Genomic DNA, 72,089 nt, shown 5'->3' on the forward strand with positions numbered 1-72,089 from the left:
ACAAGACATTGCTGGGGTGCCTTCAGCACCCAGCGATGCTGCTGTGCAGCATATGGAGACAGAATTGGGAGGGAGCAGGGTACAATAATTGATTGATCTGTTTAATTGCATAATTAAAACAATTAATTAATTAATTTCTGAATCAATTCTGGATAATAATTTCTAGCTAATTGCTAACCAAACCCACCACTTTTTCATCTGAATCTTGAAAATTAAGTTATGCATCGAAAAATGAATAATTAATCGATTAATTGATTAATCAACACAAAAATACCCTTAATAGCCAAAATCACTTGTTCATTGTCATGTTCAAATACCAGCTCCATAGCTCAAAAGGTGCCTGAGATATCGCCCAGATTTGAAAGAAAATAATAAAGTAATTAATAAATTGACAATAATTAAGTAATCAATTAATTGATTAATCAAAAAATAAAAAATGCAGTTTTTGCCAAAGCAAATCTTCACAACCCCAAATTCCAGCAAAGGATGGCTCAGATAGCACCCATAAAAACAAACAGTGGAGAACTCTTCCTGCAGTGCCCGGTGATGATGTCATGCTTTGCCTGGATATGGAATTTGGAAGGAACAATGCACAATATATGCCAATAATAATGTGTCATTAACTTAAACAGCACATATTCAGATAAGTTATGTAACTAATCGTTTTGACATTATTCTCACTCATCATTCTGACTGATGAAAAACCAATAAAGAAAGTTTAAACAACTTAACAACATGCATTACAGTCATGATGAAATCTGAGAATAATTCGAAATTTTCAAGATGTTTAATTTCACTAGCACCATATAGACACAGCCTGGTTGGGTGATTAAGAGGGTCACAGGATGGCCAGAAGAAGAATGCACACTCACCTCTCAGCTGTCCTGCCTGGGTTTGAATCTTGGCCCAGCTCTAAACTGTCATCTTGGTGTTTCACATGCAGGTGAGGCATCAATGTGTGTGCTCTATCCATCCAAAATGTGGAGCATCAAACAAGGAAGCAGCACGTACCATTTTAAAAGTATTTTGTTTGACTCGGCCGGGGTTCACACCTCCTTCCCAGAGTCAGAACAGATGCTCAGACTATTACTCCACCAAAGCCTTTGAACATTCATTGATTGATTTAAAAAAAAAGGAACATTTTCACTGAGCAATGCCTGCACCAGGAATCGTCCCATTCAGCTGGTACAGTGCAATGGCTGCTGAAATCAGTCCAAAGGAAGAAAACAATGTTAAAGTGATCTGTATGCCAAAGAGTGGGAGCTGGGAAGATGTTACATCTCATCAACCAACAGAAGCTTATTGCAGAGCGACATGTGAAGCCAAAAGCATTCCAGTGCCGAGGATGACTGTCACAAAGCACTGGCTATGTAGATACACACACACACACACACACACACACACACACACACACACACACACACACACACACACACACACACACACACACACACACACACACACACACACACATATATATTGTTACGAATTCTCACCCGCCGGCGTGCGAACGACCGCATTTTATGAATAGCTTTTATGAATAACGACCACCGGACGAACAATTCAGTCACGGCTTTCCGAATCAATGCCGAAAACCAGCCACGGGTGTGTTCTTAACCACACCACAACCTTGTCTGCACTCTACCCACGCTACAGGGTCAATCGCCGAATTGTCACTATACCTAATTAATCGCGCGCATAGATTACCGAGAGATTGTACCTCAACGGGACCACTTGGAAACGAGCCGCTTAAGCAGCTCGCTTCCTTTTGGGATAACCGAGCGGTGTATTATCGCGCAGTCCCGTTGGACCTGATCACTTTACCGGCTATTTAAAACCAACCATATTCCGAGAGCAAGATGGCAGCTCAATTGGGGAAAGAGGACACAACAAACGGGGTACATTTTAAAAAGCACATTTATTTCAACACGTACGCAGTCCGGTATTCATGCAAGAAAAGCACGTATACAATCAAGCAATGAATGGGGGGAGCACGCATGCAATTATACAGCCAAACAAAAGCAATGTAAAGGAGCTACGACTGTTTATTTATTCTTTCGTCACTTATACACAGTTCTACTTAACAGACTCGGCACCACAACTTTCAAACAAAGAAAAGCAAGGAAAAACCACTTCAAAGACAAGGGGGTAGACTGGACCTCTCGGCATCTTTATGACATGTAGCTTTGAGGACCGAAGGAGCTCCAAGAGGCCGCGCAGGTTACCTTCATCTCGCTGGGGCGACCCGCAACGTTCCGTCCCCACGGCAGCTAGCGTAACCGCGGCTCGACCGCGGCCTGGTGATTCGGGCCCCAGCCGGCAACGCCTGAGAGGAACAAACGGGTCTTTGCTCTTTCTGAGTTGATGCTCTCTTTAAGAACCCATCCATCCCTCATCGATGCTTGGACTGTTCCGAAGCCCGATCACCTCAGACCGTTCGGTGCTGGTTGGCGAACTCTCTCCGGCTCGCACATGAACACGCAGCTCCGTGTGGCACAGCAGGCTTGGGCGTGCTCCCAGCTCACGTCTCCTCCGCTCTCCTCAGCTTCTCCACCGACTGCAGGCTTCAGGCTCCAGACTCCAGACGCTCCGAACCCCGACAGACACTCCACAGACTCACCGTGCCCGGCTCTCCGCTTGCCCTTTTTGGGCCCGAGAGACGAGATCTGATCTCCGCACTCTCACCTCTGACCCCCACCAGCTCTGCCCCTCTCGCTCTCTTGATCTGAATTCCGAGGCGAAGCTTGCACAGAGCGGATGCGCGCGAAGACAGCGACCCTGCGCGACGAGCGGACGTGGGCGAAATCACCAACTTGCGCAGCGAGGAAACCCCCGTGCCTGCCTGCAGCGCCACCGTTCGATGCAGACTCGCCGTGGCTGGTGCAAAGATGGCGTCGCTTCGGAGATGAAGGTGAGGCGATGTTGTTTGTGTTGATCTCTTGGGGGAGATGTGGATTAGGAGATGGTGAGGAGATGTCGTTGTTGTGAAGGCGGTTATGGAGAGGGTGGTTGGTGGTTGCCTTGGTGAAGGTGGTTGGCATGGTGGAGAAGGTGGTTGGTGGTTGGCATTGTGGAAAAGGTGGTTGGTGGTTGGCATTGTGGTTGGCCCAAAATAACGATACTAAAAGAAAAACGGCTACCTCAAAGATCACAGCCCGGGTGACACGAATAAAATCCCTTTTGATAACGTTAGGGAAATCTATCTGAACACAGACTTATCGGCATAACTGATCTAAGGACCTATATGGTGCTCTGCGAATTTCCACAGCCATAACAATATATATATATATATATATATATATATATATATATATATATATATATATATATATATATATATATATATATATATATATATATATATATATATATATACACATACACACACACATACATATATAAATATAATATCCCTATGCAAGGTGAAATGAGGCTGGCAGTGTGGACTAGAGGTACACATACTCACCTCTAAGCTGTCCAGCCTGGGTTTGAACCTCAGCCAGTTATAATGTCATCACAGGCAAGGTGATTGATGAATGTGTGTGCCATCCCTTGGATGGACGTGCAAGGAGTGTCCCATCTGCAGCCATTAGTTGGTGAACTTTAAAGATCCCATGGTGTCCTTTGCGAAGAGTAGGCAAGCGAATGCCAGCACTGTGCACAAATTGCAAATTCCTGTCCTAACCTTGGACGAACATCAGGCGTGGCCAGCCAGTTTGTGAAAGACTTCAGCCAAATCCTCCCCCCACCGCCCCCCCCCCCCACCGGCCAACCCCGCAAGAATGTGGGAATAATTGTGACCGTAAAGAAACAGAAGAAGAAGAAGTTGGCTGATGAAGGTGATGTTAGCTCACTTCCAAACATATGGAAGATGTCTTCGGGCAAATTATAGGGTGAGGAGAGCAGAATGTTTGTGAAGTACAACGTGTGGTCTGTTCATTTAATCCGTCAGTGAGGGGACGGGTAAGAATGCCCGATACAGTACATACATGTATATACTGTATATACGCATCCAACCAAAAAGTAACTACATCTACTCTGCTTATCTCGTTATCAAGAAGCAATCTGGCCTGGTCTGAGGTGACATAACACCTGCTTCCCAGTGCTATATTGGCCCTCCTCAAGCCAATGGACCCCAAGCCTCAGTGCATGTCCCCTTTTGTTCCCAAGGTAACATTTCGTTTGTGGTCAGGTGCTGGTGTGATGAGTCAATTGCGCAGTGTTTTTATTGCGCTGACCTGAAGCAAAAAACACCAGTCACACAATCGTTGGTCTGCTCTGCTCTTTTTATTCACTCGTGATCTGATGTTGCATGAATGTGGGTGAGTAAATGTGTCTGTTCATTCTTGTTTTGTGTTTTCAGGCATTAACATGGATGTCTTCATGTTCGAGTTGGACATGGTGACATGTGGGTTGCATGATTGGTGGAGTTGCCGTTGAGAGCCAGTGTGGTGTTGGAAATAAAGCGGTGTTTTTTGCTCACCTTGTCCAGCTGTTTGCACCATTCTGTTTTTGCCATTTGTATCAGAGGAGTGAATTTGGTGGCTATGTCCACAGTCTCCTCAGTTAGACCACCCTCTCAGCTTTTGACGTACAGTGCTCCCAGTATCAATCTGTCATTTGTTGACCGTCGTGTATTGGACACGAGTCCCATCCAAGTCAAATTTGTGGCTGGATTGCAGGCAATGGCATGCTACATCTGCCTGTGTCACCTTCAAAAGCCTAATTGCTCTATCATGGTCATCTAGCCTTTCTTTGAAATTCCTTCCAGTTTTACCAATGGAGATTTGGTCAGTCTCTGCCTGATGAATAGTATACTCCTCCAGATTTGTCAGCAGTGGATGTCCTGTATTTTAGCTGAGAAATGACTTGATGGATGGTGCATAGAGTTTTGTACGCGACACCAATCCATGCGCTGCGTTCTATTCTGCCAATCCTTTTGAAAAAGTCTTGGGTAGTACAGCAGCACACAGTGCCCAAGCACTTCTGGCTCCTTCCATTATTTAAGCTTGCGATTCAAACCTCGGCTAGAATACAAGGTCCGTCTAAAAGTAACGGAACTGACTTCACAGAAATTTTATTCCAAAAAATATATTGAAATCACAGCTTGTCCCCTTCAAAATAGTTTCCCTACAGTCTCACACACTTGTGCATCCTCTTCTTCCACGCTTCGATGCATCCCCGGAAGGCTTCTTCTGGAATCCTCCGGAGCTCCGTCGTCATGGCCCTTTTGATGGCCTCCGCATCAGGAAATTGGGTCCCCTTGATCACCCCCTTTGAGCTTGGGGAATAGGAAAAAAATCACAAGGGGCCAAGTCTGGCGAATGCGGGGGTTGCTCCAGAGTTGGCACGTTCCTCTCCGCCAGAAACTGTCGGATGCTCAGGGCACTGTGAGCAGGGGCGATGTCATGGTGGAACACCCAGGCGTTGTTCTCCCACAGATCCCTCTTATCCTGGACTGATCTCATGAGGTGCCGGAGGATCTCCTTGTACACGTATTGATTCACTGTTTGACCCTGTGGTAGAAATTCGAAGTGGACGATGCCCTTGATGTCAAAAAACACGATGAGCATCACCTTGACTTTTGAACTCGACATCCTTGCTTTCTTTGGTCTTGGTGATGCCGGACTTTTCCACTGACGACTCTGCCGTTTGGTCTCGGGACCGTATTCGAATATCCACGATTCATCGCCAGTAATGACTCTCCCGAGCAGGTCTGGATCGTCCTCGAGGCGCTCGATAATGTCTTGACAGACAGTGACTTTTTGCTGTTTCTGGTGCTTGGACAACAGTTTGAGGACCATCTTTGCCCACACCTTGAGCATTTCGAGATTTTCAGTGATGATGCTCCAGACAGTGTCCTTGTTGATGGAAAGTTCCTCAGCAATCATCCGCACCCTGAGTCGACATCTACGCGCACCATCTGCTTCACACGCTCAATGTTGTTCGCCGTTCTGCTCGTTGAAGGTCTTCCAGACTGTGGATCGTCTTCAACCTCCTCCCGTCCCTCTTTGAACCTCTTGTGCCATTCAAGTGCATGTGTACGTGACATCGTTTCTTCCCCGTAGACTTGCTGCAGCATTGCGAAGGATTCGGAAGGTGTTTAACCAAGATTGGCAAGAAACCTCAGATTGGCTCTCTGCTCACGACTCATAGCGTGACAACTCAGATTTGACAACGTGTAAAGCACGACCTGTAAAAAAATCACACAATGAGTGCAGTCAACCATCACCAATCATATATATCGCTGGAATGTTGCGAAAGACTGTGACGCAACCCGTTCATTCAAGTTGTGTAAGTGGAGCACACAGCAGGCTCAGTCCCGTTACTATTTAGACGGACCTCGTATGTATATGTATTGTTGCGGTTCTGGAAAACGCATCCCTCCAACACCAACAGCAGCCAAAATGCAGTGGTCCCCAGTCAGTTATTCCATTAATGTACGTTCTGATAGTCCCTTCCTCCTTGTCTAGTGGGTCGAACGGGACAGTGCATTGTGTAAATGTCATAGTTCGGTCTGATTAAATCTCTGAACTTCATTCCTACTCTGCTTTTTTCTCCATTCAAACTGTTCAGGCGATCAGAAGCATAACCAATACACCAAATGCTAACAACATACAGGAGGCACATGGCGCATTCTTCTTCAATCCACTTATATCTATGCTCTTTCCTTCAATTCATGGCGCTGATCGGGGTTGGCAACGTGCACCCTACCACCTCTGATAACCGCGAACACGATGCTCGATGACGGGCGGACCCGCATACTGACCACGTGTACAATGGCGGACCCGCACGCACTGTACGGGGCATGCTCGATGGTGTGCAGTCCCGCGTGCTGACCATGTGTGCAATGGCGGTCCCACATGCACTGTATGGGGCATGCTCGATGACGGGTGGACCCGCGCACTGACCACGTGTACAATGGCGGTCCCGCGCGCACTGTATGGGGCATGCTCGATGACGGGCAGACCTGCGCACTGACCACGTGTACAATGGCGGTTCCGCGCGCACTGTATGGGGTATGCTCGATGACTAGCGGACCTGCGCACTGACCACGTGTACAATGGCGGTTCCGCGCGCACTGTACAGGGCATGCTCGATGAAGGGCGGACCCGCGCACACTGTACGGGGTATGCTCAATGATGGGCTGATCCACGCGCTGACCACGTGAACAATGGCGGACTCACGCGCATCCCGTGATACTTTATCATCATACAGAATGGGGCACGAATAACACGTCTTTGGTCGGGTCTGCACATGGGGTTACAATAACATCTTACCGTCGGTCATCGTTCACCAGGACCACAAATGTCTCCCGTGGATGGCAGACATCCTCCTGCATCTCCGCCTCGATGCAGCTGCTACCAGGCTGAGGCATGCTGTGCGGCCGGATTGCTCAGGCTGCGTGGCGCACCACGGAGCAGGCACATTGACCAGCTCCAACTGTGGGTCACCAGGGCACGGCACGGGGTTCGGTGCAAGGCGATTCATATCAGGGGGTTCGGTGCAAGGTGATTCATATCACGGGTTCGGTGCAAGGCGATTAATATCATGGGGTTTGGAGCGAGACAATTCCGCAGCTTGGAACCATCTGGCCGGAAGTAAAGTGGAGCCGCTTCCAGTCATGGCGGCCGGCCCATGAGCTGGCTGGGGCCCAACCAGAGCGCCTGATTCGGGTGACGACACATCGCTTCGGGTCATTGCCCCCGCCCCGCACCACGGGGTCTATAAAAGGATGGATCGCGAAGCCGTCTGGCCTCTCTCTCACGTGCTGGATCTCCAACTCGCCTTCTCCACCCGCCCTTCTCTGCCAACTCGCTTGTTTATTCCGCCCTTTTTTCACCGCCTCGTCGCTGACTGCACCCACCCACCTGATCCTGTCTGCCACTTGCTTTGGACTCCACCTTTCTCCACCCACTCGCTGCTGGCTCCACCCAAGTCCCTTCCTTCACGCCTGACGGTCGCATCTCATTCTCTGGACCGACGCTAGCTGCACGAAGTGCCACGAAGCGGGAGATTACGTCCTATTGTCAGGGAGGTATCGCCCAGCGGAGCATCCCCCCAAAACATATTGGTGGCACGGTTGGGCAATCGTGCAAGGTATTGAGAGACCGTTAGCCTCATGTCCTCTCCTTTTTCTCTTCATTAACTCTTCTTCATCAGGGTGTGTGTGTGTGTGTGTGTGTGTGTGTGTGTGTGTGTGTGTGTGTGTGTGTGTGTGTGTGTGTGTGTGTGTGTGTGTGTGTGTGTGTGTGTGTGCGTGTGTGTGTCCTGGCACCTGTCCTCAATTAAGTTAAGATTGTACAAGAATTATATCGGGATAACTCTGCTCTGTGTCTGCTTTTGTCAGTTGCTTGTTTATTGTCGCACCACACTTATCTTGCTATCTCTTCTCACACACAACATTTTAAAAGTATTAACTGTGCCACATATCTTTCCTCGCCTGCCTGTCATAAATCCTTTGGAGAAATGTTCCCAGCTCGTTTTTGTCTTTCCTTTCATTGATCCAGCATGGTCCGTATCCGAGCCTCGCCGGGATTTTATTCCCAACGATCCATTCCTTTTAGGCGGTATGTCCTTGGCAGTGTCGCTTGGCTGCATCTGATTCGGAAAAGTGATCTGATTCAGACAAGGCGTACCGAGGGTGTGTTCCCCGGTAATTAGGTCATGTGATTAATTAGGTAACCTGGTGAACCCATAGAAGACTCAAGGTCACGTGGTTGAGTTATTGGCGTTTACGGTCGGCTAGCGACCCGCCGCATCACAGAATTATCCGTGTGCGACGGCCTGCAGTTCCGGGGAGTCTGGTGGGAACCCGAGATAACTTCCCCCCCTGGTGGTCTTCTCACCCGACCCCCGGCCCGCAACAATATATATGTATGTATGTATATATATATATATATATATATATATATATATATATATATATATATATATATATATATATATATTGTCCCCAAAAAATGTACTCACTCTTTAAATGATAATAAATGCGTTGCTTATTGACTAAGAAACAAGATTAATGGTTAAATGTATAAATGGATAAATGCATGTTTACAAATGTTCAAACTGATGACCATCACGTTCCAAACACAGCCGATAACGCGGACCAATGGATTCAACAGCGTTACGAATCATTTCATTTGGAACTGCAAGACATTGTCTTTCAATTTCCTCTTTCAGCTCATCGACTGTTGCTGGTTTTGAGCCGTAAACCTATCTTTGAGATACCCCCATAAAAAGAAGTCCTTTGGAGTGAGGTCTGGGGAACGCGCAGGGAATTCAACACTACCTCTTCACCCAATCCATCTGTTCGGAAAAGTTGCTTCGAGATAGGCCCTTACATCACGATGGTAGTGGGGAGGTGCTCCATCTTGCTGAAAGTAAATCTCTTTGTCACCAAATATCTCTTCGACACGTGGACCGACGGATTCCTGCAGCAAGTTTAAGTAAACATCCCCAGTGACAGTTTGGTCAAAAAAGAATGGCCTGAGGATGCCCAATGCTGATATCTCACACCACACAGCAACCCTTGGAAAGTATAAATGGTGTTCCATAGTAACATGCGGATTTTCAGGAGCCCAGTAGGTGCAATATTGTGTCAGTTAATTGAGCCATTTAACTTGAATGGAGCCTCATTGCTCCAAACAATTTTGGATGGAAATGCTGCATCTTCTTCGCATTTGCCCAGGTACCACTCACAAAATTCAGCTCTCTGGTCAGGATAGTCTTCATTTAGAGCGTGGATTAATTTTGGAATGTAACTTTTCCAATTAATTCGCTTCAAAATGCGATGGGCGCTTGATTCTGGGATTCCTGTCTCACGAGCCATTTGTCGTACAGATTTCCGTGGGGATCGGGGGAGGGTTTCCAGCAATTGATTTTCCTTTGGTGGGGTGGTTGATGACCGTGGTCTTCCTGAACGCTCCTTATGGACGTCATGCACAGTTCCATCTGTTTCAAACTTATCTCGGATGCGAGCAATGGTGCGTCGCGTTGTTGGATCTTTGTGAAAATGTCTTCTAAATTCTTTGCACTTCCATGATGTTGTCGTGCTTCCAGTAGCACTTTATGATAAAATTTTCTTTCTTCAAAACCTCGTTGTACTTCTGCCATTATTAGGGTCAATTTGATCTCAAAATAAATGAAAAATTCAATGAGTTATGAGGAGCCAAAATGTGAGTACATTTTTTTTGGAACACCCAATATATATATACATATATATATATATATATATATATATATATATATATATATATATATATATGTAAAATTTTATTTAGCGACTTATTACCTTGCACTTTCCTGAAGGAACCTGAAAAGCTTGCTGTAATATATATATATATATATATATATATATATATATATATATATATATATATATATATATATATATATATATATATATATATATATATATATATCTTCTTCTTCTTCTTTCGGCTGCTCCCTTTTAGGGGTCGCCACAGCGGATCATCTGTATGATCTGCATACTGATTTGGCACATGTTTTACGCCGGATGCCCTTCCTGACGCAACCCTGGTCGCTTCTTACGACACAGGGATATGGTACACCTATTTTAACCGGGGTGTACACCGGCCCAGTACACTGGAACTCATTTTGCAGACCTCGGAAGGATGACAGGCTGAGTCAACCCCCTGGTGTATTAATTCAGTGGCCCAACGGGGCTTGAACTCAGGACCTTTTGGATCCCAAGCCGCTGCCCTAACCACTGCGCCAACACCAGGCTCATATATATATATATATATATATATATATATATATATATATATATATATATATATATATATGTATATATATATGTATATGTATATATGTATATATGTATATATATATATATATATATATATATATATATATATATATATATATATATATATATATATATATATATATATATATATATAATATATATATATATATATATATATGTATATATATATATATATGTATATATATATGTATATATGTGTATATATGTATATATGTATATATATGTATATATATATATATATGTATATATGTATGTATATATATATATATATATATATATATATATATATATATATATATATATATGTATATATATATATATATATATATATATATATATATATATATATATATATATATATATATGTATATACACACACATACATATACATATATATATATATATATATATATATATATATATATATATATATATATATATACACATACATATACATATATATACATATAATATATATATATATACATATATATATATATATATATATATATATACATACATATATATATACATACATATATATATATATATATATATACATATATATATATATATATATATATATATATATATATATATATATATATATATATATATATACATATATATATATATATATATATATATATATATATATATATATATATATATATATATATATATATATATATATACATATATATGTTGGTCTCTTCCTCGACATATTGCACTAATATCGACGGTCTCTTCCTCGACATATTGCACTAATATTCTTCAATATCTTCCACTTCAACATCTAAATTAAGCTGTTAGCAAGTTCCACAATGTTTTTATTTATGACATCGACGCTGCCAACATTTCCTTTTTGCCGACATCTTGTTCTATGGGGTGCACAATAAAGTACATATTTATAGACGAAATATGTAGTCTTGGAGATTGCGAACGCTGGTGTAGTGAATACCAACCGACTGCGGGAACGAGACTGAGACTGAGAAAAAAAAAAAGGGGGTCATGCGCTGCCGCTGCCGACTGGTCGGAGAGCTGGTCCTAAGTCCGGGTGGTCGTTAAACAGGTAGGTCATTAAGTGAGGAGTGCCTGTATATATTATAGCAGGGTGTGCTTACACATTGTGTAAGCATATGGACCATGTTTCTCCATTGTCTTGTGGGTCACTTACCTGCACTTAGTTTTTCATTTATTTATTTTCAATCATTTATTTTCATTTGTTTATATTTTTATTTATGGATGTTCGACAGTTCGGTGATTTTGTCCTGGTGTATCAGCTTCGATGTCTGTTGGCACACAAAATTACCGTGCTTCCCCATTGTCTCGGGTCACTCACCTGCATGTTTTTTCAATTATTATTTTTCATTTATTTTCATTTTCATTTATGGATGTTGTCCGACGATTCTGTGATTTCTTGTTTTTTCCGGTTTATTTGCTTCGATGTCCATCTGCATGCAAAATTTCAGCTTTCATAACTCCCCAAAAAGGTCCTGATCATTAAAATCAGTCAGTCAGTCAGTCAGTGGTTAGATGGAGCTTTATCATATATATATATATATATATATATATATATATATATATATATATATATATATATATATATATATATATATATATATATATGTATATATATATATACATGTAAAATTTTATTTAGCGACTTATTATCTTGCACTTTCCTGAAGGAACCTGAAAAGCTTGCTGTAATGGTGCTTTGTGTCGGTCAGTCAGTCAATGAGTGAGTGAGTCCGCACTGGTTCTCAGATCTAATATAATTAATCTATATACCCCAGCGAGGCTCTACATTGTAAAATGCTCTGTTTTGTCATGTTAACTTTGTAAATGTGATTGCTATTTTTATATTTGTAAGCTCTGAATAAGATGGCACTGACAGTGAAACAATAGCGAGGATTGGAAGTGTGGAAGAACAATGGAGTTCAAAATTCCCTCGATGTGTAGAGAGATGTTAGTGCTGGACTAAACGAAATGAGATAGCAATTGGTGAACTTATAACGATACGAGAAAGTTGGCTGGGAGTAGATTGACTTTGCTGATCATTTGAAGAGGCTTCGAAAAGAGAGCAGAAATGTGATTGGTCGATGGAAATTGAATGAGGGAGAGAAGGCACTCTAATGATTGTGTGAAAAGCGAATGACAGGGGGGAGGTGGTAGGTGGTGGCTGGGTGTATTACAAGGATAAGTAAAAAACTGGTGAGAATTTCTGAGAAACAAAAAAGGATGACCCGTGTGATAGTGAAGAAGATAGAAGAATTGTCTCTGCAGCCACAACACCTTGTCTCCATACGTTGATTGTCATGAGTTGACCTAAGGTGGGCAATTTAGTGGTGATGTTTTCTGGGACACACTGCACATCTGAAAATTATTTTGGGACATACTGCAATCATATTTGGCCTTGCTGGACCACACTGTAAAGTTTTTGTGCTCTTAAATGCTCCATTGGACCATAATATTAAAGATTCGTGCCAATTGCGGAGTTTAAATTGATTATCACATACCTGCATCGAATGTGACATCATGGCATTCCAGCTGTGGGTGTGTTGGGTCGATGCAGAGGGTAAATGAGGTGACGCATGATTGTTATTTGCTTTTCCCAAGTGCACGCTCGTTGTGGACAACATGGACTTATACAGCTGTTCCCATTGGAAATCACCGAATTACAAAAAGGATAAAACAACATGTGTAATAATGATATCAGGGGTGTGTTCAGTTATCAAGCAGCCAGCTTGTGCTTGCCAAGCCAGCCATTCCTTTTCAACGGTTTTGAAAGCAGTGCTTTATTGAGTGCATAAGCCACTTGGTGAGGGCTCGACAAGAAAACTGGAAATGAACACACCCCCAGATCATGCAGTACGTGATGGGGATGCTTTCTTTATGGCACATCATAAACATTGTGACATTGAAGTCCGCATTGACGTCGTGTGGTGCACGCACTGTAACTCTGGGCCCAATTAAGAGGATTCCTGAGCCGGATTTCCTTGTTCCGGAGCAGTTAGTGGAGCAAAATGTGGTCAATGGAGAGGTTGTAGAACAGGTGTGAACCCATGCGAACCCACTAATGGAGACAAGGTAAAAGTGAACAAAGTTCTACCGCCACCGGAGAAGGGGGGAGGGGTGCAGTGCTGGAATGAGGAAGGAATAAAGATAGAAATTGTTCGCCAAGTTAAGACTTCAGGTGAATATGTATATTTGTGTCAAAATAAGTATCAATAACTGTCATGCACAATAGCAAGGCGTGATATGAAATGGGGTTGAATTCGTATTTGTGGACAATGCTGACAGACGTTCATTTCAATATTGGAACACCTGGGTTGTGATATATATATATATATATATATATATATATATATATATATATATATATATATATATATATATATATATATATATATATATATATATATATATATAGAAAGTACAGAGTACAAACGTCTGGAGAGTTTTTAGATTTTGAAGTGTCCTCTTTAACATACTGAAGAGTAACTCTCACTACATTAGAACCAGGTTAAGAATCTTCCAACAATTCAATTACCACAGCCAGAAACCATTGCTTAAAATAACTGAAAGTAAAGCGCGTACCTCCAGCATCCAATACCTGAACCATTAGAACATATCGGGGCCAATAAATTTATGAAATATGATGCGTAATCTTTAGGGCCCTAACTCTCAATGGTGGGGGAAAAAAAACACTTCAAAAATTTAAAATTATCATATCCGGATCGAGATTCGGATCTTCACCAAAATCTAGTCAATTCTTCCTTGACACACACCCAACCTGTCCAACAAGTTTCGTCCGAATCCATCCACAACTTTTTGAGTTACTGTGCTATATATCGATTTTCGCCGAATCGCTCAATGGTGAAGAATTACTTCAAAAATTCAACTAGCCAGATCCGGTTCCGTATCTTCACCAAAATCGAATCAGTTCATCCTTGTGACACACCCAGCCTGTCCAAATTTCATATGAATCCGTCCACAACTTTTGGAAATATCCTGCACACAAACAAACACGAAAAAGACGTCGTGCAGAGCGCGATACTTGCACGATCCACCCCCCCCCCCACTCTTCAAATGTTGCCATGTATACATAAAATTGTCCATTTCTTTAAGATAAAATTGACAATCTTAATCAAAGCTCAGGTCAATCGGATGAAAACTGATTATTTTTCAGATATAAATTGATGATTTGAGATGTTTGCCCTTGAGTTGCCTTTGACATTTTAACCTTAAAAATAGTTGCTCTCCCAATTCACTGACGCAATGTGCAAATCTTGTTCTAATTTCAAGTCAATCAGATGAAAAATGACGATTTTAGAGATTTGACCTCAAGATCACTTTTGACCTTTGACCTTAAAATCAATAGGCTTCTCAGTTGAGACTCCCTCGACAAATTGGTAAAGTTTCATGAAGATCGATTTAGAATTGTGACCTTCAGGCGATTGACAAACAAACAAACAGACAGACAGAATCACAAGAAGACGTCATGCAGAGCACGACACTTGCAAAATCCATAAAACAAATTTCACCTCCAAAATAATTGGTGGTTGAATTCAATGACCAGATCTGAAACACCTCTTCAAATTTCAAGTCAATCGGATGAAAATTGACAATCTTGTTCGTTTCCAGCTCGATTGCACGAAAGTTGGTAAGGTTGAGTCTGATGTTTTCCCGCCTTTCCCGCCTCATCTACAAATGGTATTGCATCAGCGGTACAGCCATGATCCACAAGTAACAATCCATGACTTCTGTTGAGCACACTTGCTGACACAGCAACCTCAGAGAAGGCTTCTAACCCAGAATGCCCATCCATCAAACCCAGAATGCCTGGGCTGAACCACCCCAAAAGGTGGTGCGTGTTACATGTGTGAGGAATACTAACACAATGGCGTAATGCTGGCAGGCGTGCCCTTGTCTATCTGATGGACGGTGCACACATTGATGTATCGTCCTGCATGAGAAACACCATGGTGACAGTTTATAGCTGGGTCGAGATTTGAACCTAGGTTAGATAGCTCAAAGCCGAGTACACATTTTACCAGCCCTCAGTTTACCGAGACTGCTCTTTATTTTCATCAAAATAATTGCCCCTCAGACACCACTGAGATATCGCTTGGAAATCTTTTCTTTTCATTGTTACAGTAAAGCCAAATTAGTTTACATGAGTCAAAACATTTTATTTTTTTGAAAAATGCTAAAATACATAAAGAGTTACACTTTACTTCATTGAACATGTATCTTGAGTGTCACTGTCTGTGCAGTGAGTTACGGTATTGTCCATTATCTATGATTTATGTGGTGGTGCACTCTCATCTCATGACCTTGTCCTACATGTGGTGCATAACCTGATTTCAGAGTAGAAAGATAACTTGGCCCATTGAAGTGAGGCTCCTTGGCTGCACCTGGATGGGTTTGAGGGTCGAAGAGTAGCAGCCGAAACCCAAAACCCTATCCAGGTTCCTCTAGATTACTCCATGCTTGCCTATTTGAGTTCCACTTGGACTTCCGGTGACTCCAACACTGTATTTGGTCTTTTATTTGAATATATGAGCTGATCGTATCGGTGAGCTCCTATTTCAGCCTTTAATTAGTGTTACTACCAAGAATGACCACATTGTGGTCACAACCTGCGACAAAATCCGGGAACGGGCCGATGGGAAACACATTTACTGCGATATTAAAAGATTAACTCAACACCTCTCATCCATGTCAGCCTTCGCCCCGGATGTCAGAATGAGCTGATTCGTCACATGGTCACGAATTGTTTAACTCCAATATGGGACCATTCAAAAATTTCATAATGTATTTTTTTGGGGGGGAGGTGTGTCCAGGCTTGGTCTCTGTTCTTGCATATGGGAGCTTGACTGCCAGGTAGATGTCATTTATTGGAGCACAGCTGTGCTACTGATCCTGTGCCCCTCTACCAGTGCACTGGAACTCATTCCACTGACCTTGGAAGGATGACAGGCTGAGTCAACCTCACCAGGTGTTAATTCAGCAGCCAACATACTCAAACTCAGGATCCTTGGATCCCAAGCCAGCTACCCCAATCACTAAGCTAACACCAGACTTATGGGCTTGATTAAACCTAACTAATAATTTGTATTTTGACATTGATTAGATTTTTGGGGCTCTCTCATTGTGAATAACACTGGGCACAAACAAAGCCAATGGAAATCTGACACAACAAACAGAGACAGTGTATAATCAGCAGAGGCCTACAAGCCTGAGGTATTCGGCCCACCAGAAACCCAAGATGGCAGCCATATTGTTTTGTCTGGGTGCCTTGGTGAGTGGATTCAAGCGACAAATGTTGGTGGGGTCCGGCAGCTGTCCGACCAATGGGTGAACATTTCAAAAATAGACCCCCAAGATGAACCACACCAACAACAGCAACAAGAACGGCAGAGCTCTTGTCGACCTGTGACTAAAAAAGACCATGGTTTATGTAATTTAAGCTGGACACCATTCTAATGCCTTATGTTAGTGGTGCAGTAGATTTTTCTCTTTGTATTCATGAGCGAGGCTTGTGGAAGAGCTAGAGCACAATGGAAGGGAGCAAAATGGAAAAGGAAAAATATCAACAGCAGTGAGAGTGAGAGTGAGAGTGAGATCAAAGGGAGTGAGAGAGGACATTTGGGGGTGAGAAAGCTGCACGCAAGGTGAATGAACCATAAAAAGAAGAGGAAGGAGAAAGTGGCGATGAAAACGAAAAGGAACAAATCAACCGACAACTAACACATGAGAACAGGTGAGGGAGAGGGGGGAAAATATCACAATATCCTGGAAAAAGGGAGTGCTTGGGAATGGGGTCATTTGTGGAAGAAGAGATCACTGGTATGGTTGGGGGATGACCTCAGGGAGTGATGAACAGCCATCTTGAAGCCCTGGGAGAATAATTGAATTGAACAGACTGGGTAAGTTGGTTCCACAGGTGATAGAAAAGAGGAACAAATGAGTGGAGGTGAGCAGTGAGCCAGGATTTTGGGAGTTTAACAAGAAGAGACTGACTGGCAGACCATGTGTGCCCTGCACAAAGCTGGGAGGGACAGAGCCAAGATAGGACAGAGGGTGCAAGGCCAAAAAGGAGGTGGTATAATACAGAGAGGCCAACAACCTGTTTGTGATATGAGAGTAACAGGCCTAGACCCTCAGCTTCGTCGCAGATAAGAGATCCCATTGATTTTGAAGGCCTTGTTTTCCACGGCATCAAGAGAGGAGAGGTGTGAGTTTAGAGTGCCAGCCCAAAGGAGAGAGCATTACTCCATCAAGATGCAAATGAAGGCCTTGTGATTTGTCAAAAGTTCAGATTGAACAAAGAAAGACCTTACATTATGAGGGATGCCAGTCAGCAGCTGGCTTTGGAGGCCACCTTGGAAATATAATCTGCCCAAGAAGGATCATGGCTGATGGTGGGGCCCAAAAGCTTGAGTGACTGCGCCTCTTCAAGTAGTTTGTTTCGGAATTGGATGTGAGGGTTTGCTCGATGGTCCTTTCGGAGAGACATGGTGAGTGTATACAAATTGTCGTGGTTGAAATACTTATTCCAAGCGTTGAACCAGATCCTGATTCTGTCAAAGTCTGCAGAGAGGGAAGAGGTGGCTCTCTGCCTGTTTGAAGGATGATAAACTATATGGTGGAGGATAGAATCATCAGAAATGAGATAGGCAGGATTTTCCAGGAAATGAGGAAGATCATTGATGAAGATGAGGAAGAAGACTTGGACCAAGACACTCCCTTTGGGAATTCCAGCCTTGACAGGGAGAGGAGATGAGAGGATCCTGTTCAGAGCTACTCACTGACTATGGGAGTGGATGGAGTCAGGGATCCATGAGACGAGGTGGCCTTGGGTGCCATAAGCAGAGAGTGTGGATATCAAGGCAGGGTGCTCAAAATGTATCAAATGCTCGAGGTATGTCCAGAGAGATGGCACTGATGTCATCCATTGTTGGGAGAGCAGAAGCAGCATGTTCAAGATGGAATGACCGTGTCTGACATGGAAGTGATGATCTGAGATCAGTCCATTGGAGAAAAGGAAGGATTTGATGTCAATTGCAATGATAGATTCCATTTCCTTGCTTATACTGTAATTGGAAGCAAGCTAATAGGCCGGTCGTTCAGAGGATGTTTTTTTTTTACCATGTTTGTGTATTGCAGTGATGTTGGCTAACTTCCAGGTCGATGGAAACTGACCCAGAGAGAATTATTGAGTGAACAAAGCAGAAAGAGGATGAGCAAGAGCAGCAGAGCAAATTTTTTGAACACAAGCACCGATGTCATCTTGGCCTGTTGCAAAATTAGAGTTGAAGTTTGCCAGAAACCTTTCCACCTTCTCAAGTGAGAAAGACAGCATTCAGGAGCAGTTGGGCACATGAGGGTAAGGTCGGTGTCGGGAGTGAGCGGTTGCGTACACATATGGGTGTCGATTGGTGGGGGACGGGAGGGACATGTCCCCCCCCCACTTTTTATCAAGGGGGGGACAACATATCGATTGTCCCCCCCCCACTTTTTTCATTGTACATAAGTTCCGTAACACTGGAGCCTCTCTGGATCTTTACTTTTTGCCACAAACAACAAAAGAAAAAGAACCGTTAGTTTTATTGGTCAATTATAGTTTTATTAAAGAAGATAGGTTAACAATTCAACATTGAGAATCCGTGCTTCCCAAGCCATGGTCTCCCACTGGCCAAGCGTCCATCCGACGTCGCTTTTTGATCCTTCGATGTCGGCTCTTCCTATCATCACGAAGGAGAATTCGCCAAGCGTTGGATTGTTCACCCACGGACAGGGAACGTGACCTGGACGTTTTGAGGTATGTTGGGACGTTTTCGGACTTTGTATCGTCATTTTATGAGTGTTTAAAGAAATCGCGGCTTCATGGCCCGGAGCGCCACACCTCGGATAGTGTGAGTCCGCAACGGCTCGGGGCCCCTTTCGTGACCAAAATAGTTTATTTCACCTTTCTAACTTATATCACCGGATGCCTGATGTTATTACCTGCACGATGATGTGTGTGTTTAATTTTTCTGACTTTGCACTGTCAAGTTATAAGTCAATAAAAGATTTTGCGGCCTGGTATGTTGATTGAGATGGTGAAGCTTGTGCAGGATGACGCGGTTTCACTCTACCGGTTTCACTTCTAGCAAACTGCTAGAAGAGCAAAGATCTGCACGGTCAGCATTTCTGAAGATTATCACCTCACTGCAATATTTAGCCCAACAAGGTTTTGCAATTCATGAGAAGGATGCCTCTGAAGGGAATTTCAAAATGCTCTTGCATTTGTGGGCCGAGGATGATGTAAACCTCAAGACGTGGCTGTCAAGGAAGACGACGTTCACAAGTGGAGAAATTCAGAACGAAATTCTACAGTTGATGAGTCATGCCATCCTCAGAAATATCTGCAGTAACGTGAATGAAATGCCCACTCAGTTCGGACTCATAACTGATGGAACGCAAGATATTCAGGATAATGAACAGGAGTCGGTGTGTGTGCGCTATGTGACGGATTCCTCTGATGTTCAAGAAGATCTCATCGGCCTCTACCAAGTATCGTCAACAACAGGACTATCACTTTGTAAGATGCTTCAGGATGTCCTAATTCAGTGTCAACTCCCTATTGAACACCTTAGAGCGCAGACTTACGATGGGGCAAGCAACATGTCCGGAAAGTACAAGGGCTGTCAAGCATAGCTAAAAAAACTCCAACCGCTGGCCAATTATGTTCACTGTGGAGCTCATGTCACCCAACTCATTACATCCAAAGACCTACAAACTGCACTGTTCATAAGAGACGCCCTTGATTATGTCCCGGTACTCAGCAACATCTACAACAACTCTGGAAAATTCAAGCATCTGCACTTGAATATCCACGCCGACGATGCTGACACTCCTTGCCCAACACGCCTGAGGCCAATTTGCCCGACGCCGTTGGTTAACTCGTTCTCCTGCCGTGAAATCGATATTGGATAACTATGAAGCGGTACTGGATACCCTTCAACAAGCAAGTGATGACTTTGGTACGAACATGGCATTGTGAGCCAACGGTATTTGAAGCTGTCTTTTATCAGGAAAGTGTGTTTTCAGTCTGTTTGCATCATTGCCCGTTCTCCAATCCCTTGAATACCTCAATAAGGCACTTCAGGGTTCACAAGTTACCGTCTCTGGTATCCTTACTGCTGTAAAGGTAACTGCACAGAATCTCCAATCTCTCCGTACTGACCAGACGTTTAAGGAGGTTTTCGAAGCAGCACAACAGAAGCTCCAGCAGTGCCAACTCGATCCAGTGACCCTCCCTCGTAAGCGCAAGCTTCCGAAGAGACTTGATGGAGGCACGCAGGAATACACTGCCAATTCTGCACAGGAGGTATACAGAGTTGAATTTTTCAAAGTCATCGACAGCGCATCCGAGAACTTCAACGAGTACTTCACATCAACCGACCTCATGGCGTATAGGGACTAGGGTGAAATGCTCCTGTCTGGGTCATTCGAACGACAAATAGTCCGCAAATATACCGAACTGTCGGATTCCCTAGAGTAAGAGCAAGAACTTGGCTTCTTTCGTAACCAGTTCAGTGGTTCATCTGTTGAGGATTACCGTAAGATATTTGTAGACATGGTGCCGGAAGTCCGTCGAATATTCCCACAGGTAGAACATTTGCTTCGGCTTCTATTGGTTTCCCCAGCAAGTTCATGCGAAGCTGAACGGTCATTCAGTGCACTCAGACGTATGAAGACTTGGTTACGTTCCACAATGACCCAACAACGCCTCAACCATCTCATGATCTGTCATGTTCACCGAGATCTTCTGACTGCACTTGACCCCCAAGACATTGCTACAAAGTTTTTAACTGGATCGGCAGACAAGAGGGTTCATATTTGTTGCAAGTTTTAAGGTAAGTTGACCGTACTCATGTAATATCAATTTGTATGTCAGTCTAGTTTTCAGTTTATGTTTCGTGAATCAGTTCAAGGGTCGTGAGAAGGAGGCTTGATAAACAATTATATATATATATATATATATATATATATATATATATATATATATATATATATATATATTTCTTTGATGACACTTGAAACTTTGAAATGTGTTTGATTAATGTTTAATTTATATCGCTCCGTCTGCTTACATTTGATAAAAAGATGGTCGATAGATGGTCAGATTAATTTAAGGGATTTGTGTGATCAGAAGGCAGCATGTCAACGAGCGTATAAAATCAAGAATTTGCAAGGGTAGACTTGCTGTGTCCACGCCGGCACGAAGTGGGCTTCGTGGTCTGGACATGCTATGCCCCCCCCCCCACTTTTCAAAAGCAATCGACGCCCATACGGTACACAAGATTTGGAAGCAAACGCAAAATTGAGGCATTCAGCCTTCTCATGGGTAGAGTCAGCTGTTGTGTCATTTGAAGTGAGGGGAGCGAATGAGGGGAGCATACACCAGAGACAGACTTGACAAGGCACCACCTGGTCTTTGGAAAAGGAGACAAGTTTGAGAGTTCATCCTTGAGGTTTTCCAGGTGTTTTTTTCCAGCTTTTCTTGTTTGAAGGCAACTGTCTCCCCACAGAATTCTGTGTACCAGGGGTGAGATGGTAGGTATGATGACTGCAGACCAGATGATATAAATCTGTACATATGGGAAAACAAGCTTGTGTGGAAGCATTCCCAGGCAGTATTCATATCAAGAGCGGTGGAAATGAAGGACAAGCCTTAACATGAGAGGGCAGCTTGCAGTCCCTACCAGTCAGCTTGAGTGAACTCCCAGACTCTACAGAGATGATTACCAGACAATACAAAAATGAATACTGTCTTGAGCCGGGTGTGCACACAGTCCGAGTGATCAAAATGACTGTCTCAGGGAATGGTGTGCCACAACCCTGATTGCACTAAATATCCCACTCACTGCAATCTGATCAGAAGAATGGCCTAGTCGATTAGCCTTTGTAATCTTGATCATTAAAGTTACCCTCCATGATTGTCAGCCTTGTTTCATCTCCAGAATGTAGGATGGAGCCAGTCTCGTGGCAATAATATATTTGTATTCTGGTGTTCTGCCCGAAGGCACGAGCAGTACTACCGGAGCAGTTTCTTGGCAAGGGTTATGCTGGGTAGTTTTCCATTGCCTTCCCAGCAGTAATTAGGACAAGAATTTGGAAGTTTCCACGGTGCCGGAGCTAGCTCTGGCGATAGCTCGCCTACTCTTCGTGAAGGACACCATGTGATCTTTAACGTCTACCATCTAATGCTGGCAGATGGGACACCTATTTAACGTCCCATTTGAGGGATTGCACACACATTGATGAAACATCGGGATGGCAGTTTATAGCTGGGATGGGATTCAGACCCAGGTTAGATTGCTTAGAGGGGAGTGTGTGTACCTCTTGGAGATCCTGTCAGCCCCAATAATATATGGAAACGAGTGCATGCTGCAATCTCAGCAATAAATGGTACACAGTTGAAGAATTTACCAAATACCAGTTCTAAGGCATCGGGTACTTGTATATCAATCACTTTGGAATCATACTCTTAATTTGAGAAGTGTTTGTTTGTGCGTTTGTTTGCTTGACTTATGTTCACCCCTGAACCGCTGAACGTAATGAGTCGAAAACTGATGGTTGGACTCTGAGTGTGTGCGCGGGAAGCTTTTACGCAGTAAAACAAAAAAAAAAACATCATCCCAGGGATTCAGGGTGTAGTGAGGACCTCAATTGTCTTCATGTAATTGTGTGTCATATCGTGCCACTCCCGGTGGGAGGGGGTATTACAGGTAATAATACAATTTCAATTCTGGGTCAATTAACCTTGTTCGTATTAAGGGGAAATTATTCCATCCGTAATTCTGGGAGAATTAACCAGTCCGTTCATAAGGACGGGTTCTTCAGTTATCACAAAAAATTATCCCAGCACTGCATGTAAAAAAATAATTTAATTCCTAAACTCACAAATGTAAGAAACGACCGTTCACAGAAGTTTCTAAACACAGAGAACACAAAATATATGGACAACAAAAAAGGAGTTGGACTTTTGGAGCTCTGTTCTTTTCCCTAGCTCTTGATTTGTCGTTACAATCTGAGTGCTGGACAGACAGAGAGGCTGAGGAAGAGGGAAATGGTGAAATTTAGGCCACTGTTTTACTGGGTAATATGTTGAAATTCTGGTTTTCAGGTCTCGACAATCGCAGGTGCACGACACCATGGATTTCTGATGCCAGAACCACAGCATGGTAAACAAATCTGCTTGTCGGACTCCTTTTCGCCCATATTTTGTCATCGCGAAGCTTGCTCAATCTCCCGAATTTTTTGTGGCCATAGAGGTCTTTTTTGCAATTGGTGTCACTTTCCGTCCATACTTTTCTCCCGAGGCTCACTCATCCTCTGTGTCCCATCCCTCTGTGCCCCCCTCCCCCTTTCTTCATCCCTCTTCTTCTGTCCTTGGTTATACATTACTTAACATTGTAGTTTTGCATGCCCAATTAAGTCAGCTTTCCCAAAGCTCGCCTATTTGGGATTTAGCCTTGTTTCAAGTGTGTGGTGATTTTGTCCTTATTTCCAGCTGTTATCACATGGTAGCCAATCTGTTGCCATGAACCATGGCTCCCCGCATTCTGTGAGATGAAGGAATCAGGTATGCTGTTCGCTTTCCTCTGACTCTGACTACTTTTCACTGGTTTCCTAACATGCATTTAAGAAGCATGTCACATATGGAGGTCAAAATCGGAACAATGTCCCTTCCCCCATGTCGGCAAGGAGTTGGGTGTGTCACTCTTTTTCTACACTCTGGACCACAGCGTGATCTGATGCCATCCGCATCTACTATTTTGTACTTCAAATGATCCTTGGAGTCTTTCCTGCAGCAATGATCCTAAAATAATGGATGGTTGCCAATGACCAAATGGAAAGTCCCTTTGCCAAATTAACACAGTTGTTCATTTGGCAGATAATGACCAATACAAACGTAACTCATCAACTCGTTCATGTGCAGCTAATGGTTGCAGGTTCACATCACTGGTGGGAGTGCGGCGGGGCTGCTGATGCAAACCCCCCTGTAGGTTAGCGCAGAAAATTGTACTTTGTTCAGGTGCCGACATTAACTCGGCTAGACCTTATGGAATACATTGAGAGATCTTTGACGTCCAATAACAGCTGAGAGACAAGCCCCAAGCGTATTGTCCATTCGATGAATGGCACGGCACACTGATTGTTGCAACAGTTAATGTCCATTCTATGAATAATCACGTGATAAATGACGCAACGGCACCAATCTGACAGTTTGTCGTCAAGCCAAAAAATCGAACCCAGACTCGACTGCTAAAAGGTAAATGCACTATCTATACTTCATACATTTGGGCACTTCAGATTCATTTATATCACACTTTTATGTCAGGGGGGAGTGGGCATGCTACACCACCTCTGGCCTTGAATCAACTTTAATGTGATAAAGGGTTTTTATTTTTATTATTTTTAACTTTGATGTGACAATTTAAATCAAAAGGGATTTATCGCGAACGTAGTGAGCTTCATACTTAACGTGTGCACATGAGAGAATAGGAAAGAACAACCACAACAACACAATACTCTGGCAATTTGGAATCCGTGTCGTTGGCTATGACCCTTTTGCTTCCGTTTTTTTTTTTCGTCCGGTTTTTGTCATGGGGAATGATGCATGCCGGGAGATAAAGGCATCGTCGGAGACATGAAAGACCCAAATATCAGACATGGTGTATATTTCCTCCACTGATTTTAATAAAGATATCTCCCGCATCATCAAAAAATAATTTCCAATCGTGATTTACGTTATTTGATCGCTGATCCCGAATCCAGGCCGAAGTAACCGGAAATTGCGTATACAGTTGTGAACAAGTTATAGGTAAAGTCAGAAGCGAATGTAAGAAGAATTCTACGTTCGCTTCTAGTATTTATTTTTTTAGATGCGATCCTGTTCTCGGCGGTGTAGTTGTTGTTGTGAAGATAATGTTGAGGTAATATTAATTTTTTTTGATGAGATCCTGTTCTTGGTGGTGTAGTTGTTGTTGTGAAGGTAATGTTGAGGTAATATTAATTTTTTTTTAGATGAGATCCTGTTCTTGACGGTGTTGTTGTTGTGAAGATAATGTTGAGGTAATATTAATTTTTTTGATGAGATCCTGTTCTCAGTGGTGTAGTTGTTGTTGTGAAGATAATGTTGAGGTAATATTAATTTTTTTTGATGAGATCCTGTTCTCGGCGGTGTAGTTGTGAAGATAATGTTGAGGTAATATTAATTTTTTTTGATGAGATCCTGTTCTCGGCGGTGTAGTTGTGAAGATAATGTTGAGGTAATATTAATTTTTTTTGATGAGATCCTGTTCTTGGCGGTGTAGTTGTTTTGAAGGTAATGTTGAGGTAATATTAATTTTTTTTGATGAGATCCTGTTCTCGGCAGTGTAGTTGTTTTGAAGGTAATGTTGAGGTAATATTAATTTTTTTGATGAGATCCTGTTCTCGGCGGTGTTGTTGTTGTTGTGAAGATAATGTTGAGGTAATATTAATTTTTTTTGATGAGATCCTGTTCTCGGCAGTGGAGTTGTTTTGCAGGTAATGTTGAGGTAATATTAATTTTTTTTGATGAGATCCTGTTCTCGGCGGTGTTGTTATTGTGAAGATAATGTTGAGGTAATATTAATTTTTTTTGATGAGATCCTGTTCTTGGCGGTGTAGTTGTTTTGAAGGTAATGTTGAGGTAATATTAATTTTTTTTGATGAGATCTTGTTCTCGGCGGTGTAGTTGTTTTGAAGGTAATGTTGAGGTAATATTAATTTTTTTTTGATGAGATCCTGTTCTTGGCGGTGTAGTTGTTTTGAAGGTAATGTTGAGGTAATATTAATTTTTTTTGATAAGATCCTGTTCTCGGCGGTGTAGTTGTGAAGATAATGTTGAGGTAATATTAATTTTTTTAGATGAGATCCTGTTCTCGGCGGTGTAGTTGTTGTGAAGATAATGTTGAGGTAATATTAATTTTTTTGATGAGATCCTGTTCTTGACGGTGTAGTTGTTGTGAAGATAATGTTGAGGTAATATTAATTTTTTTTGATGAGATCCTGTTCTCGGCGGTTTAGTTGTTGTGAAGATAATGTTGAGGTAATATTAATTTTTTTTTGATGAGATCCTGTTCTCCGTGGTGTAGTTGTTGTTGTGATGGTAATGTTGAGGTAATATTAATTATTTTTTGATGAGATCCTGTTCTTGATGGTGTAATTGTTGTGAAGGTAATGTTGAGGTAATATTAATTTTTTTTGATGAGATCCTGTTTTCGGTGGTGTAGTTGTTGTGAATATAATGCTGACGTAATATTTATTTTTTTTAAATGAGATCCTGTTCTCAGTGGTGTTGTTGTTGTTGTGAAGATAATGTTGAGGTAATATTAATTTTTTTTGATGAGATCCTGTTCTAGGTGGTGTAGTTGTTTTTGTGAAGGTAATGTTGAGGTAATATTAATTATTTTTACATGAGATCCTGTTCTCGGCGGTGTTGTTGTTGTGAAGATAATGTTGAGGTAATATTAATTTTTTTTCATGAGATCCTGTTCTAGGTGGTGTAGTTGTTGTTGTGAAGGTAATGTTGAGGTAATATTAATTTTTTTGAGATGAGATCCTGTTCTTGACGGTGTAGTTGTTATGAAGGTAATGTTGAGGTAATATTAATTTTTTTTGATGAGATCCTGTTTTCGGTGGTGTACTTGTTGTGAATATAATGCTGAGGTAATATTAATTTTTTTTACATCAGATCCTGTTCTCGGCGGTGTTGTTGTTGTTGTGAAGATAATGTTAAGGTAATATTAATTTTTTTTGATGAGATCCTGTTCTAGGTGGTGTAGTTGTTGTTGTGAAGGTAATGTTGAGGTAATATTAATTTTTTTGAGATGAGATCCTGTTCTTGACGGTGTAGTTGTTGTGAAGGTAATGTTGAGGTAATATTAATTTTTTTTGATGAGATCCTGTTTTCGGTGGTGTACTTGTTGTGAATATAATGCTGAGGTAATATTAATTTTTTTACATCAGATCCTGTTCTCGGCGGTGTTGTTGTTGTTGTGAAGATAATGTTGAGGTAATATTAATTATTTTTAGATGAGATCCTGTTCTTGACGGTGTAGTTGTTGTGAAGGTAATGTTGAGGTAATATTAATTTTTTTTTGATGAGATCCTGTTTTCGGTGGTGTCGTTGTTGTGAATATAATGCTGAGGTAATGTTTATTTTTTTTGGTGAGATCCTGTTCAAGGCGGTGTAGTTGTGAAGATAATGTTGAGGGAATATTAATTTTTTTTTGATGAGATCCTGTTCTCGGCGGTTTAGTTGTTGTGAATATAATGTTGAGGGAATATTAATTTTTTTTCATGAGATCCTGTTCTCGGCGGTTTAGTTGTGAAGATAATGTTGAGGTGATATTAATTTTTTTGATGAGATCCTGTTCTCGGTGGTGTAGTTGTTGTTGTGAAGGTAATGTTGAGGTAATATTAATTATTTTTTGATGAGATCCTGTTCTTGATGGTGTAGTTGTTGTGAAGGTAATGTTGAGGTAATATTAATTTTTTTTGATGAGATCCTTTTCGAGGTGGTGTAGTTGTTGTTGTGAAGATAATGTTGAGGTAATATTAATTATTTTGATGAGATCCTGTTCTCAGTGGTGTAGTTGTTGTTGTGAAGGTAATGTTGAGGTAATATTAATTATTTTTTGATGAGATCCTGTTCTTGATGGTGTAGTTGTTGTGAAGGTAATGTTGAGGTAATATTAATTTTTTTGATGAGATCCTGTTTTCGGTGGTGTTGGTGTTGTGAATATAATGCTGAGGTAATATATATTTTTTTTAAATGAGATCCTGTTCTCAGTGGTGTTGTTGTTGTTGTGAAGATAATGTTGAGGTAATATTAATTTTTTTTGACGAGATCCTGTTCTAGGTGGTGTAGTTGTTTTTGTGAAGGTAATGTTGAGGTAATATTAATTTTTTTTACATGAGATCCTGTTCTCGGCGGTGTTGTTGTTGTGAAGATAATGTTGAGGTAATATTAATTTTTTTGATGAGATCCTGTTCTAGGTGGTGTAGTTGTTGTTGTGAAGGTAATGTTGAGGTAATATTAATTGTTTTGAGATGAGATCCTGTTCTTGACGGTGTAGTTGTTGTGAAGGTAATGTTGAGGTAATATTAATTTTTTTTGATGAGATCCTGTTTTCGGTGGTGTACTTGTTGTGAATATAATGCTGAGGTAATATTAATTTTTTTACATCAGATCCTGTTCTCGGCGGTGTTGTTGTTGTTGTGAAGATAATGTTGAGGTAATATTAATTATTTTTAGATGAGATCCTGTTCTTGACGGTGTAGTTGTTGTGAAGGTAATGTTGAGGTAATATTAATTTTTTTTTGATGAGATCCTGTTTTCGGTGGTGTCGTTGTTGTGAATATAATGCTGAGGTAATGTTTATTTTTTTTGATGAGATCCTGTTCAAGGCGGTGTAGTTGTGAAGATAATGTTGAGGGAATATTAATTTTTTTTTGATGAGATCCTGTTCTCGGCGGTTTAGTTGTTGTGAATATAATGTTGAGGGAATATTAATTTTTTTTCATGAGATCCTGTTCTCGGCGGTGTAGTTGTGAAGATAATGTTGAGGTAATATTAATTTTTTTAGATGAGATCCTGTTCTCGGCGGTTTAGTTGTGAAGATAATGTTGAGGTGATATTAATTTTTTTGATGAGATCCTGTTCTCGGTGGTGTAGTTGTTGTTGTGAAGGTAATGTTGAGGTAATATTAATTATTTTTTGATGAGATCCTGTTCTTGATGGTGTAGTTGTTGTGAAGGTAATGTTGAGGTAATATTAATTTTTTTTGATGAGATCCTTTTCGAGGTGGTGTAGTTGTTGTTGTGAAGATAATGTTGAGGTAATATTAATTTTTTTGATGAGATCCTGTTCTCGGTGGTGTAGTTGTTGTTGTGAAGGTAATGTTGAGGTAATATTAATTATTTTTTGATGAGATCCTGTTCTTGATGGTGTAGTTGTTGTGAAGGTAATGTTGAGGTAATATTAATTTTTTTGATGAGATCCTGTTTTCGGTGGTGTAGGTGTTGTGAATATAATGCTGAGGTAATATTTTTTTTAAATGAGATCCTGTTCTCAGTGGTGTTGTTGTTGTTGTGAAGATAATGTTGAGGTAATATTAATTTTTTTTTGATGAGATCCTGTTCTAGGTGGTGTAGTTGTTTTTGTGAAGGTAATGTTGAGGTAATATTAATTTTTTTTACATGAGATCCTGTTCTCGGCGGTGTTGTTGTTGTTGTGAAGATAATGTTGAGGTAATATTAATTTTTTTGATGAGATCCTGTTCTAGGTGGTGTAGTTGTTGTTGTGAAGGTAATGTTGAGGTAATATTAATTTTTTTGAGATGAGATCCTGTTCTTGACGGTGTAGTTGTTGTGAAGGTAATGTTGAGGTAATATTATTTTTTTTTGATGAGATCCTGTTTTTGGTGGTGTTGTTGTTGTGAATATAATGCTGAGGTAATATTAATTTTTTTACATCAGATCCTGTTCTCGGTGGTGTTGTTGTTGTTGTGAAGATAATGTTGAGGTAATATTAATTATTTTTAGATGAGATCCTGTTCTTGACGGTGTAGTTGTTGTGAAGGTAATGTTGAGGTAATATTAATTTTTTTTTTGATGAGATCCTGTTTTCGGTGGTGTCGTTGTGAATATAATGCTGAGGTAATATTTATTTTTTTTGATGAGATCCTGTTCTAGGTGGTGTAGTTGTGAAGATAATGTTGAGGTAATATTAATTTTTTTTGATGAGATCCTGTTCTCGGCGGTTTACTTGTTGTGAATATAATGTTGAGGGAATATTAATTATTTTTTGATGAGATCCTGTTCTTGATGGTGTAGTTGTTGTGAAGATAATGTTGAGGTAATATTAATTTTTTTAGATGAGATCCTGTTCTCGGCGGTTTAGTTGTTGTGAAGATAATGTTGAGGTAATATTAATTTTTTTTGATGAGATCCTGTTCTCAGTGGTGTAGTTGTTGTTGTGAAGGTAATGTTGAGGTAATATTAATTATTTTTTGATGAGATCCTGTTCTTGATGGTGTAGTTGTTGTGAAGGTAATGTTGAGGTAATATTAATTTTTTTTGATGAGATCCTGTTTTCGGTGGTGTTGGTGTTGTGAATATAATGCTGAGGTAATATATATTTTTTTTAAATGAGATCCTGTTCTCAGTGGTGTTGTTGTTGTTGTGAAGATAATGTTGAGGTAATATTAATTTTTTTTGACGAGATCCTCTTCTAGGTGGTGTAGTTGTTTTTGTGAAGGTAATGTTGAGGTAATATTTTTTTTTTTTACATGAGATCCTGTTCTCGGCGGTGTTGTTGTTGTTGTGAAGATAATGTTAAGGTAATATTAATTTTTTTTGATGAGATCCTGTTCTAGGTGGTGTAGTTGTTGTTGTGAAGGTAATGTTGAGGTAATATTAATTTTTTTGAGATGAGATCCTGTTCTTGACGGTGTAGTTGTTGTGAAGGTAATGTTGAGGTAATATTAATTTTTTTTTGATGAGATCCTGTTTTCGGTGGTGTAGTTGTTGTGAATATAATGCTGAGGTAATATTAATTTTTTTACATCAGATCCTGTTCTCGGCGGTGTTGTTGTTGTTGTGAAGATAATGTTGAGGTAATATTAATTATTTTTAGATGAGATCCTGTTCTTGACGGTGTAGTTGTTGTGAAGGTAATGTTGAGGTAATATTAATTTTTTTTGATGAGATCCTGTTTTCGGTGGTGTAGGTGTTGTGAATATAATGCTGACGTAATATATTTTTTTTTTAAATGAGATCCTGTTCTCAGTGGTGTTGTTGTTGTTGTGAAGATAATGTTGAGGTAATATTAATTTTTTTTGATGAGATCCTGTTCTAGGTGGTGTAGTTGTTTTTGTGAAGGTAATGTTGAGGTAATATTAATTTTTTTTACATGAGATCCTGTTCTCGGCGGTGTTGTTGTTGTGAAGATAATGTTGAGGTAATATTAATTTTTTTTGATGAGATCCTGTTCTAGGTGGTGTAGTTGTTTTTGTGAAGGTAATGTTGAGGTAATATTAATTATTTTTAGATGAGATCCTGTTCTTGACGGTGTAGTTGTTGTGAAGGTAATGTTGAGGTAATATTAATTTTTTTTTGATGAGATCCTGTTTTCGGTGGTGTCGTTGTTGTGAATATAATGCTGAGGTAATGTTTATTTTTTTTGATGAGATCCTGTTCAAGGCGGTGGAGTTGTGAAGATAATGTTGAGGGAATATTAATTTTTTTTTGATGAGATCCTGTTCTCGGCGGTTTAGTTGTTGTGAATATAATGTTGAGGGAATATTAATTTTTTTTCATGAGATCCTGTTCTCAAGTGTGTAGTTGTGAAGATAATGTTGAGGTAATATTAATTTTTTTAGATGAGATCCTGTTCTCAAGCGGTTTAGTTGTGAAGATAATGTTGAGGTGATATTAATTTTTTTGATGAGATCTTGTTCTCGGTGTTGTAGTTGTTGTTGTGAAGGTAATGTTGAGGTAATATTAATTATTTTTTGATGAGATCCTGTTCTTGATGGTGTAGTTGTTGTGAAGGTAATGTTGAGGTAATATTAATTTTTTTTGATGAGATCCTTTTCGAGGTGGTGTAGTTGTTGTTGTGAAGATAATGTTGAGGTAATATTAATTTTTTTTGATGAGATCCTGTTCTCGGTGGTGTAGTTGTTGTGAAGGTAATGTTGAGGTAATATTAATTTTTTTTGATGAGATCCTTTTCGAGGTGGTGTAGTTGTTGTTGTGAAGGTAATGTTGAGGTAATATTAATTATTTTTTGATGAGATCCTGTTCTTGATGGTGTAGTTGTTGTGAAGGTAATGTTGAGGTAATATTAATTTTTTTTGATGAGATCCTGTTTTCGGTGGTGTAGGTGTTGTGAATATAATGCTGAGGTAATATATATTTTTTTTAAATGAGATCCTGTTCTCAGTGGTGTTGTTGTTGTTGTGAAGATAATGTTAAGGTAATATTAATTTTTTTTGACGAGATCCTGTTCTAGGTGGTCTAGTTGTTTTTGTGAAGGTAATTTTGAGGTAATATTAATTTTTTTTACATGAGATCCTCTTCTCGGCGGTGTTGTTGTTGTGAAGATAATGTTGAGGTAATATTAATTTTTTTGATGAGATCCTGTTCTAGGTGGTGTAGTTGTTGTTGTGAAGGTAATGTTGAGGTAATATTAATTGTTTTGAGATGAGATCCTGTTCTTGACGGTGTAGTTGTTGTGAAGGTAATGTTGAGGTAATATTAATTTTTTTTGATGAGATCCTGTTTTCGGTGGTGTACTTGTTGTGAATATAATGCTGAGGTAATATTAATTTTTTTACATCAGATCCTGTTCTCGGCGGTGTTGTTGTTGTTGTGAAGATAATGTTGAGGTAATATTAATTATTTTTAGATGAGATCCTGTTCTTCACGGTGTAGTTGTTGTGAAGGTAATGTTGAGGTAATATTAATTTTTTTTTGATGAGATCCTGTTTTCGGTGGTGTCGTTGTTGTGAATATAATGCTGAGGTAATGTTTATTTTTTTTGATGAGATCCTGTTCAAGGCGGTGTAGTTGTGAAGATAATGTTGAGGGAATATTAATTTTTTTTTGATGAGATCCTGTTCTCGGCGGTTTAGTTGTTGTGAATATAATGTTGAGGGAATATTAATTTTTTTTCATGAGATCCTGTTCTCGGCGGTGTAGTTGTGAAGATAATGTTGAGGTAATATTAATTTTTTTAGATGAGATCCTGTTCTCGGCGGTTTAGTTGTGAAGATAATGTTGAGGTGATATTAATTTTTTTTGATGAGATCCTGTTCTCGGTGGTGTAGTTGTTGTTGTGAAGGTAATGTTGAGGTAATATTAATTATTTTTTGATGAGATCCTGTTCTTGATGGTGTAGTTGTTGTGAAGGTAATGTTGAGGTAATATTAATTTTTTTTGATGAGATCCTTTTCGAGGTGGTGTAGTTGTTGTTGTGAAGATAATGTTGAGGTAATATTAATTTTTTTTGATGAGATCCTGTTCTCGGTGGTGTAGTTGTTGTTGTGAAGGTAATGTTGAGGTAATATTAATTATTTTTTGATGAGATCCTGTTCTTGATGGTGTAGTTGTTGTGAAGGTAATGTTGAGGTAATATTAATTTTTTTTGATGAGATCCTGTTTTCGGTGGTGTAGGTGTTGTGAATATAATGCTGAGGTAATATATATTTTTTTTAAATGAGATCCTGTTCTCAGTGGTGTTGTTGTTGTTGTGAAGATAATGTTGAGGTAATATTAATTTTTTTTGATGAGATCCTGTTCTAGGTGGTGTAGTTGTTTTTGTGAAGGTAATGTTGAGGTAATATTAATTTTTTTTACATGAGATCCTGTTCTCGGCAGTGTTGTTGTTGTTGTGAAGATAATGTTGAGGTAATATTAATTTTTTTGATGAGATCCTGTTCTAGGTGGTGTAGTTATTGTTGTGAAGGTAATGTTGAGGTAATATTAATTTTTTTGAGATGAGATCCTGTTCTTGACGGTGTAGTTGTTGTGAAGGTAATGTTGAGGTAATATTATTTTTTTTTGATGAGATCCTGTTTTTGGTGGTGTAGTTGTTGTGAATATAATGCTGAGGTAATATTAATTTTTTTACATCAGATCCTGTTCTCGGCGGTGTTGTTGTTGTTGTGAAGATAATGTTGAGGTAATATTAATTATTTTTAGATGAGATCCTGTTCTTGACGGTGTAGTTGTTGTGAAGGTAATGTTGAGGTAATATTAATTTTTTTTTTGATGAGATCCTGTTTTCGGTGGTGTCGTTGTGAATATAATGCTGAGGTAATATTTATTTTTTTTGATGAGATCCTGTTCTAGGTGGTGTAGTTGTGAAGATAATGTTGAGGTAATATTAATTTTTTTTGATGAGATCCTGTTCTCGGCGGTTTACTTGTTGTGAATATAATGTTGAGGGAATATTAATTTTTTTTGATGAGATCCTGTTCTCGGCGGTTTAGTTGTGAAGATAATGTTGAGGTAATATTAATTTTTTTAGATGAGATCCTGTTCTTGGCGGTTTAGTTGTTGTGAAGATAATGTTGAGGTAATATTAATTTTTTTTGATGAGATCCTGTTCTCAGTGGTGTAGTTGTTGTTGTGAAGGTAATGTTGAGGTAATATTAATTATTTTTTGATGAGATCCTGTTCTTGATGGTGTAGTTGTTGTGAAGGTAATGTTGAGGTAATATTAATTTTTTTTGATGAGATCCTGTTTTCGGTGGTGTAGGTGTTGTGAATATAATGCTGAGGTAATATATTTTTTTTTAAATGAGATCCTGTTCTCAGTGGTGTTGTTGTTGTTGTGAAGATAATGTTGAGGTAATATTAATTTTTTTTTGATGAGATCCTGTTCTAGGTGGTGTATTTGTTTTTGTGAAGGTAATGTTGAGGTAATATTATTTTTTTTTACATGAGATCCTGTTCTCGGCGGTGTTGTTGTTGTTGTGAAGATAATGTTAAGGTAATATTAATTTTTTTGATGAGATCCTGTTCTAGGTGGTGTAGTTGTTGTTGTGAAGGTAATGTTGAGGTAATATTAATTTTTTTGAGATGAGATCCTGTTCTTGACGGTGTAGTTGTTGTGAAGGTAATGTTGAGGTAATATTAATTTTTTTTTGATGAGATCCTGTTTTCGGTGGTGTAGTTGTTGTGAATATAATGCTGAGGTAATATTAATTTTTTTACATCAGATCCTGTTCTCGGCGGTGTTGTTGTTGTTGTGAAGATAATGTTGAGGTAATATTAATTATTTTTAGATGAGATCCTGTTCTTGACGGTGTAGTTGTTGTGAAGGTAATGTTGAGGTAATATTAATTTTTTTTGATGAGATCCTGTTTTCGGTGGTGTCGTTGTTGTGAATATAATGCTGAGGTAATATTTATTTTTTTTGATGAGATCCTGTTCTAGGCGGTGTAGTTGTGAAGATAATGTTGAGGTAATATTAATTTTTTTTGATGAGATCCTGTTCTCGGCGGTTTAGTTGTTGTGAATATAATGTTGAGGGAATATTATTTTTTTTTGATGAGATCCTGTTCTCGGCGGTGTAGTTGTGAAGATAATGTTGAAGGAATATTAATTTTTTTACATGAGATCCTGTTCTCGGCGGTGTTGTTGTTGTTGTTGTTGTTGTGAAGGTAATGTTGAGGTAATACTAATTTTTTTTTAGATAAGATCCTGTTCTCAGCGGTGTTGTTGTGAAGATAATGTTGAGGTAATATTAATTTTTTTTGATGAGATCCTGTTTTCGGTGGTGTAGTTGTGAATATAATGCTGAGGTAATATTTATTTTTTTAAATGAGATCCTGTTCTCAGCGGTGTAGTTGTTGTTGTGAAGATAATGTTGAGGTAATATTAATTTAACTTTCTGATTGGTTGGAGTTGAGGTAACTTTCTGATTGGTTGGAAGACAACAAATCACAATAGCAGCTTGGGATTGTACTTTCTTCAGAAGGTGCATTTGATTCGAGGTGGCATGTTTGTAGCAGGATATTTGCTGGGTGCCAAAGGAAGGGAGTACTCATTTTTTGTACACCGCTCCTTCCCAATTCCATATCCAGGCAATGCATGACGTCATCGCCAGGAAGGTATAGCAATTCATGACGTCATCGCTGAAGGAAGGCAGGACTCAGTTTTCACTCCATTTGTTTTCTTGCTTTTGTGTTTGTTTGTTTGTCCAAGCAATATCTCAGCCATCCTTTGATTTTTAAAGCTGAATTTGGGGACAAAAGTGAAGATGTGCTTGGGCAAAATTTTTTTTGATTTATCAATTAATTGATTAATCATTTAATTATTATCGATTTATTAATAACATATTTTATTTCTTATCTGGGTAATATCTCAGGTGCCTTTTTAGATAGGAAGCTGATATTTGGACAAGACAGTGAACAAGTGAAATGGCTCTAAAGAATATTTTTGATTTATTGATCAATCAATTAATCGATTAATTTTTTAAATTAAGTTTCAAAAAGCTACAGATTGGGATGAAACTGAGGCGGTTTGGATATGCTATTAGCCAATTGATTAAGAAATTAATTATTTTACAATTACTATTAATCTATCTATAATTCCAGAAATCTGTGTGTGTCTGTGTCTGTGACCGCTGTTTCTCGACAACCCCTGGTCCGATCTAATTGAAACTTGCCAGGTATATTGCTGGGTCCTGAGGATGTGCTTTTTCAAGGTTTGATATTAATCGGACAAGTGCTTCCCAAGTTATGGCCATTTATTTACCAACCAATGACAAGACACATTGCTACATAGGCGTGGCCGATGGGGGAAGAGAACCTCAGCCGCGTTCCCCATTACAAGTTACAACGTATGGACTTCCGGATAGTGATGACTTTGTGTATTCTAATAATTTCTCAATTTCTTATGCGCATTTATAGATAAACACAATGGCCCAATCCAGTCGTCGTTTACGAGAGCGAAGGAACAGGCTGTGGGGTTGTTTCAAAGTTTTTTTTTGCACGTATGTTTTTTTTTTTCTTTCTTTTTTTCTTTTCTCTTCTCTTCTCTTTGTGTTTTTCCTTGCGATAACATTGTGAAAAGGCAAAATATGTTGGCGCGAATTGAATAATTGGCCATTAAATCTAAATTGCGAATAATCGTAACTGCGATTTGCGAACTTCCAGACAGTGAAGACTTAACTTCGCGTAGGCCAATGCGCGGCCGGCCAACGATGACATCACATGCCGTGCCGGTTACGATGGGGATCGATCGGTGCCTTAGTTACCGTGGCGTAGGAGTGGCAATGGTCAATGGCAGCGAATGTCATGGCAAGCAAAGACAGGGAGGTAAACTTGATTTTAATTTGGATTTTAATTAAGTCTGTGTGTGTAAGTATCACAGCAGTTGTTACTTCAATGCAAGTGATAATTCATGGAATGCATGTGAACATTCCGTACGGGCACGCACCATTTCCAGATAGTGATGACTCGCTGTATTCTAATAATTTCTTGATTTCTTATGCACATTTATAGATAAACACAATGCCCCAATCCAGTCGTCATTTACGAGAGCGAAGGAACGTCCTGTGTGGTTGTTTCTGGCTCGCGGTTTGAAAGTTTTTTTTGTGGTTTGCATTGACGGCCACGCACTTACGGGCACGCGAGAGTGAAGGAATGGCCTGTGTGTTTGTTTCTGGCTCAAGGTTTGAAAGTTTTTGTTTTTTTTTGCACGTACAGCCACGCACGTTTATGCACGTACAAGTCTATCTATAATTCCAGCAATCTCTGTGTGTCTGTGTGTCTGTCTGCAACCGCTGTTTCTCGGTCCGATCTAATTGAAACTTGCAAGGTATATTGCTGGGGACCTGTGTATGTGCCTTTTCACGGTTTGATATTAATCGGGCAAGTGGTTCCCAAGTTACGGCCATTTATTTACCAAACCAATGACAGGACACGGTGCTATGACGTCACGATTGACACCCCAATCTTCTTATTTTTTATTTTTTGCACGTACAGCCACGCACGTACGGGCCCGCACTAGTTTATTTAATTATGCAATTGATCAATAAATTATTGTACCCCGCTTCCTCCAAATTCTGACTCCATGTGCTAAAACCACCCTGGCAATGTTGCTCTCTGCCGTTTACAATTTTTTGACAGAATGGTCAAAATCAACACCCAGTGATTACTATACTGTAGAATCTAACTTTCATGTAATCCGCCTTGGTGCTGAAGAAATAATGTGAAGAATTACAACTCTCCAATTGTAAGCCATCGGCACACCATACACTCAGTACTCACCTGTGGAAACTGAAATTGAAATGATCTTGCCACTGCTTAAAATATATAATCGAGATATTATATACATATTAATGAAAAAAAAGTGTTGTGCAAATAATTTCAGCTTTGGTGTGTGATAGATTTATGTATCAATGATTGAACGAAGAATGACTGATGATTAGTTTGCTGATGGATGATATTATGATACACTGTGTTTGATTTCGGTATGCAAGTCCAGTGCATGTTTTCCTGACTTGTATGTTCCGCTTTTGTGCCGATGAATGATGTCTGTAGATAAATAATTAGTGGCATCACTATTTACAATTACTGTTTTTATCCCCCGCCGCGTGGCGGAAGCAGGATATTGTTGTCACCCAGGTCGTCCGGCTGTCCGTCTGTCCGTCCGTCCGTCCGGGCGTCAACATTTATAGCTGTGAGTGCGATAACTCATAAACTGTTCGCCATATCGATTTGAAATTTGGGACACACATGTATCACCTGAAAAGGAAGAACCCTATTGATTTTGGGCGTGGCCGGATCCAAGATGGCCGACTGGGGCAGACATCTTGAAAAAAATGTTTTTTGTAATAAATGGAAAACCGCTTATCTGATTTCAATTATTTTTGGTTACTACGTTCCTCACCCCTGGGGAACTTTTTCGAGATAATGACCAAATGGTGTCTTGTTTCCAATTCACCTCCCTCATTATCTGGAATATGTATGACCTTTATCATTCAATGGTGGGGGATTCCCCATCTCTGATGGTATATTTGCATATTACTGTGTGTGTGTGTGTGTGTGTGTGTGTGTGTGTGTGTGTGTGTGTGTGTGTGTGTGTGTGTGTGTGTGTGTGTGTGTGTGTGTGTGTGTGTGTGTGTGTGTGTGGAAGGGACCCATATCACCCACATTCATGTAGTCCCCCTATGAATACATCGACATCAGAATTCCCAGAGTAATACACAGCTATCTCAGAATAGACACAAGATGGCGCTGTAGGTTTTGCTAATTAGCATCACTAATTAATGTGCAACTTTTTGCACAGACGAGTTGTGAATTCTTTGTAAGTGATTTTTGGTTTGTGGGCACCAGCAGTGACTACTATTTTCGTTGTGTCTGTGTGTGTCTGTTTGTGACTCTCTCCAGAGCATAGCTCTGTGACGTTTGATGCGATCTTGATAAAACTTGGACACAAGCTAGATATCATGGTCTAGTTGTGGCTTTTTGTATGAGGGGCGTCCTACGCCCCTTGTGGGCGGAGCCGCGCCCACTTGAACTTTTTATATACATTTTTTTCTCGATTTTTTTTCTCGCAGTTTAATTTCCTAAAAGCTGTGCGTAATTTCCATAAGTACAACATATAAAAAAATCCGATTTGATTTGGTCAATTTTGACGGAAGAGATAGGTTTTTACGGTAGGGCTTCCTCACAAGCTTCCACTAACTCAATTGTACCTTTCATGGCATTGTTCAATAATGCCCGCGAACCATCGTCGCCTCCCGGCTTGTTTTGTCTAAATCTATGCAAAATTTCAGATGGATACCAGAGGTGGGTCACGAAAGTCAAAAACTTGACACATTTTGGATGCTTGGCCCACTGTCCAGATGACATGGTGGTGATTTTGGTATGCTTTTTGCGAATTGATGAAGAAATTAATAATTTTACAATTATTATTCATATATTTTAATTATGCAATTAATCAACGAATCAATAAATTATTGTACACCGCTCCCTCCCAATTCTGTCTCCATGTGCTGCACGGTGGCATCACCGGGTGTCAAAGGTGCTGGAGGATTTGTTATTTATTTATTTAGCATGGGTGGCAGTGTACTTTACATGTTCCTGATCTTACTTGTTGATTTCTTGATTAATCAATTTATTGATTAATTATTTTCTTTGTTGTTTGTCCGGGCGATATGTCAGTCATATTTTGAGCTTGGAAGCTGATATTTGGACACGACAGTGAACAAGTGATTTAGCTATTAAGAGTATTTTTGATTCATCAATTAGTCAATTAATTATTACCCTCGCCGAAGGAGAGGATATTCTATTTGGGTCCGTTTCTTTATTTGTTTGTTTGTACACACAGAACTTTCGTGTTTTTCTCCGCAACCACTTGTCGGATTGAGAGGAAATTTCATCATGGGTGCGACTACTCATGTAGAATGTTCTAATGATAATTATGACATCATAGGACACATGGTGTGGCAGCCATATTGGAAAAATCGAAAAACAGGAAAACTTTGGACCTCTGTACCTCTGAAACCGCACCAAAGAAATAATTGAAACTTAGCACACCGCAAGTAGTCCTCATGGGGAATGAGTGATTTTTTATGACGTTATAGGTGCCTTTGTTATGACGTCATAATTGCATATGTAGAACGTTACATCTGATCAGTATGAAAATTTTTGAGGGTTATCATCTATAGATAAAATGTTCCACAGAAAAAAAATTGATAATGTCATCAGTCACGTGATTCGGCAGCTATATATATATATATATATATATATATATATATATATATATATATATATATATATATATATATATATATATATATATATATATATATATATATATATATATATATATATACCTTCATATTCATTTTCATATTCATATTAGCCATATATATATATTAACCTTCAAAAATCTTCATTTCTGAAGTGGCTGAACAGATTGAGGCGAAACTTTACACATATGACCGCCTATCCATGACAAACAAAAGGTTCATACATATTATGTAATAGGTCACATGGTTTGGAAGCCATCTTGGATTTACCGTAAAACCTATAAAAAATCTTCTCCAGAACGGCTGGACAGATTGAGGGGAAGCTTCACACAAATGTTCACCAAGTCATGGGTGTACAAGTTTGTTAAGGAATAATTGATGTCACATGGTTTGGCAGCCATATGATTGAAGAAAATATTAAATAATGTTTCCTCTGGAAACACTGAACCACTGAATCATTGACATGAAACTTCAAAATTATGATCTAGCAGTGACAGGGAATACATGTTTTAAATTTCAACTTCATCGGACACATGGTCTGGCAGGCAGAATTATTTAATTTTCTGATCTTGGTTCTTTTTGATTGTTATTTAATTTAAAAAAATAAGGCTCACTTGGCCGTGCCTGGATGGATTTGAGGGTAGAGCAGTAGCAGCTGAAATGTGAGCCCTATCCAGGTTCCTCCTGATGACTTAATATTTGCTTTTTGCTTGTTTGGTGTCCTTCTGATGACTCCAATGCAGGACTGCACCTACTTGGTCTTCCATTTGATTTGAATTGAATTTATTTTAATCCCATTCTAAATTCAATTGAATAATAATAAACATCATGGGTCAGGGTCAGGTGTACAATCAAAGCGGGACATCTTGGTACCCGGTCATCACTACCAGCAGTTATAAAGTGACAGTTCTAATTATGTCTTATTAATTACACAACACACCAGAACACAAACGCCACACAAAACTACACAAACACCACATAAAAGTCCTGGCAAAGGTCTGCAGTCTCTGATTGCTTTTTTTTCTTTTTCTTTCTTGTTTGTCCGGGCGATGTCAATTTGTCATATATGTAAAAATGGTAGATTGTTGCTTCGCAGGCAGGGCGTTGCACCAATAAGTGTGCCATCTCTCGGATGAAGATTACTTTAAGCACCTGTCTTTGATTTGGCAAGGGTAATATGGGGTGGTTTTACATTGCCTTCCCAGCGTTCTTTGTCCATGCTCTATCCTTTGAAATGGTGAGCATCATAAAGCAAGGTAAGCAGCACGTACCATTTTTTGTCTTTGGTATGGCTCAGACAGGGTTTGAACTGCTGCCCTACCAGACTCATAGCGGAAGCCCAAACCATTTAATCCTACCAGACAGACACCGAGTCTCTGTCCAGTCAGATTAACTGGAGGACATTAAAGATTCCACGGTGTATTTTGACAAAAAACAGGCGAGTTTTCGTCACCACTCAAAACAAAAGCCAAATTCCTCCCTAAACTGGGTGGTAGCAATTGTGTGCATGTTTTGGGGTGGGGGGAGGGGTGGGGTGAGTGTAATGATTAAAGGAAAAGACTAATAGCTTGGCGGTTGCATCCTATCCTTTTGGGTTATATACTCTGAGTTTGATAAGTGAAAGGGGTAGGATCCATACACCAACATAATGATGCCTTACTAGTATTCCACAATTCCAAATTCCAGTCTAAATCCAAATTCACAGGGCATTGCATCAGTGTGGGAAACTATATGGATGTAACTATAGCAGATACTATGCACACGAACAAAGAGATGGAGTGATGATGATAATCTTGAATGGCAACTGTTTTTGACTGTAAATAACTGAAAAGTAGTTTATTCACACAGTATCTACAACCCAACCTTTCTAGCATTGACACAGCTTGTAGAGACATTCAGGTGAAGTAGATTGGATTGTACAGTAGTTAATATTTTTTAAAATAGAATTTGTTCAGAAAATCACCCTGTTCTTCAAAAGTGCATGCTTCAGCTGTCTAACAAATAAGTAAAAAAATCTTTTCAGAAAATACGGAGTGAGTTGATACACCTGCAGTAACCACGGACAGAATGGCCCTTCTTGAATAAGAGGAGACAACAATGGCTCTATTCCAGTGAAACGGAGTCACGTCCATGGGCATAGAAAGAGCAGGTGCTATTTCATGACATCTGACACTACAGTAATCCTTCAGGATCCAACATTCTTATCTCGTTTCAAGAACCTTCGAGGCACTTAGTGATATAACATACAGAAAGAAAGAAATAAATATACTTTTTTGTTCTCTGCACACTTTGTAGATTCTCTCACATTAATTTGGGCAATAGCTCTTTATCCCGTTCTTTCTCATGTCCATTCTGCCTCCAAGCATCCCTCTCTTTAGTCCCTCTTCCTTGTTGTTGGTGTGTTTCCACCCTTTTCACTATTGAATTACTGTCCTGTTATGTTCTCATCCGTTTTTCGTCCGACCTTGTGTCGTCATCATATTTTCACCTTCGCCTGGGAAAAGCTTTTCAAAAAAGGTCGCAAACACATCTAAAATGTTCAACCAGCACATAAAATCTGCGGTTCTTACGCTTCGTTCTGCTATAACCAAACTTAATACATCCCTTCCTTCCTTGATGCTTCACCACCTAACCCCCCAATATAACTGGCTATCCATTTACCATATGGGCTTTCATAGTGTCATCACCATATATTCACCACACTGCTCACCAATAAGTAACTTCATGGCTCTACATTATACAAATAAAAACATCAGCTCATAAATATGACAAGGTGCATATAAAGTCTATAACTTGGCTTCGATTATTTCCCCAACCACAAACTGTCCGATTGGTGTTGTGCAGGCAGGGTGGTACATCAGCGTGCGCCATCCCTCGGATGGACGTTAAGCTTGGTCGGTGTCCCATCTGCTAACATTAATTGGTGGAAGTTAAGCAAGATCGCATGGTGCCTTTCACGAAGAGTTCGTGAGTTATCACCGGCACCCTGAACAAATCACAAATTCCTGCCCAAATTAGCTCGAGACAAATCCTTTCCCTGGCCTGCCCCACTAGAAGGTGGGAATAATTGGGCCAGTTAACGAAGTAGTAGTTGAAGTGACAATACACAATACAACTTCGTTTGGTATTGATTTGCATTTTTTATGCCTCCGCTGACAGTCGCCAGTGGTATTATGTTCTCGGGTTGTCCATCCGGACGACGTACGACAAAGTGCATCCATCCTAATTTTCTGTTTTCTCTGCAACCGCTTATCTGATTGACACGAAATTTTCAACATATGTGTGACGACTCATGTTGAATGGTTTAATGATAATTATGATGTCATATGTCATGTGGTTTGGCAGCCTTGTTGGAAAAAAGGAAGAACTTTTGACCACTGTATCTCCAAAACCACTCCATGGAAAAAATTTAAACTTGGCAAATGTGAAGTACTCCCCATGGGAAATAAGTGGGATATTTGATGATTTCATAGGTGGCAACGTTATGACGTTAAAATTGCATACGCCAAACGCCTTATCCGGTCAGTATGAAAATGTTTGAGGGTCATCTTGGGCTAAATTGTAGGGGGGGGGGGAATTGATGATGTCACCTGTCACGTGGTTCGGCAGCCATATTGTTTTTAACATAAAAACCTTCAAAAATCTTCTCCGAAACGGCTGAACAGATTGAAGCGAAACTTAACAGGTATGATTGTCTATCCATGAGGAACAAAAAGTTCTCTACAAATGATATAGTTCACATGGTTTGGCAGCCATATTGGATTTGCCCTGAAACCTTTAAAAATCTTCTTCTCCAGAACGGCTTGACAGATCAAGCAGAAACTTCACTCACATGTTCCCCAAGCCTCGTTTTTAATATAAATTTAATCTTTTTAATAATTAATTGGTCACATGGTCTGGCAGCCATATTGAATTGTACGAATATCTCACAATTTTTTTTTCTATTTCACCGCTTCATGAATCGATGCGAAACGTCGCAGTTATGATCTAGTAGTCATGGGGAATATATGTTTTAAATTTCAACCTGATCAGATGCGTTGTCTGGCAGGCAGAATTATTTAATATTTTGAATCTTGGTTCAGGGATTTAAATCAAACTTGGTACAAGTATGTATAATGATGCAATAATGTGGGCGGAGGCATATCTGATGATGTCACGACAAAAACCTAGTTTATTTAAGTTTGGTACTGATTGATACTTTTGTATTTTACTGATTTGCATCTCCTTTTTGTGATAAAACGTGCCTTTAACAGTTCTTTTAGATGATTAAGAAATCCAATTCCTATCCTGTTAACAATCAAGTCTTCTTTCAGGCAAAGCTTCAGGTATATTCATACTCTATGGGGTGGATATACTTGTAAACAAAGCGTTGAATCATGACATACCCTGTCCTTTCAGAGGGTTCATGAAGTCAGTTACCCCGTATGCTCGTATTCGCTGTATAGACCTTAACAATTTTAACGTACAGTATATGTTGTTGTTTTTCCAGAGGATGGTAGATCGGTCGAGATCAGATGCTAGTTAGAGACAAAAATGAATCTCGTTGCAGTGTGAAAGTTGTCCACCTGTAGCCTCGCACAAAAGGTGTCGTGAACTTATCCATTTTGCGGAAATGTTAAAGATTAATTCAAAGAGGATGAAATAATGTTCTCAACTACAAAGCAACTTCAAAGCCTTTCCTCTGTGTCTGACAGATTGTGTCATTACATCTCCATCTGCCATCCATCGTTGCCAAGCTTTGTGGAGAATTAAAATCCTCTTGTTCCGCACTTTTTGACACCTAAATAGGTTACACCTGTGACAACTGAGCTACATCCTGATCCTTTGTCATTACATAGGCCACAGAATAATATCACGTGACCATCGGCACATTGCTGAATGATTGACTCCCAAAGCCTTGTTGCGTCATTGCAGACCAGCCACATTGTTTTTAATTCATTAGTTTGAGCCTTTATTAAGGTCAGAAGGATTTGAAAATTAACAGGAAGGATACCATTTTGTTTGTTTATCGAGCTTGAAGGTATTTATGACATTGTATAGTCCTTTCTTGCATGACATGTGGCTTTAATGCCACTTTAGGATCAAATCATCATCGGCAGATGAAGTTCATAAGCCGATGGAGTGACATGGTTTCTCACTTGTTAAAAGTGCTGCATTGTCGTGAACTGGTGATTTTTGCGGCCTACGTCTATTCCTCTGGCAATGATTTTGAACGTTTAGGGTGGTGTGCATTATTCACCCATTGTTAACCCTTCAACCTCTACCCTATATGGGTTTTATGACCCTCATGGCATGTGCTAAGAGGGCACATGTAATAGGCTGGTTGTACTTCGTATGGATTAGAGTCACATGATGTTCACCTGCCTCACAGGTTGCTTTAAGCCATGTACATCACTGACTCATTCTTTTGATTTTATCACTGTGGCTCATATAGAAAGAAACACGAGACCATAATATCATCAATCAACTGAAAGCAATCTAAACTTGGTGAGAATCATGGAATACAAGTTTGAAAGTTATGGTTTGGCAAATCACTGTTGTATTGTAACCATTGCTTGCTCTGTGGGCCTCATTACTGTGTGGGTTTACAGTTCCCTGTGGGCTCATGGACATATCTTATCCCTTTTATTCCAACATAATCAGGCAACAAAGCATGGCATTGTAATGTACGTGCACAAAAATCGGTAGTGTTCCTTTGGTCACAATGGGAAAAGTAGGCCGCAAGCGAGGATGGTTGTGCACAAAGAGCTCCTTTGTGCTGCCATTTTGTATTTGCTTTGCCTTTCCTCCAAATAGCCAGAGGCTTGGGGGTTGCTCCCCGGTTTCAGCAGAAAGGTGGAGAGCTTGCAGGACCAGAGGCAGAAAATGCAGCTGAGAGAGAAAGAGAAAGAGAGAGAGAAAGAGAAAGGAGATAGAGAAGATGTATATGTGTATGTGTATGTCTGTACGAGTCTGATTGGGTCCAAAACATGAGCAGGAATACACTACCATATACAAGAACGTACAGAAACATCTTAAGATTCATTGAAGATTTGCTGGCATCTAATAGTGGACTTATATTATATGTATGATCAGCTTCACGACAACATCGCTGCAAAATAATTACAATTTTAAAAGGAAAACCAAACTCTCACTTCAGTCTCTTTTTTTTTTAATTTAATGACAAATCGATAACCATAATCAGAAATTTCACAGCAAATTATTTGATAAACGAAATGCTTTTCCATTCCACATTGCGTGAATGCCTATCCATGAAAGCAACATTCCTGTAAGGCACTTGTATGGCACAGTTGCAGGTGAAAAAAAATCAGAACAGTGAGAGTAACCACACAAAGCATAAAACTTACCGATAGATTCAAGCAGCTAGCCAGACATATGCTGTAACACAAGGAGCTACAGTTGGCAGATTAAAACAAGTGTTAGCTTTAAGGTCACAAAACCACACTGAATTAAATTTATTAAATACATTGCAATAAAACATTATAAACTAGAAGGGCACTCGGAAGAACGCATACCACCGCCACGCTGTGCCTGATCCATGAGAACATATCAGGCTCAATACATGTTTGAAATATCATGATATATCTATGTATATTAATATATATATCGTTTTTGGCCGTAACTCTCAATGGTGTAGAACCACTTTAGGAATTAAATAATTCTCATATCCAGATCCAGATTTAGATCTTCACCAAAATCGAATCAAATCTTCATTATAACACATTCAACGTGCCCACCAAATTTCGAAAGAATCCGTACACAACCTTTTGAGATATCGTGCAACGAATAGGTTTAACCCAATCTCTCAGTGGTGAAGAATCACTGAAAAAAATTTATCAGATCCGGATTCGGATCTTCACCAAAATTGAATCAATTCTTCCTTATCATACATCCAATGTGTCCACCAAGTTTCATCCGAATCTGTCCACAACATTTTAAGATATCCTGCACACAAACAGACAACCAAACAGGGGTGAAAACATCACCTCCTTCCACCTTCGGTGGCAGATAAAATTAAGCATTCAAATAAATATGTTTTAAAGCATTTTCTTTGGTTGCTTCGGAGTCACAGTGAAGCTCGTTGGAAATCCGTTTAAATGACAGGTTCTGTATTGGAATAAGAACTCCATTCAGTGATAAAATGGACCTGCTGGATAATATGAACAAATGATAATTTACATTAAACCTTCGAGTAAGAATGATAAACATCTGTAGATAAAGCTATAAGTAGAAAGTTTGAGTAATGAGGTTACATTGTCAGGTTGACTGTTTGGACACAGTTGTGGATGTGGATATACTGGTTTGAGGCCCACGGTTTCCAGTTGTGAACCCACTGTTTGGGGAAGTTCTGAGCTGAAAGGATCAAAACCTCGATGAAGAATGGAGCCCAGCTGATTATATGGGTGGTCATAAAATCTATAAATTGATAAGTTAATAATGTTCTCACTTTAGGGAAACACTATTTTTGAGGTTTGCAGTTAACTATAGGTGTGTGTGTGTGTGTGTGTGTGTGTGTGTGTGTGTGTGTGTGTGTGTGTGTGTGTGTCCAATATCCCAGTCCCTTGCCTTGGCAATGGTCACTTCAGTGACTTTGCTGCGGGCTGACGGGCTCATTGTTGCTCCACTATTTTTCGGACAGCTGAGTCGCTGCCTAGGGGTACCTGCAATGCTGTGGTATTGCTTGTCCAGGTGGTTCTGACTGGCCGTCAAAACATCCACGTTTAATTATAGTAAACCTCTCCAAGGCAATGCCTCATTCAGAGAAAGAAGAGGAAACATGTCCGATAATTTTACATGTTTATATTTCACGGTGCTGACATTCCTGTCGATAATGCTTTTAGGGTAGAATTCCATCCATCTCCGGCTCAGGCCCACAATTGATGAAACAAAACAAAAGCCTGAATGCCAGCAATGGAATTGGACAATAAACATTTACACAAGTTCCAAAACCTGTCATTTAATGTTCTGGATGCCCAAAAGTGTAGGGTTGCCTAGTAACAGGCATACAGCAATATGTCAAGAGAGGCCAAATAAAGCATGAGTCACATTTGCTATACGGCGGGGATATGGCGGCCGTATCCCCCCTGAATTGACAGAAACGTGCGGCGGCCGCAGAGTTTCTGACGTGGCCTCAGGATGGCCCTACGCCGTATGGCTATCTTTTACAGGCCGTAGGGGTCTCCGTGGAATTAAAGCGCAGAGTTTTAACTTTTTTCATTTCTAGGTTGGCCGTAGCAATTCGACAAGCCGTAGCCATGACGTAGATGTGTTCCACGTCGACCGTATGTAGGGCGTACGGTGGGCTTGTGTTATTCGTGCGTTTTCTGTAGGCTCTTATCAATGAAAAATGAATTTTGCCAACCCCCAGAAAATTACGGCGGCCGCACTATTTCCACGTTCGCCTTCCCCCCTGCAGTCGCCTTGCGGGCACCGTGAGGCTACCTTGCGTCTGTCTTGAAAATTATATGGCCGCCGCAGGGACGCCCTAAAGTCACCGTGCGACATCAAATCAAAGACCGTACGGCACCCCCATGTTTTCGGTCTCCACAATTTCTAAATACCCCATACAGGTACCCGAAAAATAAAAACATATGTGACTGCTACATTGTGTGACCGTGGAAATACTGCGGCCACCCTATAATTGTTAGTGGCTGTAGATTTTTTAGACCCTACGGCCGCCGAGCCAAATGTGACTGAAGCATTAGCCAAACATAAACTGTAATATTTAATAAAAACTCATTGTGGCTCATATATATATATATATATATATATATATATGTATGTATGTATATGTATGTATGTATGTATGTATGTATGTATGTATATATATATATATATATATATATATATATATATATATATATATATATATATATATATATATATATATATATATATATATATATATATATATATATATTGGGTGGTCGCAAGACGACCCTTATTCTCAGTTTTTCCGTCTGTCTGTATGTTTGTTTGTATGTAATGGACAGCTCTGGAGGCCAGAGTAGTCGACCAATTTTGATGAAACTTGACTGGTAGGTTCATACCAGGATCTAGTTCTATGCTTTTGAGCACCATTGCTATGGACGCCACGGTTGCCTAGCAACGGGACTTTGAAATATTTGAAAAATCCTAAAAAATTAATTTTTTCGAAAATCAAAGATCGGCTTCCAGGCTTTTATACGCACTATAATCAAACTCTTTGTCAAAAATTTGCAGCCCGATCCGTCAAAAACTGTATGACTAGTATGCACTTATGTAGCGACCACCCATGTTGCCCACCGGCGTGTGTGTGTGTGTGTGTGTGTACACACACACACACACACACACACACACACACACACACACACACACACACACACACTAGGAACAGTAAGCAGAAACAACTATTTCCCATGTGCTTGTGCATAACAAGTATCTGCTGGTCACAGGATGTGAGACACCCTCGTGTCGTGCATACTCGTTTATAGACTTTCCATACAGGTCTGTTCATTTTTATTGTAAACGTTACAGGGTGTTTGATATTAAGTTGTACTACACTCAGTTGTTGCCTTTTGATGGCCAATTTGAATCTGAGATGAAAAGTGAAAAACCAAATCTTTGCCGAATTACATTTGTGAAGTATAGGCTTAGATTTGGTGGAGGCCTCAAGGCTCACAGATCTATGTCATAATTTCAAAAAGCAATTCAACCACACCATCTATCTTGTAGTTGGGTCATGTTTGTTGGACACCATATTTGGGGAAACATTAAAGCGGCACCCACAGACCGCACCATCACGAGTCAAGTTCAAGACTGTGGCCTTTCTTCCGGTCCAGCAGGAGGAGGCAGCGAGCTAAGCAGGGAGGAACAGCAGAGACACCAAGCCCAGACCCCGTTGCTTTCAACCCCATCCCTCTTAACCCTTCTTCTCACCCAGCCCAACCCTTTCCCCCACGTTTCTGCGCCAACCCGCTAAAAGAACCACTCATATCCGGCGGTGCAGCAAGCAGGGTGTAACGGTCGCGGTGCCATAAGCATGTGGCACGCATGGTATATAGGCGAAAATGCGCAACAGGGGTCGCCTTAAGCTCCAATACATGTGACGTCAAAAGAAAAGTTTATGGGGAATAAATGACGCCAAGCAACGTCCATGTCTTGAGCCCAGGTCTGCGTGATTTACATCCTCGAAGACAGAGCCAAATCTCAGCTCGGGCGCCAAAATGCTGGGAGAGCACATATGGCAGAATCGCGCAGAGCGAGCGCACCCTTACTTTTCCATTCGCAATTTGCATTCGTAAAACATTCAAAAAAGTACTTTGGCACATTTACAGAATACTACCATGCCATCTGCACTGCCGCGTAGCTGTCCAAATTGAACCGCAACACAACGACCTGCGCTCGGCTGGTGTTACCCTAGCAACAAATGATTTGGGTCCACACGTTCTCGCAGCCCTTCTCGCAGCCCGTGGCGGCACCACTCCCCTCTGAGCGACCCCCCCTCCCAATCCACCCCACCACCAGTTCCCAACCGTGAGTGAGCTCTTGGCACCTCATCCCTCTCGCCTAGCCCCTCCCCAGTTTTTAACGTGGTCTCTGGCTCATTCTTCCTTCACCATGATTGGGTTTTATTAGAGGCAGTCGGCGCCATCTGTGGTCCATTGCATGTCGAGCGGGCGCGCATTCTTTACGATAGTCCCACTGCAGCGTCTTGTTCCAAAGGTTCTGCCTCTTGGAGGGCGAAAACAAAACTTCTGGTCAATGTTCTCCTCGAACAGTGCGAGGCCATAAAGTGTAATGCATTGCTTCTTCGGATTGTCGCACCCATCACACACGTGCTATTGTTTCCCACCAAACATGGAATGACTCCTACATTATTCATGTATATGTACACATATTATGAACATTCTAATATACATACATATTATATAATTGGAGAGAGAGAGACAGACAGACAGACAGACAGCATTCTCATTTAACATTGCACCCCTCTGTTTTTGCGTTCATTCTCCAACAACCCAAATAGATCTAATTATGCAGATTCAGCCCGAACTCACGATTATGCAAGGACAAGAAAAGAAGAGTGTGTGTGTGTGTGTGTGTGTGTGTGTGTGTGTGTGTGTGTGTGTGTGTGTGTGTGTGTGTGTGTGTGTGTGTGTGTGTGTGTGTGTGTGTGTGTGTGTGTGTGTGTGTGTGTGTGTGTGTGTGTGTGTGTGTGCGCAGTCGCACATATGTATATATATATATATATATATATATATATATATATATATATATATATATATATATATATATATATATATATATATATATATATATATATATATATATGTACACTGTATAGATACTGTAAAAAAATACAAATATATATCTATATATATATATATATATATATATATATATATATATATATATATATATATATATGTACACTGTATAGATACTGTAAATATATATGTATACTGTAAATATACATATATATATATATATATATATATATATATATATATATATATATATATATATATATATATATATATATAGACGAAGGAGCCACAATGACAATGACATGATGCTGCCGTCATGTGCATAAATTATGCCGATACAATTATATTACAGTACTTTATTTTACTTTAACCCCAATCCCACCACCAGGGGTCTTTTTGGACCCCAGGCCTACATTTTTGATGTTATTGCTGTATTGGTTCACGAAAAAATATTTTCAGGAAAAATATAAGTGACCACTATATTCGTTATTGTTGTGTGTCTGTATGTCTGTATGTCTGTCTGTCTGTCTGTCTGTCTGTCTGTCTGTCTGTCTGTCTGTCTGTCCCGAGCATAGCTCCGTGGGTTTTGATCCGATCCTGATGAAATTTTGGTAGAAGGTTTATATTATGATCGAGTTGTGTTTTCCTGAAAATGGGCGTGGCTCCGCCCATACATGTGTTTTTAGGGGGTAGCCGATTTCAATTTGCATCTTCTCTGAGGGGTTTTGTCGAATCTGACGGGTTTCGGTATTTGGTTAGCCCAATGGCACCTGCATAGCCCCACAGAGCTCAAATTTTTCATTTTCGTCCCAAGGTCAAGGTCACAAGGTCACAAGGTCACAAACTTATAAAATTGCGATTTTGACATAAAAAAATTTCTTCTCCGAGGGGTTTGTCGAATCTGGCAGGGGTTTCGGTGTTTGGTTAGCCCAATGGCACCTGCATAGCACCACAGAGCTCGATTTTTCATTTTCGTCCCAAGGTCAAGGCCACAAGGTCACGAACTTAGAAAATTGTGAATTGTGTTTTTATGGGGTAGCCGATTTCAATTTGCATCTTCTCCTAGGGGGTTTGTCGAATCTGGCAGGGGTTTCAGTATTTGGTTAGCCCAATGGCACCTGCATAGCCCCACAGAGCTCGATTTTTCATTTTCGTCCCAAGGTCAAGGCCACAAGGTCACGAACTTAGAAAATTGTGAATTGTGTTTTTATGTGGTAGCCGATTTCAATTGGCATCTTCTCCTAGGGGGTTTGTCGAATCTGGCAGGGGTTTCAGTATTTGGTTAGCCCAATGGCACCTGCATAGCCCCACAGAGCTCGATTTTTCATTTTCGTCCCAAGGTCAAGGTCACAAGGTCACGAACTTAGAAAATTGCGATTTTGACATAAAAATCCATCTTCTCCTTGGGGTTTTGTCGAATCTGGCAGGGGTTTCAGTATTTGGTTAGCCCAATGGCACCTGCATAGCCCCACAGAGCTCGATTTTTCATTTTCGTCCCAAGGTCAAGGCCACAAGGTCACGAACTTAAAAAATTGTGAATTGTGTTTTTATGGGGTAGCCGATTTCAATTTGCATCTTCTCCTAGGGGGTTTGTCGAATCTGGCAGGGGTTTCAGTATTTGGTTAGCCCAATAGCACCTGCATAGCCCCACAGAGCTCGATTTTTCATTTTCGTCCCAAGGTCAAGGTCACAAGGTCACGAACTTAGAAAATTGCGATTTTGACATAAAAATCCATCTTCTCCTTGGGATTTTGTCGAATCTGGCAGGGGTTTCGGTATTTGGTTAGCCCAATGGCACCTGCATAGCCCCACGGAGCTTGATTTTTCATTTTAGTCCCAAGGTCAAGGTCAAGGTCACAAGGTCACGAATTTAGAAAATTTCGAATTTTGACATAAAAATCATACGACCGCCCAAACATTGAGAGCTAGGATGACAATTTTTTAATGCATAATCTTGAGGTCATTCCCCACCTAAAGTCTTGAAACCATTTTGCTCTATCTCGAACATCTTGCCCGTGGCGCCCCCTTCAAGTTTATTTTTGACGCTGATTTCATCAAAGTATGGATAATTAATCCGAGGACTGCGAAATGCCATAAAGCCTATATGACGTTATATTGTTCCGAGAATGTTCCAGAGGAAGTTTTGCACTGAAGATCATAATCCTTGACCTTTGACCTTTAATGTTTACAAAGGTTAAATTTTCAAAGTTGTGGGAATCGAACCGGGTTTTCGACCTTCTTCGACGAACTAACTCCAATAAGCTATAGCACATGTCCCGTTTCCTTATTTTAATGTCCACAACATTGTTTTGGGACCTTTAAAGGTTATGCAAAGCTCAAATTTTTAAAGTTGTTGAACGAAACCGGGTTTTTGACATTTTGCAGCTAATAACCTGTCACTCGTACCACATCATGTTGATCATTTTTATAACTTGGTCAAACATTATCACATTGTCTCATCCTTGACTTCTGAAACAATCTACATCGTCAAATACCGCTCGTGAACCATCGTCGTCTTCAGACTTGTTTTATGTTTTCTTCGTTTACCTATATGTGCTGGTAATAAATATATTTGATGTTTTGAGATCCCACCTTGCTGCACGGAGTTAGAAGAAAATTCTTTCAAGGTCTTCAAAAAGACCCGAGTTATTTTCATTCATTTTTTTGAATGTTTGATTACCGTACTTCACATAGCATTTCTCACGAGGAAGTCCTCTAAAAATATTTTATGTTTATGTTTGTTTACTTTATCACTAAAACATCATCCAATCAAAATTTTTCCTCATTGATGTGAAAATTCAGCAGATTGAATGAAATTAATGCTTTTGAGTTGGGGGTCATAAGAGTCCCAAGTTGGAAGGTTAATTTTCGATTTAACATTTATTTTTATTTTTATTATGATTGTTGACTTTATCACTGAAACACCATGTTTAGTCAATGATGTGAAACTTTGGCAGATTTAGTGAAATTAAATGGTTTTGAGTTGGGGTGTGAAAAGAGGCCACTTCGTAAGATTAGGTCGTAAAATATATTGAGAGGATTAGGGTTAAGTTAATCCGTTCCAATACTTATGCTGACCTAAAAAAAGACTTTATGTTCAGTCCCCACTGAACATAAAAAGTGCTATTGTTCTTACAAAGGTGAAACATATATGCATAGAAATACCAAGAAATAAAGCTGTTTTGCTGTACTCTTGCCTCATATTCCTATTTTGATATCAAATCCAAATTTCTTGAGTATATAGCAATAATAACAAATTTGACTTCACTGTTCCAATACTTATGGAGGGAGGGCACTGTATGTGTGTATGATTCAGTATACGTCGTGCATAATTCGGTATCAGTCGTGTGTGATTCAGGAATTCAATAAAATGCATCTGTTTGGAAGTGAAAACAAAATTGCAAGACATTTACAATGGTATTCATGTCTCCAAAATGGGCTTCTACCATTTTGGTTTTCATTCACATTCCTTGGCATTAGAAAATGTTATGTGTACATATAAAGAGTATGTGTGTATGTATTTGTATATTAAAAAGATTATTGGTACTACAAAACTTTAACATAGACATAAACACATTTTTAAGGAGATTACCATAAAAAGAAAACCACAAAGCTTTTCGTTGTGCTCTCTTCAGGTGAAATTCACACAAAGTGAATGAGTAATGAAGAAGAACAGTCTAATAGACACCTATCAACAAAGTCAATTCTGATTGGATGTTCTCCACTGAACCATTATCATCTTCCAATGGTCTAGGTGGGAGGAGCCTGTTCAGTGTTGAGCTCTCCAATTGGAGGTTGCAGAGTCTGAGGCAGAGCAGCTAAGGCTGTTGTAGAATCTTTTTCATCACCATCTGTGATCGTGAGATGAGTTTGTGTTCCTCTTCTTCTTTGCACAAATAAGCAAAGCGAGTGGACAAACTCTTTTTACCGACATAACAATAACAATATATATATATATATTGCTTTTTTGACGGTGAACTCAATAGGGCTTTTACACCACTCCCTATTCTAGAAGTGTCCTGAAATTGCTTCATTTCTGACACCATTTGATCGAAAACAAGGAAAGAAAAAATTTTCGAACACGTGGAAAGAACGGGTGAAACCATCAAAGGTCATGTGGAAGTGATAAGGCAGAGCCAGCTCTTGTTTCGACACCATTTAAATGTGAAATCCGATATGTTGCTCGAACAAAAATCCAAAAATTTATTTGCCTGTCCCTTCCGATTATGTGGAATTTCCATAAACACAGTGGTGATTTATCAAAACATTAAACAGTTGACACCTCTCTCTTTTTTTTGTTAGCGTCTCTCCGGTTAATGGCACAGCGTAAATTGTGACTTGTTGAACACGTTGGATCATGGACGTCCTGCCTTCCGATATAATAAGATACCAAGCATATTATATTTGGAAGTTCTGCACCAAAGGAGGGCTGCAGCTACTGCAGTTTCATCTTACCTCATCAAACACCAATAAGTTCAGCATGGTTCACCTCTCCAGACTTTCGTTTTCTGCATGCATGATGTGTCCAAAATATGACAGTTTCTGTTCATTTAACATCAGTGCTTCTCATGTACATGGTGGTCTAATTTCTTCAAGCACCGATTTGTTTTTTCTTCTTCTTGTAATCCATGGAATTTTAAACATTCGTTTCCAACACCACATTTCAAAACTGTCAATCTTTCTTTCTTTCTCCCTGTCCCTGACTCGTATCCATACATTGCAAGTGAAAATACCAGAGCAGTTCACCATCCTCCTCTCGGCTTGTTTCGTCACATCTTTGTTTTTCCAAATCTTTATCAATCCTGACCTTGCTGTTCTCCCCATTGATAACCGTCTATTTATTTTCCTCTATATTCTCTACTCACTTCAATCTTAGGACGCAAGAAAACGAAACTTTCCTGATTTCCACGTGATCGTCTCTCAATCGGAACACATCAATCATCTCAATTGACAAGGGTATGGGCCAAATTTACGAAAGGCGTTTAGTGAGTTTCTTGCTGACACACGCCTAACCCTTAAACGCTGACAAAACATCGTTGTAAGTGCACAGCTAATCATCTGTCTAAATAGCAATTTATGAAGGGAGATAAACAGCTGTTTAGTTATGTGTGTTGAAACAGCCGATTTGCCAAAAACAGCTGAAAGCCGAAACTGAAGTGACGGGTCTTGTAATGGAAGAACGAAAATGGGAAACATCATGGAAAATAAAATTTCACATTTTCAGCGAGACAGCCACCGCCTGTTGCATCACAGAACAACACATGGCTGATGCAGGTGAGTATCCCTGAACTTTGTTCATGTCGATCTATATACAGTATTTAGTGAAAGTACGAATAGCGGAGAGAGCTGGCTTAAGCATGCCAATGAAATGGTTGATAAGAAACAGCTCCCTTGGCACACAATTGGCATTCACCAAACCGTCATATTAAACACACACCCCCCGGAGAGGCCCAAAACGTCAAATATGTCCGACTTGGACAATGGACACTTTTCTAGGAGTCGGACTGCTTGTAAGTTCGATTCTGGAGCTTAAATTTTGTAATTCTCCTTAGTTTAAGAGATACTTGTGGTGATCGCATGTGCGGACATGAAATAAAGCAACTAACGCCGCCGTCTCCGGGCGTTTATGAGCATTGCAATGTACCCATCGATTTGTAGCTATGACGGACAGGCATTCGATTACACTGAACAACAAAAATTTTTTACTGGAGATGTGTAAAGTGATTTAGACTAATTTGCGTACGCTGATTTCAAAAATCATAGCCGTTTTGCTGTATCACGTCAGGATTTTCAGTAACAGAAATATTCCCATTGCCTAGAAGTCAGGATTTCAATGAAATTTACAAAAATTCATTTATTCATTTATTTCATCATGAATGCTTCAAAATTATAGAAATTACAGAAAAACTCCACTAGAATGTAATTAAAAATGCTTTAGGCATTTGGCTTTGCGTTTGTGCTGCTCTGTGTCAGTTTCACGATGCAGGAACCAGCAGAAATCGCCCATCATGTTCGGGTTGTGCCGCCCTTGGTAACGCGTCTCCATGAGTGAAATCTCTTGGTGGAATCGCTCGCCGTGCTCGTCCGAGACTGCTCCCAAGTCGTCAGGGAAGAAGTTCAAGTGCTGGTGTAGGAAATGGATTTTCAGGGACATCCTGGAGCCAAGTTTCCTGAAGGACTCCAGCAGCTGCTGCACTATTTCTTCATAGTTGTCCGCGCGCTCGTTCCCCAAGAAGTTGTCCGTCACAGCTTTGAAGCTCCTCCACGCTGCCAGCTCTTTGGGGTTTAGAGTTGTCGGAAAAGTTTCGTCCTTCATAATCTGTCGGATTTGCGGTCCAACAAAGACACCAGCCTTGATCTTGGCCTCCGACAAGGTGTTGCCAAACTTTTCCTTGAGGTATAAAACCCACGCCCATTCAGATCCATTGCCCGTACAAAACTTTTCATCAAGCCGAGCTTTATGTGGAGTGGTGGAAGGAAAACCTTGGCTGGGTCGACAAGGGCGACATGCTTCACGTTGTGTCGACCAGGTACATGCTCTTTTCGCTCTTCCCAATCTTTCTTCGTCCAGTGATTCTTGTCGTCTCTGCTATCCCAGAGACAAAGGAAGCACATGTATTTCGTGTAGCCTGACTGCAGCCCTAACAACAGCGCCACCACTTTCAAGTCTCCGCAGATGTGCCAGTTGAAGTCATTGTACTTGATGGAATCAAGCAGCTGCCGCATAGTCTCATAGGTCTCTGTCATGCCGAACGCGTGAGCCATGGTTGGGACTGATGGTTTCTGATGGTTTCTCGTTGCCATTGTGGAGCAAAACAGCCTTCAAGCTGTTCTTCCCCGAGTCGATGAAGAGGCGCCAGTCTGCAGGATCGTGATCACACCCAAGTTCTTTCAACAGACCGTTGATGTCACTGCAGAATGTCATCGTGTCTTCCATCTCAAAGAACTCAGCCATGTCTCTGTGACGTGCTCTGAACAAGGATATCTTGGTGTTGGTTCAAGTAGATTCCACTGCTGCAGCCTTGATCCAAGCAGCACTGCCTTCGCCTTTGACAGCGAGAGATCTCTTACAAGATCATTTAAGTCTCCCTGGTTCAGAAGGTGTGATTCTTGAGTGTCGGGTTCAAAAGGTTCATCATCACCATCCTCTTCACCACTGCTTACAGCTATGTTCTGATCAGCTGGAGGTGTTGGAACGGGGTTCTCGTCATCATGAGGCACAGGTTTACGAGCAGAGACGCAGTCAGCGTACTTGATGTGACCTTTATTCTTCTTGTTGAAGCCGGCGATGCTTGTGCAGCAGAAATAACAATCATCATGATGATTCTGCGGCTCACGCCATATCATGGGCACCGCAAATGGCATGCTCGCGCGCTTGCCCACCAACCACTGAGTCAAGGTTGTGTGACAGCTTGTGCAGCAGATGTGTGGTGCCCAGCTCTGTTCTTGGTCCCCCACCTTACACCCGAAGTAGTGAAAGTAGGCGGCCTTCATTTTCACTGCTGTAGATATACTTCGCTGTTGATCTTTTTTGGTATACCGACCACAGACATAACAGAAGTTGTCAGGATGATTGGTACAGGAACGCCTACCCATCTTTATCTGAAAGAAAGAAATATAACACAAGTTAACAACAATTGTACGAAATAGACATGTTAAAGACATATGTAAATTTCATTGAAATCCTGACTTCTAGGCAATGGGAATATTTCTGTTCCTGAAAATCCTGACGTGATACAGCAAAACGGTTATGATTTTTGAAATCAGCGTACCCAAATTAGTCTTAATCACTTTACACATCTCCAGTAAAAAATTTTTTTTGAAATTTGTTGTTCAGTGTTATGCGAGTGAGGAAAGTGGAAAAAAATAACTATCGTTAAGAAATCATGGCGGCCTGTTCCAAGTCAAGACAAGGTTGAGCAGGCCAAAAAACATGGCGGCTTCAGACCCCAGCGAGGTTACCGAGGATACGCCTTAAGACCCCAGAGAGCGAGGTGACCGAGGATCAGCCGATGAAGGATGTAATTAAATAAGGCCGTTAATTGTCTTCAAAATGGGTGTTTTCGTTAACCCAAACACCCAATTTTCACTCGTGTTCTTCCTTCGGGTTTTCTTAATATGCATGCAAAGTTTCAGGCTGCTAGGTTTTATGGTTTTGGAATTATGGAGGAGACACACTGACACACGCACACGCACACACGCACACACATTTATTAGTATAGATATTATAGAAAGAAGAAATCTATTCACATTCCTCTTGAACTGAGGTAGGTTCGGATTGAGGGAAGGAGGATGGAGATAAAGAGTTACAATTTGATGCAGCACAGAGTATTGAACTGAGAGAGGTTCCAGGGATGATGCCAATTCTTCTTACTACATTGGTAGCACATCACTGAATTCTGTCAGAGAGAGGGAGAGAGATAGATATAGATATAGATAGAGAGACAGAGAGAGCAGTGACAGGCCGGAGCATTAGCCCTTGTATAGACAGAGCATAACAGCTAGAGAAACTTATCGTCGTCGAGCATGAAATCAGCAGCCATGCTGCTGAGAGGCTATTTTAGGTATACCAGTGATGTAGTTTTCCCAGCTGAGGTTTGAGCTGATATCCAATCCAAGCTGACGGATAACAGGGAGTTCTTGCAAAGGTGAATAATTCATACAGTGGGTTAGAAACCGGGTGATCTTGAGCTTGACACAGACAAGCGATTCATCTCTTGGTTGAAAGGAATGAGCCAGTAATTTCCCCAGTTAATCACACTCTCGAGGTCTTGATTGAGAGTGACTCTGACCTGGACATGGAAAGGATGAGACATTGTTCCCAGGAAGGTAAGTTACAGTGTTGAATCATCTGCATAAATGGTTAACTGTGAAAGAATACAGTTAGTCAGATCATTGGTATTGTCAGGGGCATGGCCTGGATAACTCCGAAAGGCTGGCTTGTGTATCAAAAGTATACGGACACCATCTACAACACACTTCTATCCGGATTTTCATGCCCAGGATCGGTTTACTGTGCCTGTGAAAAGACTGAAGCAGGGGGGGGGGGGGGAAACCATGCCGGCGGCTGCATAACGAATACTAATTGGCCAAGTGAACCAGCATGATGTGTCGCATCATATAGTCTATCAAACCAATTAATCACTTGGGCCAATTGCCCCAGGAGCACTATCTCTGAACAAACCCAAGCAAGAGAAGTCAAGACACGATGTCAACTGTTTCATCAATTTATTACACAAGCAGGAAATTGGCAGGAGAAATGGTGGTTGGGATATTCAAATGGGAAAATGATGGGGGAAATCAGGAAAGGCAAGGCAAGCAATATTCACAAATGTACAAGCACATATACATTCCCATTATCCCCTTTGTGATGTACCCGCCATCAACTCTTTAAAACAATTACATAGCACCTCCACGCAAATGGATCCAAACACTCAAAGAAGTGACAAAGTGCGGAAAGAGTAAGAAATAGTGGTGAGAATGGTGGTGAGGGGTCTTCTATGAGCCCCGACACACCATCCACAACCCCAGCTGTGATTGTGGTCGCTTCAATGCTCGGCGGTTCGAGTTCGGCTCCCGTGCACTCCCTCTCGGACTCCTACCTCAGCTCTGTTAGCACCCCAGTCATGTGGAGATGCTGGATGTTCTTGGGCCAAACTCGATGTACTGTGTGGCTGAGCAGAAATATCGTCTGTTCTTGTAAAGTGAGGTGGACAGCTCCGTTGTGGTGTGGTGACAGCCGGGGTGAGATGAAGGCGTGTTGAGCTTAGTGTGTGCGTCCATGAGTGAGGTGCACAAAGCTGCGCAGAGTAGGAAAGAATGAGTTGAGGAAGAAGAAAAATAGAGGTCAGAAAGCAAAGAAGAAGACAAAGAAAGGTTGAAAGGAAAGTCAAGAGAAAGGCAGGAAAGAGAGGGAGTAAGTGAAGGAGAGAATCTATAATCTGTGATCTGTAATCTTGCTCCAATCACAATCTGTCTAATCTGTCTAACTTCTCTGATATAGATATCTGTGGGAATCTCTCCGAATCTCATGTCTCACTCCAAATAACTGAATGGTTACATCGCTCCCGTCTCCCCAAATCCTCTGTGTCGCCGATCTCACCCGAAGTGTTGTGTCTCCGATCTTCCCTGAACCGCTGTGAAATCTGCGTCTTACCTTTTATTGACTTCACCCCCCAGTCTTGCGGCTTCCAGACCCCCCCCCCATTGGTTTGGGCTAGTTGGAGTGGTCAGGGTTTCCATTTGGTGGTGATTGGCTGGGTCTTTGCTTTCTGCCCGGCAACATCGTTTCACTGTGCAGAGGGGGAACTTCTGCCGAGGTTCTATCTGGGACGGAGAGGAGGGGCAAGAACTCGCCACTGACCTGTCAAGGGTGATGGATTCCTTCTGTTTGAATAGGAGGTAGACATGGCAAGGGTTTTGAGAGCATTACAACAAATAATCCGCTGAGGAGAAGAATGCAGGATTTTGTTGTCGGCACTGCGTGCATGTGGCAAGAAATGGTTCAAGTTGAGGATGTGCAGAAAGGAAAGAACACACACTTTTTCTAACTCACATTCGCAACACATATCTATCCACATGAAGACAACGTATTCTTCATCACTAAACAGAATACTACAGCATAACTCGTTGAAAAGTATACGCATGTGATTTGTCCTTCCCGAGGGTTCACAACTGTCCTTATGAGGCTCACAACCATCACAATATATACCAAGATCAATGTCGAACCCAACACAGAGGCCTGGGGAACATCAGCATTGATATTATGGGCAGGGGATGACTGCCCCTCATGTACCACAAATATTTGGAAATTTGCAAGGAAGTCAGAAAGTGTATCAAGCAATTTTCCAGAAGTGCCATATGATTTTAGCTTATGGATGATGCCCTTGTGTCACACTTTGTCAAAAGCCTTTGAGATGTCGAGAGCAACAACCCTCGCTTCACCACGATGATCCAAAGCCCTACCCAGGCAAAAATGCTACAGTTAAAAGTATAGTAAATGAGAGTTGTCCTCTTATATACTGCAGTAGTCTGTAGAGAATTACTACAGGAAAGGAATGTTATTTTTGCCTGGGTATTCACATGTTCAGTGATTAGGGATAGAACATCACCAGGAGACCTTGAATGTCGGAAGCCATACTGGGCATTAGTGAGGAGTTTGTAGGTTTCCAGATGACTGCATTGCAGTTTGATCATGGATTGAAACACTTTGCTCATAATCGATAGAAGGCTAATGGGCCAATAGTTGAAGGATTTGATTTCTCAATGGAGCCTTTAAAGGTAATAACTACAGAAACCTGCTTCCAGCTAAGTGGAAACACAGACTTTCTCACATTTCTCACATTTCCTAAAAGGAGGCATTTCCTCTTCACCCTGGATTCCAACCTCTGGGGATTGTCCTTGCTCTGTCCTTTTTAGAGGCTCAAGGTCAAGCAAGGAAGTAGCAAGTACCATTCTTAAAGTCTTTCCTTTGAGTCAGCAAGGGTTTGAACCACTGACCTCCCAGACTTGGGAACCACTGACCACCCATACTTGGAGCAGACATTCGAACAATTACACCACTGAGTCTGGTGCATTTGAACATTCTCTTGCATCCCCTTTCTTTGTCAATGGTATGTAGACTGACTGTTTCAACCTTTTATGCCATACAATCCTGCTACAGATCTGTGTACAGATCGCTCTTAAAATATTGATAACCTCCAACCAAACTAGCTTCAAGAGTTCTATAGGAATTCCAATGGCACCTGGTACTTTTCCATTTGCCAGCTCTTTCAGGGCTCTCCGTACCTCACATTCTATCACTATTGGTTCTTGCTCATATTCTCTTTCTTCGAAAGTTGCCATCAAATTATTGCTGTCTTGTTTGTATAGAGGTTTGGTATTGTCCTTTCTTCTTTCTTTCCCATATGTTTCTTCTGTCAGATCTTTATCTGTTCTGCTCTTAAGAACACCAATCTTAGAACTAAACTTTCCTGTAATCTCTCTGATCTTTTAAAAAAGATCTCTTACTTTTTTTTTTCCCTGCTGTGTTGTCACTTTCTATCTATATGCATGTCTTTGAAATCGTTATCTTTGTCTTTCCTTGCTTGTCATTGGAAGTCGACATTTAGCCACTTAATGTCCTTTCTTGATGCACCTTTAGTTTTCATCTGTCTTATTCTGTCTTCAATATTTATTGTCTCTTCTGACAGCCATTTAGCCTTCTTTCTGATTGTTTTTGGGATGTTCTTTTTGGCCTCTTATTTTACAAAGTCTTCAACATCTTTCCATAATTTGTCTGGCATTCAGTCAACCAAGTCTAGTTCTGCAAAAGGTCTTTGGTTTTTTTAAAAACCTTTATTGCATATTGTTTTGATATGTTTTCAAGATCATATCTAATCAGAGTTTTTGATATTTTTCACCTTTCTCAGTTTCACGTGTAGCTTTGTCACAAGGAGTTTATGATCTGTCCTGTAGCATGCACCTAGCAGTGTGTTGGGAGATTTTACAGCATTTCTCCATCTTAGATTGATTAGAATATAGTCATTCTCATTTCTCTGTTGCCCATCAGGTGAAATCCATTGTGTACAGTTTGTGCTTCGGTTGTTTGAACCATGTGTTTGCAATTACGAGGTAATTCTCCAAACAGAACGGCGGCATTCACTCCTCTGGAACCATTTTGGACACCAAGTCCATGCTTTTCTGTAATCGCTGGTGCTCCTGCTTCTCCAATTTTTGCATTCCATTCTTTCATAATAATAATAATTAAAACATCTTTTTCACCTGTTCCACCAGTTCGTGTAACTTTCCATAAAACACCTCCACATTTTCTTCATCTGTTGTAGAAGTTGGAGCATATCCCTGAATGATGGTGGTGTTCACTGGATGTCCTTTCAACCTCACTGTTGTTAACCTATCATTAACTGGGTTGTATCCCAGTATTGACCCTGCCATCTTCTTATTATAAGTCACTGCCACTGCATTTCCTTTGCAGGTTTTGTGACCAGAAAATAACACTTTGTAAACATCAGATTGACCCTGCCCCAAAGCAGTCCATCATCAAAGTTCAATTGTCCCCAAACTTTCACTTATTATCCTCTCCATCTCTCTCTTTATAACATCTAACTTCACCTGATTAATTGACCTTACATTCCATGTCCCAATTTTGGGACCATTTGAGAAACTCAAAGTTTGACTTTCAGTTTTGGTGACCTCAGCAACTGTATTTCCTTGAGGGTTTGATCCAGTCCTGTCATAACGTCTAGTCTTACTCATCAAAATATTTTGCTCCTCCCAGTAGCCATTTGGGTGCTTTCAAACCTGGGGGCTCATCATCCGGTATGGCAGCTTTATCGCTTAGATTTCTGATCTCGATTGTTTTCTTGGCATGTGGTTTACCAGTGCCTTCTTCCGGGCAGTATCGATATGAGACGGGTGATCATAGCCATTGTTCTTAAAAAGAGAATCCTCTGTCTAGCAACAAGGCCATGCAGCCATTACTGGCAATATGTCCGGCTGCCTGAAAATGGCAATCCACCACCTTCTCCCATGGCTTCACGTAGCCCTGATCGGGATGTTAAATGGGTTAGTACACCTTACCCAAGGGTGGCCCACAGGTTAACGAATCTAAAGGCTCCCTCTTTGAAGAAGGATTGCTGCCTTTAACAGGGATGGCAGAGCAGTAAGAGGGCACAAAGGGTGCAGAATTTCTTTGAAGGCAAAAAATAGAGAAAAAGTAAAAGAAGACATTTTGGGTTGTGTTTGCATGCAAGACAACTAAATGCGTGCTTTCATTCACTTTGCATATATCGTACACACTGTACTTACAATACAAGTTACTACATCATACGTGCACTCTATAATCATCATTGGCACTACAATTCTATCACTGATGTAACACAGACACACACACATTAGTACACACGCCGAAGAATGGCTTCTGATGGTGAAAACGATCAACATCTAAGAGTGACTTACCTTCTGAACTGAAAGGAGAGTTCCGTGCCAGGGAAGATCACGACATATAAACGATCGATGAAAGATTTTTGTGTTTTTGTTTTACATAACTTACACAAATGGGGAAAAGTTCTTGTGCATGATAAAAAAGAAATTGCACAAAATTATACTGACAATGTACCCAAGCAATATAATGGTCAGCCAGCATGTCCCTTGACATGTTCCCCAGTTTACCCTTGAATATCCGAATTTGCACGCGCATACTGTACACTGCACGCACAAATTGCCATGTATTTGTACCGAGACACGTGAGAGTGCTACACGTGGTACTGAGCAAATTGCAACCCAGCACGATTCGGTGAATCATCCCAGCTTTGAAAAACATTTTTATTCACTGCTAAACGTCATAAACGTGATGCCATGCCTTTCTGAAATGAACGTCTATGTGTTATTGGCATGCTTAAGACGGGAATACTACAAAACGTTGTGGCTAGACGTTTTGGTGTTCATCAGAACACCATACAGTCACTGCGGAGACGTTATCAACAAACTAGCAACATCAGAAACCGTCCATGTTCTGGGCGACCACATGTGATGTCACCACCAGGATAACCATATCCGGTTGGTGCTCCTTAGAAATAAGTTCCAGACAGCAAGTTTGACAGCAGCATCCCTGGCTTGCGACCAATTATTACCAGAACTGTCAGGAATCAGTTACTCGAGCATAACATCTGACCGCGACGACCAGTAGTACGTCTGATTTTGTTGCCACTTTATCGGCATGCACACCAAGCTTGGTGTGGACAACGTCTGAGGTTCAGGAGACAAGATTGGGCTGATATCCTCTTTATAGATGAGTCGAGGTTCCATCTTGACAGTCGTGATGGCTTTTGTCGTATTTATCGATGGAAAGGGGAGCGTTATGCTGATGCATATGTTGTTTGGTGGTGGAAGCATGATTGTATGGGGAGGCATCACCGAACATCACAGAATCCAGCTGGAGGTCATTAATGGCAATTTGTCAGGTGTTCGGTACCGTGATGAAGTTCTTTGTCTTCACGACCTCCCGTTCCTGCAGATTCATGGACGTCACATCACACTTCAACAGGATGATGTGCACCCTCACGTCGCACGAGTGGTCACTGACTTCATTTAACAACAGAACATTCCCACACTTCCCTGACCAGCTGTTTCGCATGATCTTTCTCCCATAGAACATGTTTGGGATGAAATGGAACAACAATTAGGCAGTCTTCAAAACCAGCCAACGATGTTGGCCCAACTGCTGCAGGGCTTGGTACAGATCTGGAATGGCATCCCTCAAGCCTTCTTCAACCATCTTCTGCCCTCAATGAGGTGCTGTTGCCAAACGTGTATCAATGCAAATGGTGGTCACACCAGATACTGAGATGTTAACTGACTTTTGACCGCACCCCTCTTCGAGCCTCTGGAGACATGTCTTGCACACACGTGTTGACCTTGTTATGTCGATTAATTGTTAATCAAACAATAAATATTGATATGACCAAACGACGTGATGTGTTTGTTTTAATTTCTCATTTCACATACGGTGGGTGTAAGTGATGCACAGGAACGTTTTCCTTTAGTATACAATACTCCGGCTAAACATGCGCAGATCTATTATATTATTCTCCTCCTGAAGGGGATGCGAGCCGATTGCTGTGTGCGCGCATGCGTGCGCGTGCGTTGTTTCACGTTTATATATTTTTGATTTCTAAATTGTTTTCTCTGTAACCGCTTGGCCGATCAATGCAAAACTTTAAACGGCAGAGGGGCTCCCCATGGATAATATATTATTGCAAATATTTACGTCATGGGTCACATGGTATGGCAACCATATGAATGGGGGGGGGGATGAAGCACAGGGGGGAGGGAGGAAGCACATGGGGGTGTGGAGGCAGTGTGGGGGAGGGGAGGAAGTGTGGAGGAGCAGTGGGAGGGGGAGGGAGGTAGCGTGAGGGGGACTACAGCATGAGTGGGGGAGGCAGCACGGGTGGGGGAAGTGCAGGGGGAAGGAGGCAGGGAGGCAGCATGAGGGGTGGGGGAAGGTGCGGGGGTGGGGGACAGAGGCTGCACAAAGGGTGGGAATAGGAATGTGGCGCGAGGGGAGGAAATGGGAAGGTGGCGCGAGGGGAGGGAATGGGAAGGTGGCGTGAGGGGAGGGAATGGGAAGGTGGCGCGAGGGGAGGGAATGGGAAGGTGGCGCGAGGGGAGGAAATGGGAAGGTGGCGTGAGGGGAGAAAATGGGAAGGTGGCGCGAGGGGAAGGAATGGGAAGGTGGCGTGCGGGGAGGGAATAGGAGGTGGCAGAAGGGGAAGGAATGGGAAGGCGGTGCGAGGGGAGGGAATGGGAAGGCGGCACGAGGGGAGGGAATGGGAAGGTGGCACGAGGGGAGGGAATGGGAAGGCGGCACGAGGGGAGGGAATGGGAAGGTGGCACGAGGGGAGGGAATGGGAATGTGGCGCGAGGGGAGGGAATGAGGAGGTGGTGTGAGGGGAAGGAATGGGAAAGTGGCGGAAGGGGAAGGAATGGGAAGGCGGTGCGAGCAGAGGAAATGCGAAGGCGGTGCGAGCAGAGGAAATGCGAAGGTGGCGCGAGGAGAGGGAATGGGAAGGTGGCGCGAGGGGAGGGAATGGGAAGGTGGCGTGAGGGGGGGAATGGGAAGGTGGCGCGAGGGGAGAGAATGGGAAGGCGGCACGAGGGGAGGGAATGGGAAGGCGGTGCGAGGGGAGGGATGGGAAGGCGGTGCGAGGGGAGGGATGGGAAGGCGGCGCGATGGGAGGGAATGGGAAGGCGGCATGAGGGGAGGGAATGGGAAGGCGGCACGAGGGGAGGGATTTGAGAAGGCGGCACGAGGGGAGGGAATTGGAAGCTGCTCAGAGCTGCAAGGGAGGGTACGAGTTACCAGAGGCAGAGCGGCTGAGAGTAACAGCTGCAGAATTGCACTACCAGTGACCATGGATCGGTTGATGATCGCTGCATTGCTGTTTTGAATCACAGGTTTCCCCCAGTTGTTCCAAGCAAAATACTTTGGATCGCCAATGGTATGTCTTTCAGGCATAATGTGATCACAGTTAATTTGTTGTGGAACACCAATGTGACTGTTTGTCAATGATCAGTTTCCCTGCCATACCATTTGAGTTTTTTCCCCCATATCTTTGCAGTCTCCTCCAACGATGAAGCAGTCTGATCTCATGGAAATTTTCACTCATGTCACGCTCACTATGAACAGATATTTTTCCACTTTCTTTGCAGAATGTGAAGTGCATAAAGCAGATGCACATGAAAACAGCATTTTGAAAAATTTCCAGAAAATCCTATGAAGGAAAACAACTAGCACAAGTACACTCTCGACAACCATTGAATACATAGGTACAAGTAAATAGCTCTGGCATACTATGCAACCAGAAGTACGTATGATCAAAAAATCCCACATTTTAATTGATTCAAGTATGAGCAGCTTCACCTGTGGTGGTGATCTGGCTCTTTAAGAGTGCCTCAATTGACTAAATACAGGACAAGTTGGAATCAGCAAATACTTTTGAGGAATTTTGATGTCTCCCTCCTAAAGGCTCTGAAAGCCGTACAAAGAGAAATTATTGGAAGTCAAAGGATATGATGCATTTTATAATTTCTTACACACTGTTAGTTCAGCAATGTCATCAGACTTTTTTGGGCGTCTGCATGATGAGGCACTTTCTGCGTCCCTGCCCCTCTTGGCAAAAGGCAGGGGAGGCAATTGCCTAGCCCGCACTCCCCTCACGCCAGCATCCTCGGCCTTTTATTTCAAAACCTGAACTGTAAGGCAGCGGCAGATTTGAAGTCGTTGTTTCCTTCTCCTAGATGAGCTGCCTACAAAGGCTAAATAGCTGCATCTGCCAGAAGAAACTGGTTTTATGGCACTAGTGATTCACCTTTCACCTCTACATCCGTTAGTGAAAACAACCCCGCCACGAAAAGTCCGATGCAAAACTAGGCTGTCAGAGGCCTTTTGAGACACTGAGCCGTTAGAGTATTTTACACATCTCAAGAGCATATCCATCCATCCATCCATTAGGACCATACTCTGTGCAGAGCGTTGGTGCCGCCGAAGCAGTCTCCTTGGCTATTGGGAACAATCCTGGACGGGTCGCCACTCCGACACAGTATACCAGCATGCTGGCACTCATTTTGCCGACCTCGGAAGGATGACAGGCAGAGTCAACCCCACCTGGTGTTAATTCAACAGCTGAGCGGGATTTGAACTCAGGACCCTAGGATCCCAAGCCCACTACCTTAACCATTAAGCCAACACCAGGCATAAGAGCATATCCACAATGTCACATTGTCTCTCCAGGGCATAACTGTGCAAGGGATCATGTAATACATATATATTGTTGCGGATTCGCGCCCGCCGGCGTGCGGACGGCCACGTAACTCGAATCGCGGCACGTCGCCCACCGGACGGACAATCCAGTCGTGACCCTCTCGGACTAACGCCAGGAACCAGTCACGGGTGGACCTTTCGGTCTCACCACGATCGTGCCAATCGACCCCCGCGTGGGATAGGGTTGCTCGCCAAATTCGACCTCCCTAAGTACCCACACGGAGGGTAGACCGGGCGATCGCACCTCGCCGCAGGTCGACTTCGGACACGGGCCACTTTAAGCGACCCGTTCCGTACTATCGGGATAACCGAGCGGTGTTATTCGTCGGCCTCGACGGTTCGATTAATTATCGGGCGTTTTAGCCCACGACCAACCCTTTACGTGAAGCAAGATGGAGATTCAATAGAGGAAAAGACGAAGCGAAGCGGGAAAACAGTTCAACATAACTCACATTTATTTCGCGATGAACGGGAAGCACACATATACAATTACACCAAAAGCAAATGTAAAAAGAGAAGAAACACAATATTACACAAAAAGCAAATATAGAAGAAGACAATGCAGAGCTATCCGACTACCGAGCACACGGCAACACTTATACAATTTTACTTCACAGACGGCGCCGACAACACAGATACCCAAAGCAAAAGAAAAAGAACCACCCTCCAGGATGAGGGGGGTAGGCGGGCCTGGGGCCGAGACCGTGTCGGGCCTACCCGTCTGATGATGAGACGCGGAGCGGCGGTGGCACCTCAACTCCGCGGGCCTCGCGGACAGTGTCTGGTAGGGGGTGGGAAAGGGGCCCCCTTGTCGCACTATCTCAGCGCGGGGGGGGGGGGAAACAGGAGGGGGTTGTTGATGCTCGGGGGATGGAGGATATCACCCTGTCTCGGGTCCCGCGACGAGCGTCTCCTCCTCGACCTCGGTCGCATTGCTGGCCTCTCCCTCTGCAGCTCCCGGCACCGACGCGAGCACCCCCTCGTCCGCCTTCGCCGCCGCCACCTCTCCACAGCTCCGTCTAATCGCCCTCTCCGTCTCCTCTCTTGGCTCGTCCCAACTCTTCAGTCTTGACTTCTCCCCTCCGAACTCACAACTCCCCCCTGTTTGGCGAGCGCGGCCGTTTATATCCCCCGTGGCTTCGCTCCTTCACCTTTGACCCTCTGCCTCCGACCCTTCACCTCTCTAACTGGCTCCCCATTGGACCGAGGAAAAGTGGGCGTGAATGCTTTTTGATCCATGAATTTGCATATAGCGACCTCACTCCAACGCCCTGGAGGCGGGGCCAAATCGCCCCAGCTCGCCGATAGGACGGAACAGAAGTGGGCGTGAGTCGTTTTTGATCCGTTTTTCTCGGA

Source organism: Eptatretus burgeri, chromosome 6 (assembly GCF_056783735.1).
Source record: "Eptatretus burgeri isolate ZD-2024b chromosome 6, Ebu_testis_v1, whole genome shotgun sequence".
NCBI lineage: Eukaryota > Metazoa > Chordata > Myxini > Myxiniformes > Myxinidae > Eptatretus > Eptatretus burgeri.